Source organism: Chenopodium album, chromosome 16, assembly GCF_948465745.1.
Source record: "Chenopodium album chromosome 16, dcCheAlbu1.1, whole genome shotgun sequence".
Lineage (NCBI taxonomy): Eukaryota > Viridiplantae > Streptophyta > Magnoliopsida > Caryophyllales > Amaranthaceae > Chenopodium > Chenopodium album.
Genome location: NC_137849.1, coordinates 27,549,313 through 27,621,401, shown reverse-complemented (window position 1 = coordinate 27,621,401; position 72,089 = coordinate 27,549,313). Strand labels below are relative to the sequence as shown.

Below are 72,089 nucleotides of genomic sequence, written 5' to 3'. Positions count from 1 at the left end.
TTCTTCACATTGGTTCTACTCTGATTTTTCTTCATGTCCTTGGTAGGCTTATTAAGAAGCCATCTTTTCACATCATTAGGCAAGGAAGGAGGAACCTTTTAGGTAATCACTTCCCATAAAGGCCTAGCACTCCAATATGTGTCAAATCTCTCTACTTCTTGTGAGACAGGGAATTCATAGGGACGATGGAGATCCCCGGAAGGAATTGTTTGAAGTAGACCATACTGCTTTTTTACCCTACAGGGATAATAAAAAGTCATCTTGGTTAAGCTTGGAAGACGGCAAAAGGGTTGCTTGTTGACACTAACCATCTTCTCTATATTCCATCATGGGACGACCCACTTGATAGCAAAGTTGCAAGAAGCAAAGACTTTATTCCACTCATGGCGCCCCATCTTAGAGAAGCGTTTCTTTCGCCTCACAAAACAATTTGGAGTATACTTTTCAATATTGTCAGGAGGACTAATTAATTCTAGTCTCTTCATTAGCCATATCTGCAAAACAATTCAATGTAAATAAATTAGTATTACTATACAAAAATATGTTTTTGATTTCTGTAATTAAAAATATTATTTTTCTACCTGTAATAAAATTAGAGAGCCTCGAAAAGGTGCTTTTGGATTTTTCTTTAATTCATCAAGACTAAGCATAGTCTCTCCAACAATTAATGGTATTGGGTTTCTTCCAGATTCAATTTGCTCCAAAACAGTTAATATAATTGCTTGACCCTCATTAGTTCTACCACTAGTGAGAAGATATTGGTTAAGCATGCAAAAAAAAAAAAGCAAACCAAAGTGAATAAAATACCACTTGGGGGCTACTTAGCAAAAGAGATAAAAGACAAAAATCATACCGCCGCCTCCTCAGACAAAACAGGGGCCAGAGCTAACAACGGCAGCAAATCCTCCTCATAGCATCGCCCCGAGCTAGCATAAGATCGCCAAGGGGTACCAGCAGGCGACCTCTCCGATAAATTAAGCAACATCGCATCATGGAACATGTGGCGAGGCGGAGGAGCAGGGACGACGAAAATCTCTGAGGAATGCTGAATAGCAACTCTCTCTCCTAGGTACACCGCCGCCTCATACGTCCCCTGAAAGTAGCGACGCTCAGCAGTGTACTGCGTAGCCAGCGCATGAATAACCAGACTGTCTCATGGCCGGTATAATACCTCAGGCTCCTGCAAAGAATGTCTATAAGATGAAGCTCTACCAAAAGCAATACAAATATGTCAACTATTCAAAAAGAACATACCGAGAGGATCAGCTCTCGAACATGGGCAGTAGTCACCTGGTTACTAAAGTGACCTCCCCAACAGGTGCCCATAGGGAGCTCACGTGGAGATGGTCTCGCCGGCCCAAGCGAAGGAAAATACTCGTAGAACCAGATCTACGAAGATAAAGAGGAAATCAGCAGATGCTAATAAGAGTTTAGAGCTAACTTTTAAAGAGATAAAGTGTACCTCTACAACTCTCCAGAAGCTAGAGAGAGTGATGTTTCCTGTGTAAGACCAGTGTCGACAAGAGTCTCGCAATCCCCGCAAAAAGTCAGCATAGGCCAAGCTGGCCCAATCGTAAGTCTCGATCAGCTGAAGATCGCGGAGAGCAGGAAGGTAGTAAAGCAGCACCCAACTACCCTTGTCAGGAGAAAAGGTCCCTGACAGCAAAATAAGTGCAAAGATGCTCACCCGCTGCTCTCGGGAGGTCGCATCGTCCTCAAAAGCCATCGCCAGAGTCGACAGACGAATACACCTGGAGCTAAATCGTAATGGCTCCACCTCAGCACGGGCCCGAACAGCGATCGGACCCAACAGCTCATCGACCACATGAGAGAAAACACTAATAGAGCAGTTGAACGGCAGCGCAGTTGAGCGAAACTCCAGTCCCGAGATGAGACTGAAGTCGACTGGGGTGACAGTCATCTCACCCCAAGGAAAGTGAAAAGTGTTGGTGGTGTCCCAAAAGAACTCCACCAAAGCGCGAACCACGTGGTGGCCCGCATCGAACGAGTACATGGCCTGCGTAACCCGGAATAGGGGAGTCAGCCCACAAAACTCCCAAAGCAGTCGCAGCCCCTCATCGCCGCTAAAATAATTGTTGTACATCTTGCCTAAGGTCTCGTTGCCCGAGCCATGGCTGCGCGTCCTACCACTAACAATCCTACGACGCACCCTCTCGGAAATATGGTGCTCGGGGGCAAAGAACAATGTCCGCTCGTCCCACTCAGGGAAGGGACCGAGAGAGGTGGACGGATCGGCGTCCTCCTGAACGGGCTCGTGCTCCCATCGTGTGTCTCGGGACCAGGAACCGGAACCCCGCTGTCTAGCCATACTACATTGTGCAAAATTGACAAAAATTAAGGCTCTATAGTATCTAAGGTTCGCCTAGCCGCATGATACTATATTCGCAAGGAAAACAGAGTACGTTAGTACTAAAACAGAGCACGATTTCAATTCAAGCATATATGGCATTTTTCAAGCAACCAAACAACTTCTTGCAATATTATGATAATTATGGTGACAAATTGAACAAGAATTGCTAGCAAAAACATCAAGAACGAGCCACATTGTTCTCACAACCTTAAGAGGTTCAACAATGGTGAATCGCTCGTTTCTTCACCAAATTGAGTCAAACAAGTCTCAAAATACTCCTAAGGAAATATACAAACATAACCAAGAAATTTCATGGCATAAAATTTGACAAACAAAGCAAATTGAGCAATATAAGTTTCGAATTTTCAAGAAATTCGTGAATAAAAATGTGCAAACTTCACCAAAAATCGAGTGAGTTTGGAAAAAATTACATAGATCAGCAAACTAGATGAACAAAGCTTCGATTTGCAACAAATTTGAACAAATTTGGTTAAGAAACAAGCAAGAACGGGCAATTCGAAGTTTTCGTGGCGAAACTTGAATGAAAAAGCAGTAACATCTAAATGAGGAAGAAAGGGGATTTATTCAGAAATCCCGACAGCAGCGCCGCACGAGAACTCTGTCGCTGCGCGACAGAGTGCAGCGCCGAGCGACAGAAAGAAAATGCGGCGACAGCGACGTTGCAGCAGCGACAGAACGCTAGGTCTCTCAGAACGATTATTTCAACCTCATACAGCAGTTTGGGTTCCTTGGTACGCCATTTAGGCCCTATAAGCAACTTGATATGATTTAGTAATCGGCTCGGTTACAATTGCATTAAGTGATCGACCTGATAAATGATCGTCTCACTTAGCTTAAAGCGCCTAAACATTGGCTCACCGCAAAGGCACCGAAATAATGGTTCATAAACAACAAAGGCACCGACATATTGGTTCACAAGCAAGAAAAAACGCCGACGCACTGGCATAGCAAAAGCAAGTTCAAGCGAACTTTAAAGATCGACAGGCGTTGATCTTTGGTAATTTTCTTCAGAATATTATCGCAACAAATGAGGATCGCTTCAAAGCAATGAAGATGGTCACAAAGCAATGAAGATCGTTTCAAGCGAAGCAGTCTTCGATAGGATTCTCTGGCTTGCAGAAGATTATCACAGCGGAGATTGGAGGCAGTTACAAGCATAGCAGTCTTCAGGCGGTATACCCTAGCTTGAGGAAGATCGTCAAAAGCAGCAGGATGGCGTTCCCTAGCTTGTGGAAGGTTGTCACAACAGCAAACACAACAAATCGGTTACTCCCAGAGACGTGTGGTCGACGGTGCAAGATACGCGTTTCTTAACTCTCTTGTCTGTTTAACTAACGATAGTTGCAGGTATCGGCGTTACAAGATTGATTTAGGATCGCAGAACGTTCTGAATCATTCTCCGTCCCTATCGCTACTTTGACTTTTGTTTTCGAAACTTGCGTTTCTCCAAACTCAGTCAAAGTGGGGGCTTCTATAGACACCCATTTGTGTCTCCCCAAAACCAATCCCGGTGATGAATACTTTTCACGTCGAATTATAATCGAATAATGTGAAAGTGTGGAAAGTATACTGTTGCGATTAGTTTTTATTTTTCTTCTTTCTCTTTGTTTTCGAAAACCTATTTTATGAAAATAGCCAATCCAATTTAGTTTAGTCCATGGCAAGGGTCCAATAATAGTGAAGTTGGATTAGGCTCAAAAAGAGCTTTCCAATGATATATTATAAGCTCAATTCCGATGAATAATGAGGAAGTTATGGCCAAATTCCTAAACTAGGCCCGGTTTGACCTTTATATGCGGCCCAATGATCTAGAGGAGGGCATATTATGATTTATCATTCCTAATGCAATTAGGATTGATTATAGTCTTCTAGAATCTTCTAGAAGGTTCTTTTGAATCCTAATGTGATAAGCATTGATAATTGAGTTTTATGAGTTTTATTTAGAATAAAAGAAGTGTTTTAAATGAAATTACAGTTTTACCCCTCGTACTCTTAATTTTATCAAAAATATGAAAACGTGTGAAGAAAAAAAAAACTTCCTGCAGCGTCGCACCACAGGCTGTCGTCTGGCGACAGAGGCTTGTGTAGCGACAGCGTCATGTTTTATTCTTCTTGAAACTCTTATTCTTTTTTATCATATTCCAGCTGATTTTCGTTATAAATAGCCTCCTTAAACCTCTGTTTTTAATTACCAACTCTCATCAAGAATTTCTTGATACTCTCTCTCTCTTTCTAAACCAACTTTTCACAAACAAGATTCCGCATTCACAAGATCTAGACACACCTAGCCCAATTCGAAGTTGCCTTCGCCCTAGACGTGAAAGGTTTGATATTTCTGAGGGTTTGGTCCCAAATCTCTATTTCAATTATTTAGTTTAATTGTTTGTTTTATTTTTTTCCTTGAAGTTACTAACGTGTGTCTTTTGTTATTAGAAAGAGATACGAGGCATCCAAGTAAGTGGTTTAATTGTTTAATTGATCTTATGATATAGAAATCATGTTAAGATTGTTATTTTGGTTTCTAGTATCATGTTAGGATGCTTTCCTTAGTATGATATTTAGGGTGATTTGCTCATATCAATTATGATTTCTAGGATGCTTCCTATTTTCTTCCTAATAGCATGTTAGTATCATGTTAGGGCTAAAGCTTTGATTTTTATTGTTTGGTGACATGCTAGGGTTTGTTATTAATCATGTTAGTATCATGCCTAGGATCTTGCTATTAATATTATGCTTTAACATGATTATGATAATTATGATTATTATGATTGTTATAATGATTTTTATTTTTATTATTATGTTGCTTGATATATTATATTATTGTTATTGCTTGATCACGCCTGTTATGCATGTTTAAAGGGAACTTGTACCTGTAATCACGCTTAATAAGACAATTAATAATCTTATTTAGGGCTAATATGATTATAATTCAAGTGATCGCCAATAATAGATTTATTTGTGCATTAATATTCAACCAACATAGATAAATAGGTTTAGGGTTAACCTATTGATTGCATGTTAGTCAGAAAGCGCACATGAATACCAGAAGAATAAAGTAGAGGCCTATTTAGGGCAGGTTCTGTAACACCCCCAAATCTCCCTCTACGGAAATACTAATATAATACGTATAATTATACCATAGAGATAGACTTAGGCGTATTACCGCCGCGTGATTACGCAAGGCTACTCGAACTCACTAAATAAAACAATACTTTGCAGCGGACACTTCAAAACTCTTCTTTATTAATAATAACTATAAATAGAAACCAATGTAATAGTACTCAAAAATAGATACAAAGACCAAGATTCCTAACTTAGTGAAACCAATCCCGGGACTCCGATGCATCAATTATGGATTTCAACCTGAAAATAAGCAACACTACTTACTATTACGGTAAATAGGGCGAACCAAAACAAATAAGAGGTACGGGTTAGCAAAATATGCTAAGTACGGTAAGTGCAAGATAATTAAACTCAATTTATTTGCAAACATGCTTTTGAAATCAATTCCAATAATTAATCCAATAATTCCAAACTCATGATTCAAATCCAATTCTCAATATTCCAATCTCAATAATCAATAAAACCAATTCCAATTATTTTAAAACCAATTAAACCAATTCCTCTCCCAAGTGTGCACACCCCCCAAGCTAGTCTCCTTATGTTACAAGGCTATTCTTGAGGAAAGACCCGGTCATACAAAGTCTAAGGCCTTATCAATATACCAAATCCGCATAGTGGGATTACTAACATGCTTATAAAGCATAAATAATAAATTTAATTCAATGATTAAATAAATCCTCTTTAAATCCAATAATTCCAACCTTTAATAATAATAATTCAACTCCCTTTTTTTTTTATAAATCCAACATGCTTTCAAAATCAATCCTTTTTAAACATGAATAATAAATTAATTAATCAAACATATTATAAAAATCAATACTCCAATTTAATTATTAAAACCAATCCTTTAAACATACTTTTATTTCATAAACCATAATTCAAGTCAATTTAATTCAAGCAACATAAATCAGTCAAACATGTTCTTTCAAATCTATCACTTTCAAGGTATCTAGCAACCTAACGTACCTTGATCCTTGCTTAGCCAAAAACACTTCAAAAGAACTCTCAAGTAGTTTGATCAAAAACACCCTACAAATAAATATAACCTTAATTAATATAAGGTTAACAAATAATCACAACAATGAAATTAAAAACCCCCCAACTATATGTACATGAACCTTTTAAATTAAAACAATATAAACATCATAAAAATCTGATTTTATATAATTAAAACTACTCATAATAATTTTATATTAATCTCCCATAATAATAATAGTAATAATAATAATTGAATAAGAGAAAAGGAGAAGAAGTGTAAGAAACCAAGGAGAAGAGAGGGGAGGTAGTGGCGGCAACAGGTGGTGCCGGAGGTTGGAGGGCGGCGGCAGGTGGCGGCCAGAGTGGAGGTGGTGTACGGTGGTGATGGTGGTGGTGCAAGGGAAGAAAAAGAAAAAGAAAAGAATAAGGAATTGCTTAGAGAATTTGAGAGAGAATTATGAGAATTTTCTGTGAGGTTTGAACATGAATTGAAGGGGTATTTATAGGCTAGTATAATCATGAATTATGGTAGGAAAATGTAGGAAGAATTATGGTAAGTAGGGTTTAAGGGATTACTTGGAGAAGTGAGTAAAGATTTAAGGAAAGTTTTGATATTGAAGAGATTGTGTATAATTGGATATGGAAGGTATGTTTGTCATGAAAAATATTAAGGAAATTGGAATTACTTGGGGAATAATTAAGAAGAATGGATGGCAAGAAAATAAAATGATTGGATACTAAAAAGATGGAGAATTAGATTTAAGGAAAATAGGAGATTTTAAGGAGATAATTAAAAATACAAATTACCAAAATATTTTTCCCAAAATCTACATGGGATGGCCGAAATTTTTGAGCTTTCCCAAGCTCATATTTTCGGCCCTCCTATTTAGTACTTAGGAAATTATTTTGCTAGTTTTAAGGAATTAAAATAATTGTGTAAATAATATTTATTGTAATAAATAATTAAATAATAAAATATCAAATATTCACCAAATAATTTAACTAATAAAAATCAGATTTTCACATAGGAAAATCCGAAATTTTTTAGCCAAATAATTGGGATTTTCGGACTTATTAAAATAATAATAAAATATAGCTTTTGCCTTAATTAAAATATCCAAAATATATAAATAATCCGGTTTTTAACAAATGGATAATGGATAATAAGTCTTATCCAAAAATAATAATTTCTTTTTAAAATACTTTTGGCGCCAAAATTCAAATATCATTTTGGCTCCAAGATTTAAATAGTAAGTTGAATTACTAAAATACCCTTTTTAGACAATAATAATTAATTAATTAATTAGGAAAATACGTATAAAAATACGGGGTATTACAGGTTCAATCTCTTTTAGGTTGGATTTGTACCTTCATCCCCGAATGCCAGTCTTGGTTCTAGACCTATTGGAGTTAACGATCTCCTAGATCGTTAAGGGGTGTAACCTTCACCCTATGAACGGTTTACAAGTTCCTAAAACTTGTAAGCGACTCTTTTGCTCAAGCTTCCTTCCCTTTGGACGCCACCGTACTTAAGTGTATGATCACAGTGGGGCTCAAGTGTGGGATGCTAGAAATATTCCCTACAGTGACATAAATAGATGATGAAAAAACTCCTATGGAGGGAAATATGAAGATTTTTGGAGAAAGAAAATGGAGGTTGAAAGTTTTAGGAGAGAGAAAATAAAAGTGATGTGGGTTTAAGGAAAGAGAAAATAAATGTTTTTAGAGAGATGAAAGTTTTCTAGCACATGACAATGGTGATAGATATAATTTTGTTTTTTTTTTTTCTTTAAACAAAAATAACTTAAATTGGAAAATGGGTAAGATTGTAAGAAGGGGGGTGTAGGTAACTCTACCTATAGGAGGGTGTAGCCATTAACTATTATAGAACGGGAAGATTCCAAAATCATGAACAACACACATCTTGAGAAACCCTAATACGGCCCAACAATGTCTAATACCGCCTAGGATGACCAGAAACCTTAATCCGAACCCTAATCAATCAGTTAATTCTATCATATAAGTACTAATCTACACAGATAAGTCATGTTATTTATTGTCTTCACTTTCTCTCTCTACAAACCTTTTCTCTAAACACGATTAACTGACAATCGGAGGGGCTTTCTAAAAAAAACCCCGAGGCAGTTACCTTCCTTTGTTTTGCAAGACTCAGTTTGACTAGAAGAGCCGGCTTCCTCACAACATAGACCTCAAAATTCTGTTGTAGAAATAATTGACGCTGTCTGTAGGAACACAACAAACTCATGGTAACCACTCGTTTAAACCGATCTCTCTCAAAATGTTGGTGGGTGGATTTACACCCAAGCCTAGTCACGCCCACCCCCCAGCCGCGGAATAATTCGCAATCTAACTGCGAAGATCAAGGTGACAACATGGAGGTTGAACAACCCGTTGATTAAGGAGATCAACAACCCGTTACCAGACAAGATTTGGAAAAGCAAACTGAACAAATTCAACATAGCTCTCCAAGACACCTTTAAACAGTTGATGGAAGCTATGAAGCACAACCAGGTGGGGCCCTCTAACTGACCACCGCTAGATTAAAGACGCCAAACATCACAAAACAATCAGAGAGAACATCACCATGAAGTTTCCCGAAGAAGTGGAGGACAAAGCCGTAGAGCATAGCCCTTTGGCGCAACTAGGTCCGTCCATTGTCGATTTAGAAACCGTCATCAATCTCCTCATAATCTACATGTCATATCACATGTTTGCATAGAGCCCAGCCAACACTTTACTGCAAGCCTATGCCGGAGGGAAGGTGAATTAGCCAACGAGGTTAGAGATCCGGATGCTCGACAACTCATTGACGAGATGCACTGGAAATGGCGCAAGATGGACGCCTGCGAGCTCATTACAAGCGTCGGGTAATAAAGAAAAGCCAAGCCCGTGGGTAAAAACGACGATGATGGGGCATGAAGTTTTAGGCGGATGTTATACTTCATATCAATAATTTAGCTTGACTATATCAATAACCTAAAAAAATTTCTTACTATTCTAAGCTAATCCGTAATTAAACTATTACAAATTATGCAAAAAACTCATACAATCATAACTAAGAATCCAATACATGCACATTTAACTAAAATAAGATTTAGCTGCCTCACCTTCATTGATATAAAGGGTCGGGGGGAGGGGCTAGGGGACATGAAGCAAATGAAAGGAATGGTTTCCTTCGAACAAAGTGCATTATTCCGATAGAGGGTTCAAAAGATAATTATTCAGTGAGGTCAAGTGATCGGAATGCCTAGCTGGGGGCCGCTTCCGATCAGTAATATTAATACATAATTAATATTAAAACTTAATCTTGACTGAACCCTTCGGGTCACACCCAATCGGGTAACCGAACCGAAACAAACTAATTAATTCGAAGGATTAAATGAGTCAATAGATTATTATAAACTAAGACGTCGGATTCCGAGCTTAGAGCGTCAAAACCGAGCGTTGTAAGTCGAATCGAATTTAGGAATCGATAAGACGAAAAAATCAAGCAAACAACAAGTCACGAATATAGACCTAGCCTCGAAATGCCCCGAGCAATCCGAGGGCTAAGGGTAATATAGCTAGCCAAGGCAGTCACACCATGTCGAGCTTGCTAGCAGCACATGCATGCTAGCATCACAAGCTAGTAGTGCTGGCTAGCTGGCTAGTGCGGCATAGCCAGCATTGCTGGCGCGCTAGGAGTGCTAGCATACTAGTACCTCGCGTCCTACAGCTTGCTGGGCCATACTAGCGCATCGCAGCACCCAACAGCAGCCCGCATGCGTGCGTGGCTTTTGAGCTGGGCTGCGCGCAAGCACAGGGCCTTGCTGGCAAGCCCAGCCGAGCACCAGGCCGCCAGCATGGCGCGCCTTGGTGCCCAAGGCTGGGAGCCATGTGGCATGCTGCGATAGGTTACATGTGGGAGCCGGTTTATGTTGTTTGCCTTGGGGATCAAGGAGACCATGTGGTCCTCCTTGTGGTCCTCACCTAACCACTCCCATGTGTGTGCCAAGTGTTGTGTTGATTATTTGTCTTGCTATTTAATTTAATTTAGAATTAAAGTAATTGCTTACTTTTCTCACTCTATCATTTCTCCCACATGGGAAGATGATTGAAGTTTTTGGGAGCCTTTACTTATAAATACCAACTTTAGGAGTGGGGATTATTTACTTGAGTTAAGCTCAATAAGGCACTCCCAAATAGGAGAGAAAACCTTTAAGTTCGTAATACTCTAGTATTATTTTAGTCTAGTCCTTGCTAAGCTTCGGGGTAGGGGCCGTTCGGATCGGGTCTCAAGGGTGTGAATCGTTAGAGGCTTGCGTATTTGCGGGGCTCTATGCTTCAAGTTTGAGCTCCAAGAAAGAGAGAAGCACGCATAAAGGTTATGATCGTCTTTTCCTCTTTTTCTCTCTTGGTTAATTAATTATATGGTTGTTGTTAATTAATATGCATGTTAGTTACTTTAATTTGTGAGCAGATTTTTGGAAAGTTTTTTCCGCGTGATGTCGGACATCACGAAACCCAACAGCAAATGCGACCAATAATTTTCAAAGTCTTTTAGAAGATGATATAGGGGCAAAATAAAGGATTAGGAAAGAAAGAAAGAAAGAAAGAAAGAAAGAAAGGAAGAGGGTGAAAGAAAAAGTATGAGCTAATTAATATATTCAAATCAATTGTTAAAAAGAGGGAGTACGGAGACAAAGCCACATGGGAGATAAAGGGAAATAAAGAAAATAAGGTTTAGGGCAATAACGGAAGGAAAAGGTGATTCAAGAGATCATTCTTAGTATTTTATTGTGAAAGAGATGAATTAGAGGCTATGGAGGAGGAAGATGGAGAGAAATTAAGAATGTTAAAGAAGAAATAAAAACGTGAAGGGCTTTGAGGAAAGTGAAAGAGATTAATAACTTATTAAATGACCATCTTTAGTACATATGTAATCAAAGATTAGTAAATAGTAATTTTTGAAAAGATTCTAAATTTTGTAAAATCACATAATCATATAAGTTAAGTATTAAAATGTAAAGGAAGATGAAAAAAGGTTAGGAGGGAGATTTAAAAGAAGGGGTGCATCAACTGATTAACTTCCTAAATTTTGTTAAATCATTAGATAAGGAAGGAGGTATAGAAATAAAGGTTTCTTTCATGAAAAATAATTTTTCAAACTAATAAGCAATCAAGTATATATTTATGAAATATGCAAAGCGAGAAAGAATGAAAGGGAATGAAGCAAAGGTAGTAAAAAAAAAACTATTAAATTTGCGAAACTATGGAAGGAAAATGAGTAGTTGTTGGACACATTACCACGTATTACATGTTCATGCGTACACATTAGTACCCTTAGAAATACATATTTAATTGACCAACCAAACTAAAATTCAACTTACTCTACTATACACCTCTAAAAGCTCTTTCCTAAAACGATACCAAAAACAACCTATTTTGGTTAATTAGAAAACATCGTTGAAGATAATATCAAGCAAACATAACTTATAATTATAATAAATTTATTAATTAAATGGTAATAAACACATAGAAAGAATGAGGAATTATTATAAACCGAAGACGCTTGATCGTTGTAGACACCTGATTGTGTCTCTCCAAAAACCAAACCCAGTGATGAGTACTTTTCACGTCATTTATTATCAAACAAGGTGTAAATGTTGAAGAGTCTCGTGAATTCCCCTGTTTTCTAAAATGTTTTAATAAAAATAATTTATTTTGTATTTCGAAAATAATTCATTTCATGTCCTATTTATGAGAAATGTCCAAGCCAGTTTATTTTCGTACATAATCTGGGTTCAATAATTGTGTAGTTGGATAGGGATTGAAAATACCTTTCCAACGATATATTATAAGCCCAATTTCGAGGTATAACGAGGAAGTTATGGCCAAAATACTAAATTGGGCCTAAAACGAGTTTTATGTGCGACCTAATGATCATGTGGATGGTCCATTAATCTTAATTATATTCCTAAATCAATTAGAATTAATTAAAAGCTTTTATGATTTTCTAAAAGATCTTAATTATCCTTTTTGAAAAGATAAGATTAAAGAATTTGAAATTGAATAAAACTCCTCTTTTTGAAAGCCCTAATTCTATTCGAATTGAATGACGTTCAAAGACAGTCAGATATTATTTTCGTTCCTCATAATTTTTATCCAAATTTGAAATTATTGGATAGATCTTGAAATTATATTTCCAATGGTATATTGTAATCTTAATTCCGAGCTATAACGAAAAAGATATAAAAGAAATACGAAACTCTATCCAAAACTGACACTGTCTCACTATTTCGTCCATACCTTTTATTCTACAAAATATTTTAATCTGATTCTAATTGGGTTAGAAAGTAGACTTCAAGATATTTTCAGTGACATATTATTTATCTTATTCCAATTCATGGATCAAAAGTTATGATAAAAACAAAAACCATAAAAACTGTTGTCCATCGAAGGAGTTTTACACCTATTCGAATTCGGATTCTTTTCTATTCCTTTGACCCTCTCTTTTTTCCTTATAAATAGAGGTCATATCACCCCTTTTTCAATCATCAAAAAAACCAACAATCATCAACAATCATCATCTCTTCTCTCTCTAAGCTAAAGCTTATTCTTTCTTTCTCTTTCTTGATTTTCTAAACCTTTTCAAAATACACCATACGTCTTTCACAAGTCTAGAATACACCTAGCCAAGCTCGAAGTTGTCTTAGACCTCGATGTGAAAGGTTGATAATTTTGAGGGTTTGGTCCAAATCTAATTTTATATTACTTTTATTGCTTGATTTAATATTTTTATTGAAGTTATTAACGTGTGTATTGTTTTGATAGAAAGAGGTACGAGGCTTCAAAGTGAGTAATTTCATTGCTCTATCATGCTTAGAATATTATATTAATTCCTAGTATCATGTTAGGATGCCTTTTATTGCTTTCTAGTATCATGTTAGGGATAAAACTTTGATCTTTATTGTTTAGTGACATGCTAGGATTTGTTATTAATCATGTTAGTATCATGCCTAGGATCTTGCTAATATTAATATTGTGCTTTGATGAGATTATTATGATGATGATTGTTGTATCAATAATATTAGGTTGCTTGATATTGTTGTTATTGCTTGATCACGCCCTCTCTTGCAGGTTTAAAGGGAATTTGTGCTTGAAATCATGCTTAATAAGATAATTAATAATTTTATTTAGGCTAATATGATTTTAATTAAAGTGATCCCCAGTAATAGATTTGTTTGTGCGTTAATAATCAACCAACATAGATTAAACAGGTTTAGCATTAATAAATTGCTTGTATGTTAATTGGAAAGAGCACATGAATATGAGAATAACAAAGTAGAGGCCTATTTAGGGAAGGTTCAATCTCTTTTAGGTTGGATTTGTAACATCATTCCCGAATATCCATTCATGGTTCAAGACCACTATGAAGTTAGCGATCTCTGTGATCGTGAATGGTTTACAAGTTCCTAAAACTTGTTGGCGATTCTTTTGCTCTAGCTTTCTCCCTTTGGATGCCACCATGCTTAAGTGTATGATCACAGTGGGGCTTTAGTGTGGGATGCTTGAAATATTCCCTACAATCGTTAAAAAAGAATTTTGAGACTAAGTGATCAATGTATTTCGCCAAATAAGGGGTCCCCGTGCAGCAGTTATTCTAAATGAAATTTATGTCAAATCAATGCAAATAATTCTCAACTAGGACAAATTTTATATAAATAGATAGTGTACTATCATTGATGGTAAAATTTCCATAGAAAGATCAAAAGTTACCCCATTATGACAAACTTTCATATGTAGCTGGTGTAAACACCCAAAAATATCTCCCCGACCAAAACCCGATAACGAAACAACCTTCATTGTCTAGTTTGGTCCAATTCGCGTGATGGAATTACTTGAAAAAACCTTTTGCTCTAGCCCATTATTATTTTCTCTAAGCCACTTTAGCCATTTCATTAGCCCAAACCTCTTTTTAGCCTAAAATCCATAATAATTAGCCAAATTCATCTTTTCACAACTGCAACCCAAAACCAAATAAACTAGTTTTCGTGCCCCATAATTTTTATCTAAATCTAAGATGGTAGGATAGCCCTTGAATAGGCTTTCCAATGATATATCATAATCCCAATTCCGAGTTATAACGAATTAAATATGATCGAAATACTAAACTCTATCAAAAACATTGATACCGTCCCACTATTTCAACAATATCTTTTATTCCACAAAATATATCAATCTCACTCCAATTAAATTGGAAAGTGAACTTTCAGAGTTTTCCAACAATATATTATTTATCTTATTCCAAGTTCTAGATCAAAATTTATGATAAAAACAATAATTGCAAAAGTGTTGACCCGCACGACACATTTTCTAAATTCTATCTTCTTTTCTAAATTCTATCTTCACTCGATTTTAAGCGAATAAATTCCTCCCTATTTTTTGTTTTTAAGGAGGTGTTTTTAAGATCTTGATAACTATATTTCTTCCCATAAATCCTAAAGGCTTAGACGTAAGGTTTGGCGTATAATTTCTATTGTTCTTAGCTATATTTCTAATCCTGTTCAAATAATTCAAAGACTAAAACAAGATCCGAAGGTTCTACCTTTTTTACTAAGGCGTGAAGGTACAATCCCGAGGGTACGTAAAATCAAATTTTCTGATTCTTTAATTTAATTCTTTCAATTCAATTTATATTTTTATTGAAGTTACTAACTATTTATTCATGATGTAGCAATTTAAAGGAGCGCGCGTAATATGAGTAATTAATTAATTTGATCACTTATTTATTTTATATAGCTAGTATCATGTTTAGGTTTGTTATTATGATAATGATGATTTGACTAATGATATTATAGTTAAATTTCTTCCAATATTATGTTTATAAAATTGATATTGTTGATCACCATATTGGATGTTAAAAGGGAATATTGTATTGAATATAACGACTAATAAAATAATTTGGCCGACCGTTTTAGGTTCTTTTTTTATCTTGTTGTTTAATCAAGTGGTCACAATGTGTGCATTAATATTCAACGAAATTAGCCTAATCTAGTTTGGAGAAAATTGAATCTTTATTTGTATGCCTTTGAGATCGCAGGAAAATCGAGTAGAGGCCAATATGGGAAAATGTGACTCCATGACTCACTTCGTACCATCATCCCCAATCCTCCTTTCGTGGTTCCGAACCATATAGAGTTAGTAATATGATCTCAAGGATTATGAATGACGTGTAACCTTCATGGGTCAATCGTTGTTGTCTTTCGTTGTCCCTAATTCAATTCGTGGTTGCCTTAAATGATCCGTGAACGGTTTACAAGTTCCTTGAAAACTTGTTGGCGACTCCCTACATTTTTTGTCCCTTATCGTATAATGTCAATTCTTACTTCCTATGATTGTCAAGTATATTCACGCATGTTTAAGTAGGTGCGCTTCAATAGACGTCTGCAGCTAGCCACACCGTGTGGCCAGCCACATTTATTTATTTATTTTGTTTTCCCACATCTCACTCCTCAATGTATTCTCTCTCCTATCTTCCATGAGGATGATTGTTACAACATACAAACAAATTCATGCAAAAAATTCACACAAAAAGTAAGTAATTTGAAAATCCCCAAATCAATTTTTGGGGTTTTTACGTGAAATTTTCGGCAAAAATTTCAAGCAATTCCGCACCTCAAAGCCCCAATATCGATTTAAATTGTTGGGTATCTGGGTTTGTTTGGTGGGTTTCCGGGTTGGTTTGGTGGGGTTGGAGTTGGGGTAATGGCCTTCCTCCTTAGAGCACCCACAATGGAGTCAGTCACACCCTACTCACTACTCTTTCTCTCCTCTTGTGAGCAAGCTCACCATTGTTGTAGGTGACTCGTGAGTAGCATTTTAGCTGAGGCTCCTCCCACTTCCGAGTAGGTTACCTCCTTGATCCAAGAACCACAGAGTTGGTCGTTTGATGTATTTTGCCTTATCCCAAAGCTCAAACGACGTCGGTTCTTGCCGAAATAATATACTCCCTCTGTCCCTAAGTTACATTCCTGGTTTCTATTTTGGGAATTCCGAAATTACATTCTTCCTTTCCATTTTTAGTAAGTTTTTTTTTTTCCAAATATCCCAAATCAACTCTCTTTTTCTGTTGTATATTTAATGTTTTCTCACTCTTACTATCCTAATCTCACTCTTATTTTCTCTCTCCATCGTTTTTCTCAAGTTTGTACTTCCATAACTAACCTAATGAATATGATTGGTTCTTAATTTCCAATTAGAAGCATGTTATTGGTCCTTTTTTTTGTAAAGGATTGATGACATGGCATCATTAATCATTAATCTATCTTTGTTTTATTCAAAAACATCATTTAATGTTTTGTATTTTCCATTGAAATATTTCATTATTGTTATTTGTCTTATTCTTTCCTCCTTAATTCCCGTGTAATTTTACAAAACTATAGTGTATCAGATAAAAAGAATCCTAGCAAAAAATTGACATCTGGCAAAACTTATTCAAATGTACAAATGGGACACGTGGAAACAACAATACCATGCAATTTTGTTACCATTAAACACCATTCACCATATCAAAATTTAAGTATTTATATTTTACACTAGAAGCCTTTCAACGGTAATAAAAAAAAATTCTGCTTTGATTTTCAAAAAAAAAAAAAAAAAAAAAAACCGTTGCAATTGTCATAATTTTACCAATAAATAGAGTCTAATATTGACATACTTTTTCACACTTAAATTTTTTAGCCTCTCTCTATTAACTCACAACATTCAATTTTCATATTATCTAAACCTAATAAACAAAATATTAGTGTTACTTATGGGTCCTAGTAATCCTAATCAAGGAAATAATTTCTACTCTACAAATAATCCAAATTTCCAAAGAAATTCCAATTCTCCAAATTTTCAAGCCAATTATCATTTTGACCCAAATAATCTTTCTAGTCCAAATATTCAAAGAATGTTATATTGTAATAACATTCCTAATCGGCTAATAATACATCCAAACCAACAATTTCCTAACCAATTTCCACAACAATTTCCAAACCAATTTCAACCACAATTTGTACATCAAATCCCTCAAAATTATCCACTTGGTTTAATGTTTCCGATGTCTCAACACTTTGGTAATCAACTCAAAAATACTCCAGCAACTCCGGGGGGGGGGGGGGGGGAGATGGAAGTAGTAACAAAACTCCTCCCGAACTGAATGCTAATGATGACGACAATGACGATGAAGATGTTGACGTAGTAGATCCGCAAGAGTGTAACATCGGTTGGTCAACTAGTAAGTGGGGTGCACAAGAAGACGATGCACTTGTCTCCGCTTGGATTCATTGTACGGTTGATGACCCAGAAACGACAATTGATCAAACCCTAGGGGATATGTGGAAAGGTATATATGAGATGTATGAGCAAGCTAGGGTAGAAAAACCTTCTATCATCCAACGTAAAACTTTGAGGGCTATGAAAAGTTGTTGGGGCAGAATATACAAAGATGTGAACCAATGGGTTGGTTGCTACGTAGAGGCACAGCGTAAAAATGGTAGCGGTACCAACAAACAAAATTTCATAACAGATGCTCAAGAATTATATAGAGAAACATGTAACAGAGGAAGGCTTACTTTACTTAGTGTATGGGAAGTGCTTAGTACTTGTGATAAATGGAATCCAATAAATAAGAAAGTACCAGGCACCGTGGAAGTGGTAGCTCTAAAAGATCAGAACTAGCTACTCCAATAGATGAAGGAAGACATGGACGTCCCGATGGGTAAAAAAGGCAAAATGAAAAGGTAAATTTGTTGCTAGTTCTACTATTAATAGTTTAGATTCATTTACACAAGCCTTATCAGAAATTAATATGATGAAGAGCAATACAAAACTGTTGATGAGAAGCGAGCAGATGTAGCACAACAAATGTTAGATTATAAAAAAGAGCTAGATGTAATGAAGAGACAGAGAAAGGAGGAGAAGAAGAGGTTCAAATTATTTAATGTCTTACTTGCAAAGTCACACCTGACTAAAGACGATGAAAAACTTCTTGACAAACTAAAACAAAAATTTATCCACCTCCTAAGGTAGTTTGAACGTCTTTTTAAGTTAATTTAATCAGTAATTTGTGATTTATCTGAACTTATGTTGTTTAGTTTTTAATATTGTAATGTCGTGGTTATTCACTTTATGTTTTAATGGTTTTATAAGAATATTTAAGGATTATATAACTTAATGTTATTTAACTATATGCATATTGTTTCTTTTAGTCATGTTTTTCAAATTTGAAATCAAAACTGATAATGAGATAGTTACTTGATTTAACTTTGTACAAAGATATGAATTTAATAAGTCAATTGACAATTCTCCTGCTTCAATTGAGATGTCAGACATTGTTTTGTTATTGGATGAAAATCTTGGTACATTATCAAAAATATTATCTTTTTAAGTAGAGTGCTCATACATTGCTTTGTACTTGGACAAAAATTTGAATGCTTTACCCAAAATCTCATCGTCTAGAATTACGTGCAATAGTATGTAATTGTTATTGGACGGAAATCTGGATTACCTTATCAAAAATTTCATCTTGTACAGTTGTGAACCTATAAGCCTTGCCTTTAATGAACTTATATATATACACTGGTTACACTTTGTAGTTAGTACACACAAATAGAAATACCTTCTGTAAAAACAAAACCTACTTCTAAAACACTGCTTGTAAGTTTCCACTATTCACATATATCCAAAAATAAACTCTGATTCAAATTAATCTAGTTCATCGAGTTTAGGAGTTTTTGAATACATGGTGAATGATTATGTAGAGTGACATGAATCAATTACTCAGCAGCATAAAGAAGAGGAATTAATTGAGGAAGCAATCAACTCAACTGTTGTACCCCTTGTAACCTCTACTTTTCAAGTCTCATTCACTCCTGCTTCTATGAAAAAAAGGGAGTATGTACCAAGAGACCGTGAAGATGCCGACACACGATTATACAACAACTACTTTAGCCCCCAACCTCTTTACAATGATGCTATGTTCCGTCGAAGATTTCGTATGCGTAAACATGTCTTCCAACGCATTGTTAAAAAACTAAGCGAAAATGATGTATACTTTCAACAAAGGCCTGATGCTACTGGAAGACTCGATGCATCTACGTTACAAAAATGCACAGTAGCTATGAGGATGTTGGCTTAAGGTTCATCAGCAAATGCAGTTGATGAATACCTCAAAATTGCGGCTAGCACAGCAAAAGAGTGTCTTGGACACTTTGTTGAAGGGATTATCTCAAATTTTGGTCAAGAGTACTTGAGGAGAGCAACACCAACGGATGTCGAACGACTTCTTCGTGAAAGTAATGCCTGTGGATTTCCTGGTATGTTGGGGAGCATTGACTACATGCATTGGGAATGGAAAAATTGTCCGCGTGCATGGAAAGAAATGTACCAAGGAAGAAGTAAAACTGCAACCATAATTTTAGAAGCTGTTGCGTCACAAGACTTGTGGATATGGCATGCTTTTTTTGGCAAACCAGGCTCCCTTAATGATATAATGTACTCCAGCGGTCTCCAATGTTCGATGATATTGGTGAAGGTCAAGCCCCACAAGTTAGCTTCAACGTCAACGAAAATACATACAATATGAGATACTACCTTACAGATGGTATATATCCAAAATGGGCAGCATTTATCTCAGCAATCAAGCTTCCACAGACCACTAAATAAAGATTATTTACACAAAAGCAAGAAAGTTATCGAAAAGATGTTGAACGTGCCTTTGGAGTGTTACAAGCTCGATTCGCAATAATACGACAACTAGCTCTCGCACGGTCAATAGAAATATTATGGAAAATTATGATGGCTTGTATTATCATGCACAATATGATAGTTGAAGATGAGCGAGAAAACTATTTGAACTATGATGCATCTGAATTTATCTCTGACCTACCTCAAAATGTTAGTGAACCATCAAATCAAGGTAACAACGAACCATTCATAGTATATGGCATCGTTTTGGTAATGCATGAAGGTAATTAGTAGTTGGAGAAAGCTTTTCTTGTTTAATGATTTATCCGATGTTATGTTTTCCCATATTAGTTGTAACGTACTATTTTAGCAAGCCAATAATATTAATTGTAATAATGTTGTTTTAATTGTAATAATAATATATCATATTTAGTTATTTTAATAAGTTTAAAACCACAAATCTCAACTAGACTAATTTATTTCGCACTATTACAAAATTGGCCAGAGAGACCCGTCCAAATAGGCCAAAGAGACTACCTTAGAGGCGGTCTCTTTGGCAAAGAGGCTGCTTTATTAGAGGCGGTCTCTAGTATTAAAAAACTGAGGCCGCCTATCTAAGAAAGGCAGTCTCATTTTTTAGAAAACTGAGACCGCCTATGTGAGATAGGCAGTCTCATTTTCCAGAAAACTGAGACCGCCTATTTAAGAAACGCAGTCTCTTTTTCAGAAAAAATGAGACCGCTTATTAACCTAACGGGTCTCTTTGGCCTCATTTATAATAAAAAAAATTATTTAATTTATCAATATAACTTTTATTGTATTTAAATTTCAATTTTAATTTTTACATTTATGAAATAAAACGTACAAAATAATTATTTAAATTTCATATAACTCAAATTACAAACATATTACTAATATTAAATATCAATGAAAATCCAATACACAAAATATAATAATAAAGAAACTCTATAAAAGATAACTTCGATCTTCAAAGATCTTCAATTACAAATTTCTTCACTTGAAACTTGTAGATCTTTACCTACAACCTCAAAAACAAACACGCAAAATTATACACAAAATCATCATGTAATTAAACATCGAAAACTAAACATCAATCGGCAACTAATTCCAAACACAAAATTGGTAATTTTGAAAAGGTGTGAAAACACTAGTTTGATCCAAAAGCTTGTCCTGTAATCCAAACATCAACCATAAACAATCAGAAAACACCCCCAAAACATCAAAAATTTATGGGTTAAAAAAAGAGGAAAATTACTAACAGGAACTTTCTGGGTTACGACACAAACTGAATCTTTCCCACGAACAACAATCGATGTAATTCCACCAGATTTAACTGCCTTAAACGCATATTCTGATATAAAAAAATTGAACCCCACAAAAATGTGAAAAGGGGATAAAAATAAAAATAGCGAAAAACCCTAGAAAATGATCGAAATATGAAAAAGTTGGATTGAGATGATAGATCTTGAGGATGAAATTGAGCGTACCAACTTGGAAGAGACGACCTTCAAGAGAGAAGATCGTAATGTGTCGATCGTAGCCTACTCCGTTGCCTCTACTCATGCTTGTTTGTTGTTCTGCTGAACCAAGTGTAAATTTAGGAGAGAGAAAAAAGGGAGAGAGTGAAATTGGGGAATGAGGAAAACAGATAAAACATTGGAAATATTGTGAATGTACTTTGATTTTACAGGGGTTAGAGATAGGACGAGAAGAAAGAAGGGATGAGAGAGGGAAAGGAGGAAGAAGGAAGGAGAGCGATGAGGGAGAGGAGGAGTAGAAAGGAGAGAGGAGGCATGGAATGGAGAGGTGTGAAGCAATTAGAGTTTCATTTTTTTTTTTGGTAAATAAGAGAGACCTGTTAAATGGCATAACAGGTCTCTCCTAATTATTTTTTTAATATTATTTTCTTTTGAAAAAAAGGAGAGACTAGTTTTCTTAAATAATGGGTCTCTAACTATTTTTATTAAAAAGAAAATAAATTTGAAAATACGCTAAAGACCCGTTTTCTTAGATAACAGGTCTTTCAAATATTTTTACCCTCAAAAAAGTGAAGTTTGAGACCTGTTATTAACAATAAACGGTCTCTTGGACCAAAGAGACCGGTTATGTAGATAACAGGTCTTTTATATTGGGTCTCTTTGGCTAATTTTGTAGTAGTGTCGGAGTAGTTAAAAGAGATAGTAATTAAAACATAAGATTATTAATTAATTGTATTATAAAATTAAGTTATGACTATTTTTTATAAAACAATAAATTTGTTATCATAAAAATAAAATAAAAATAATATTAATAGTAGGTGGGATATTGAAAAATATAGGAGAGAGAATGTTGGGATGACTCACTAATATGGGTGCTCTTTAAGAAGTAAGTGGAATATGATGTGGAGATGATGTGGAAAGAAAAAGGTAGGAGAGAGAAATAAGTGAGTAACTCACCAATATGGGTGCTCTTTAAGAACTCCTCGATGTTCTCTACAAGTTTCCATCTTCTCTCTCCTCTTTTTCCTCAATTTTTCGTCATCTTTACGACCTTAAATTCTCTCTATTCTACTGTATACAATTTGCATTGTCAATTTAATTTTTCATTTTTCTCCCTCAATTTAAAGTTAATTTGTAAATTCAACCGATTTAAGTTTTTTTTTTTTGGTTAATGATGTTTGAATTTTGGCTTCTACAACTTTCTCGACACTTTGTATAACAACGTACAGGGAATACTTGGTTAGTATAGGTTACTTGGTCGGAGATTACTCACGCGGTCAGGGGTTACTTGATCAGGAGGTTATTAGGTCGGTCAGGGGGTTACTAGGTCGTTTAGGGGTTTCTCGGTCAAAGTTTATTCAGTCAGTTGAGGATTACTTGATTAGGGGTTACTTGTGGCTGGCCACACAGCCACACACAAAAGTTGATGCCCCAGTATAAATGAAAATGACCTATTTTTATTCATAAAGTTGCTCTGGAAAGAATAAATTAAAAGTGTGGAAGTAATGATATTATCCAAAAACTTACTAAAAATATTGAATAGGTCTTTTTTTTTTTTTTTTTTTTTTTTTTTGGGAAAGAACATTAAATATTGGTTAGTTGAAACATACTAATGGGTTTATTTTGTGAAAAATCATATAATTAACAGCATAATTACAGCAGTAGAAATAGGCAAATAGCCCTATAAAATACTTTATTTCTTCAATATTTGTTTGGAAGGAAAAAGATACAACAATTTTTAGGAACTAATTAGTGCAAGGAATTGGTGTTATTTAGCGTGTAAAGCAGCTTAAGCAAAGCAATGACTTACACAATGGCCATTATGTATAGAAAATCGAAAAATCCTAACAGCTTGAGTAGAAAGCTGCTGATTTAAAGCAAATGACTTAATATAGAAAGGGTGGTTAACGCTTGAAGCTTGGTACTCTATGGTTTCCAAAGAATGGTGGTTTCTGCAATCATGGAAGTAACGACGTAAGGGTCCATGTTAGAAGCCGGCCTCCTGTCCTCGAAATATCCTTTTCCCTCCTTTTCAGTGTCTCGTCCAACACGAACTGATGCACCTCGGTTGGCTACTCCCTGCAGGTAATTTAAGAATTCAATTTTGCTGAGAAGTCTACTCTCATTTAATGTGACAATAACATTAACAGGGCTGGCAATTGATCAAATACAAAAACAGGATGAAAAGAAAAGGTAAATACTAACAATACTGCAGAAACTGTAATTACAACTAATACAAGGAATACTATAATGCAGTATAAATAAGGATAACACTCTGGGATTGACACACTTAGTGTAAAAGAATTTACACTTACCCACAGGAAGGTTGAAATGCTTGCTGTTTCGTGTTTACCAGTGAGACGACGTTCATTTCCTTCACCATAAGCAGCAATGTGTTCCTTGTGCCTTAATCCAAGCTTTTCAATAGCTTGTTTAATGATTTCATAGCCACCATCTTCCCTCATGGACTTTGTGCTACAATCATCAAAATTGCCCTTTAGCGATACTTACTTAACATTGCGAACACATTACTCCGTATATACAAATAGTACATGAACTGATTAATGCAAAAATCAAGCACCTGTAGTTTGTGTGAGCACCAGCACCGTTCCAATCACCTGGAATTGGCTTTGGATCAAAAGAAAGAGCCACTCCAGCAATCTCAGTAATCCTCTGTCAACATACAACCAATGGACATTTCATATTGACATTCAAAATTATGTTCTATACTAAAGGAAATGCAAATTCACTTAGATGAATACATATGTTGTTAAAATACCTCCAAAATGTAACGAGCTACCCACAACTCATCTCCAGCAGAGATTCCAACTGATGGACCGACTTGGAATTCCCACTGCAGAAAGATAAAGATAGAGAGTTTTAAACACAGGAACAATCACAAAGTCAAGTTTCACAGGTCGTGCAGTTATCGAAAGCATTATTCACTTTACCTGTCCTGGCATCACTTCTCCATTGATTCCACTGATGTTAATTCCTGCATAAAGGCAAGCCTTGTAGTGTGAATCAACAATGTCCCTTCCAAAAGCTTTATCAGCACCAATACCACAGTAGTAGGGGCCCTGTATACAATACACCCAAGTAGTCACATTATTACCAGCCCTTCATTAGCTAATTATAGTTTTAGTGACGTCGAAACCAGAAGCCACAACAAGAAGCAAATTGCATTGCAATTCTAGACAAGAAATAAATTTCATCCATAGATTGCCTAAACCTGTTTTTCTTCTTCTTACAAAAAATAAAAAAAGCTATTCTTGTCTATACTTCATTTTGGCTGTGTCCTGCTCATATTTCTTTGCAGAAAGCACAACCAAATAATTAAGCAAGTCAAATCACCTGTGGACCAGGAAAACCTCCGACAGGCCAGCCAATGGGCCAATTAACGTCCTTTTGCAGCAAGGTGTACTCCTGCTCGATACCATACCTGTGCATTTCACAAGAATACAAGATTATAACTTCATGAAGAATATCAAAACAAGAATTAGCAAAGCACCATTGCAAATAATTTTACCAAGGCACTTCAGCAGCTACACCTGGATGGCTGAATATCTTTGCAGCATCGTGTCTCTTGTTGGTGGGGATTGGTTCTCCTTGAGGGGTATATGCGTCGCACATGACCTGTTGCCAGAACCAGAATGTAAATTGTTGTACATACCATATATAGCTTAATTACAAACAAATTTATACTAGTAAAGAAAGTAAAAAATGTTTAACATGATAGAAAAAAAAGGAAAAACTTACAAGAATATTGTTGCCCCTCCTGAATGGATCTTTGAAGATAGCTTGTGGGCTAATTCAAAAACAGAACAAAGTTAAAAATGAATAATCAACTGAGACCAATGTAAACCTGATTATCAGGTGGGCTATAATTAAATAAATCCATTATTAAAACAGCTACCTCACAGATAAATTTACACGAAAAAAAAATTCCAAAAAAAAAAAAAAAACATTATTTCCAAATACTATTTCACTACAAGGAATCATCTTCCTGTACCTATCTTCTCCTAAAATGTTAGGATACGAAAGCGATATTTGAGCTCGAAAACATTCCTTTGAACCAAGACAACAAGCCAACAATAAACTCATGGACCACTAAAACTATAATAACATGATTGTTTGGGCAATATTTGAATTCGAGTAGGGCCAAAGTTCGCAACAGTAACCTATCAAGCATTGAATTGTGAATATGATTGACAATTACACATAGTTTAATGAACATTCAGACAGATTTGAGTTGTATTGCTGTCCTCTCTACTTAAATGGTGTACATAATTTTTGTGTCAATAGGTATGGATTACAGGTACTAGTGATGCATATGGTTGAGGGAAGTCAGGCTCCAGTTCAAAACTAACAGGAGCAAGAATCATTCATATCATATGCTGTACTTCGTATATAATTCATGTCATCATCTCAAAGCTCTCTCAATATAACAACCTAGTTATTTTTCTTTTTTAATTATTTAGTTTTTTGTACATACAAGATTTGTGATTCACTAAACAAACATTTTTCTAGTTTAATATATTGAATGCACAACCAGCTTTTGTTTGTACGAACAATTAGCTTTGACTAGCTTTTGTTTGTAGTTTATAGAATATAGATTAGAAAAAAATAGTCACGTGATATCCGGTTAGATTTGTAACTATTTATAACATTTAGTTATCAGCCGGTTAGGCATAAACACGGCTACATATATGCATTACCAAACGTGATAAAATAAACATGTCAACTAATATGGAATTGGCGAAACATGAATTAGGAATTACATGAAAGAAAGGGAAGTGAAGTACGGAGTAAAACACAAAAGAACATACTAGAGAATGACTTCACTGTCTTCACCAGGAGCTTGACCAGTGCTAGATCCATCATAATTCCATTTTGGCAACTCTTTTGGATCAGAAACTGGTCCATTGAGTGTCTATACAAAACCATGTATAAAAACAAAATTAGAATATTTTTGCCAACTTTCCAAAATAAACATTTTTTCTAAAAAAAATGTTGGGTTGTATGATTAATGTCCAAAATAGAACAAGGTAATCCTTACTCTTGCTTTACTTCTCATGTCCATACCAGATCCACCAATCCTGAAATAAATTAACAGCACATGATTTCAGAGTATTCCAAAGTACTAATTTTGACCTGCCTAAAACCCCACTAATTATTTACATATTTGTTCCCAATACTAACAGTTTGGTGAAAAATAATGTACACAATAAAGGGTATAATATAAACTAGTATAAAATACTTCTTTGAATTATTGGCACTTTTGATTGTTCAACAAAAAAAAAAAAAAAAAAAAAAAAAAAAAAAAAGAAGCAAGAACAGAACAAATAAGGCCAAACAAATATATCAGTGTAAATAATTTTATGATTTTTTTTTTTTTTTCCTTTTATGAAGGGTAAAAATCAGCAAGAACATAGGAACAAAAAACAAAAATAAGTATAGAAAGAAAAAGCTTGATATCGTGAAAAACATGATGTGCAAAAACAGTGGAGGAAACTGACCATATGTACTCAGCAATGACCTTATCAGTGGAGTCTGAGAGATTAATGTTAACAAGATCGGAAAGAAGCGACATATTTTTTTTGGGATTTGGATGAAACAATTTGGTTGATTGATTGGAAAATAATAAAGAGATCTTTCTCTTTTTATGAGACTTTCAGAATATGATTTTCAGAGACGTGGAGAAGTTCTAATTTTATAGAGAAAAATTATGATTATTTATTGAATAGAATAGTGGGAGGAAGTCGTTAATACGGCCAAGAGCTGTCAAATCGGGGTGTGGGTTTGGCTTTGAGCCGAACCGAAACGATTATGGATGGGATGGATCATTCCTTGGTTTTGTTTAATTAGAATCAGAGGTGTCAATTCGATGGTCAATGTCGGGTTCGATAGTCGACTTTAACGGCCTGTTCTGATTGATTAAGTGAGTTGAATTGAAAATAATGTGAAGAGAATAGGCTCTAATTTCAATTCTAAGTCATGTTAAATTATAATGTTTATGTGAATTGAAATCTGAATCGGATTTTTTTTCAAGTTGATTTAGGATCGGGCCAGTCGGGTCATGTTTTGATACCTCTAGTTGGAACGATTTGATTTTTACTGATTCGATCTCTTTAATAATATTGTCACAGTCATATAGAGTGTTATAGTATCAATGTTTATAATTTTAATACTATTTATTGATATAGTCATATGACCATAACTAGATGTGCCAAGTCGAGTACCTAGATAAGGTTCGATAAAACCAGGCTAGATTGCGCCTATTTCAAAGTTTAGGTATGCTATATTATCATGTCCATACAAGTTAAAATTATAATTGGATTTTTCTCGAGTCAAATTGATTAGAGTTGATTGGCTCAATTTTTAACACCTGCCTATGACTTTGTGTATTATTCAGTAATCATATAGCGCATATTGAATTTGACTAATTACTTTTCATGATATCAAATTTCATTAATATTTATAATACAATAATAGATACTAATGTTAAAAAACATATGTCTTAACTCGAATGAAAAATGTTAGTATGTCACTTAAAAAAGAAATGAGGTTTTCTTTGGTTGACGTAGCAAATAAATTCCCATGATAATTATTCTAGCTCATGGGAAATCAATTCCTCTATAATTTTTTCTAGGAATTAAACAAATGTATTTGGTTATCATGCTAGAATTTGTAAATCCAAGAAATTGTGAATGACCAAGGATAGGGTGGTAAATAAATTCTCATGTTTTAATTTGTGGGAAGTTGAACTTCCCATAAATTGTGACTTTCTCCATTTTTGTTTTTTAATGTCAACCAAACAACATGAGCAAAAGAAAATTCATAGAAAATTTGAATGTATGTGAAAATCAAAGGCAACCGAACAACACCTGAGTATCTAATAATAGAGAAAATTAGGGCAAAAATACAATACTCAATTGTAGACCTCATATAAGTTGTGACGTGTTTTACGGTTGCCCTAGAAGCGTATTTCGCCACCACCAGTACAAGTCTCTTAGTGACAAATGCTCAGCAAGGGTAACACAGCTACCTTCCAATTCCTTACCCCAATTGGAAGATTGGAATTACTTCAATAACGGCTCAGATCTCTCTATGGGAATTGAATTTGTGTTTAGGGTTTCACAACACTCTATATTTTTCATATATGATATAATGAATAGGCACAATGGGTATTTATAGGTTATAAACACGGGGTCAAAACCGCTGAAAATCAGTACCCATACTTTGGCCCGGCTCAAGCTTGCCCGCCCGGCCAAGCATGTGGGGTATGGTAGGAATTACATGGAGTACATTACTTTGACAATGACCTTACTCCTCACCGCCCTACCTCCTCGGGCGACATCGCCCTGTACGGCGAGAGAGGTAAAAAATCCACGCCAAACATAGTTCATCAAAACATCAATTTGTTTAATTTGTATTACTCCCAACACATGCAGAGTATGTGTAGATTGAAAAAAAAAATGTTGTACTAGTATATTTATCTATTGATCTTTACGAGGAAATACAAGTTTATGTTTATGGTAAACAAGTTTTGTTTATCAAGGAGATAAAAGTGTAATTTTTTTGCTGTGAAAATAAGTAAGGTTTATTCCAAAACCGCTACTTAAAAGATAGTGGTTAAAGGGCAAAACCACTACCTTAAGTAGAGGTTTTAGGATAAGCCGCTAATTCTAGAGTTTCGTTTATCATGGAGATTAAGTGGACAGCCTCGATTTTTAACTTGTACATTTTTATTAGATCAATTTTATTACCTTGAGTATTGCACACATTTTACTTTGAGTATCAAAATTTTGGATCAATCTTTAATTAAGCGAAGTATGTTTTTGATGTTAATGTTAGCTTGTTGTTAGGTGACGCAACTTGGCAGGCGGGGGAAGAGAAAGTGTGATTGCTGACCCAGTGACCCAAGAGATTGAGACTTTTTCACAATGAATGATACGAGAAATAAAATAAAGTAGCAAAAAAGGCCAAAAACCAAATATTTAAAAGAAGAAATTACGAGCAAGCGTTTGCTACAATAATTGTACTTAACATTTAATGAATAGTACTCCAATATAATCTATAAAATTCAGTGGATTCTCGATTCCATAAATATAATAGACAAAGCATAAATTTGATGGAATCTTTTCAGGTCTGTATTGGAATAGCAGTCATTCAACTTTTTAGGGGAAGATATGAGATGAGATAGGTTATTGAGAAGGTGATGTCCTTTTCTACGGTGAGCTATCTTTTCATATGAATTTCATTTCGCCAAGGAATCTACAACGGTTGGGACTTATGGGTCGGATAGGGATGCTATTTGGTTCCGGTCTTTATCCAACCTAAGATTTCCGTTTCTTTTTAGTTGCAATAAAAGACATTATTTGTAAAAAAATAAAACATTCTTTTAATACAACTAAAAAGAAATAGAGATAGTATAATTTTATTAAATTTGTCAAAAATCCATTCAATCGATCTAATTTGGATAGCACTCAACTAAATTTTATTCAAATTTTAATTTTTATGGGCACACCAATTTACCATTGGTTCAACTTGAAATGAATTCAATCTAACCTGACTTAGATTTCCAAATTGACATTTCTAATTTTATCAAAAGAAATACGCTATTTGTTTCATAATACATAACACAGTCAAACATTGCACACATGCCAAAGTTTGACTTTATTTTTATATAATTAAATATTAATGAAAATTATATTATGAAACTTTATATTAAAACCTATCTAACAACATATTTTATGATAAAATATATTTTTATTATCTTAGCAAAAATTTATGGTCAAACCTAATGCATGAATAGTGAAAAAAAGTCCAACGTCTCATGTATTATGGGGTGGAGGGAATATTCTACTAATCATAAAGCTGGGGAGGTTCAATTTCGACTAGTGATATTTTGAGGATAGAAATTCCCTTATCCTTCCCACAACTATGTTTTTATTCCAATGTATAAATCACAAAAAACGAGCAAAATAGTTTATATGAACAGCGCAAAATATCAAATGTTACAATCATTAAAAAGAATGGAGACAATATAATTTAGACAATCTACAGATCTAATAATACATTTTAGACTATTTATGAGTTTAATAATATGTTTTGTAAACCGTGCAACTATGCAAGACTAGTTTATCATATCTTTTGAACCCAAACTTAGTTGGAATAAGACATATAAGACATATTACATATATATATATATATATATGTATATATATATATATATACACATATTACATATATATATATGTATATATATATATATTATAACTAGATTAGGTTCCGTGCCATGCACGGTAATTTTCACTGTTTAATTAGTTTAATATTATATTTATTTATAATAATTATCAAATTGCAAAATAAGATAAAAATTCGTTATTACAAAAATAAACAATAAATATCATACTACCAAATATAGTGTGAGTATTACATGCACGACTAATATAATAATTATGGATTACGTCACAAAGTTATATGTAGGAAAATATTACTCCATATTGATAAATAAACAAATAATATTTTGTTGTTATAAATGGAATATAATTACCAAATAGTAAGGATAATATTGCATGCATAGTATAAAATATTCTCTAAGAAGAAGCGTTGGCAAAAAAAAAAAAAAAAAAAAAAAAAAGGCGTGGAATCTACAACCCTTATAAAAGCCCCAAGTTCATTTACTACAGCACAAAATGAGCTCCCAAATTTATTGTTCCTTAGGAACAGGGAAATACCACATTTGCCCTCAGCCCCCTTAGCTGAATTGCCTATTTCACTTGGGTTAGTATTGTCTTTTTGTATGAAGACTCTTCTGCCCCTTTCCCTTTCTTTTTCCTTCCTTTCCTTGATTTTACTGTCTTCCATTCATTTTCTTCACCTTTGAGTTGCTTTTACGTGTGCACTCTGAATCCTCCATTGAAGCTTCTTCTTAGCTCTCTCTCCTCGCTCCTTTGAAGCAGCTTTTGTGATGAATTTGATTTGTTTAAAATAATTAAATTCATGTGGGATTTTTGAGAATTGGGGTAGTCGATTTTTCACTCGACTTGGCAGCAACTTTAGGGTTTAGTTTTGCCGCAATTGGTAGTTGCTTTTCTCTTTTCTTTTTGTTGAAATTCTCCCCCAAATTGTTTGAGAATCACTCGAACATAAACATTTCAATGCTTATGATGCTTTTCTCTTTTCTTTTTGTTGAAATTCTCCCCCGATTTGCCAAATTAAAACAAACACTTTGTTGAAAATCACTCATACATAAGGATTTACGATGCTGATTTTGTTGAATTGCTTGTTTATTGATTGTTATTGAATTTTTTTATTGTAGCTTTTTCTCGTTTTTAGAATTAGATTTTTGTTAATTTAAATTTTCACAGTTGATTTAGGTTGTATTATGGAGAGATTATGTAGGACAAATAATTAAATTGAAAGAAATTGAGTTTCTTATTCTTGTGATTAGTGTGTATGATGGAATTTTGTTGTAAAATCAATTGTGGGTATTTACTAAACATGAACACAATATGAGTAATTAAGAGTTAGCTTGTTATTTGAGTTAGAAATTGGTGGGATTTTGTTGTAGAATGTGTACATGGAAGATTCGGCAAAATAAGCTGGATAGATTTCAAGTGGAATGTTAAAGTTTGATTAATTTTTAATGAGATTTGCAGCTTTTAATTGGGTTTTTATAGATGTGAGTTTTGGGAAGTAATATGTTTAATTTCAAATTGCCTTTGTGTAGTCTATGGCAAGACTTTTTTTAGGTTCTCTGTAATTGCCTTTGTGTAGTATTATTGCTCTGTTATAAATACTAATAAAAAATTTGTCTTTTAGTTTCAGTATCGGGTGGTGGGATGACATTTGAGAATGTGTACTCTGCTTGATATTTTTTTAAAGTTTGTTCTTTCCTTTGCTTTTTCTTCTTCTGTTTTTTTCCTAAGTTTATGTCTTTATTTCATTTCCTTTCTCATTTGATTATATAACTAAATTTGTTGATTTATACTTCTTTAATATAACTAAAGTGCATTAGTATGATTAACCTTCTATTGCAACTGTTTCATTACAAACAAAGTCTTAATATTCAAATAAACAACATAAGTATCCCTTAAAATATGAGAAGACATATCACTCTTATGCTCCCATAGTAATTACATTTTTTTAAAAAAAAGAACTTAGATAAAAAAAAAACACCTTAAAAGGTAATTTGCAACTTCACATAGTAGAAATCTAAACTTGAAGCTAGTTATTGATTTTCTATTGTCTCTAAAGAAAATATTTATGGTTAATTTTGCTGACAAAGTATCGGTTAACCAATCGGTAATGTATGTTTTTAATTTATTGCCAATTTGAGATAGAATTATAACCAACTTGAACGGCTATGATAGGCCTAAATCCTTTCATGTGTTACGTTGTAAAGTTTCATACTTTCATGTGACAATTATACATTCGAAAAGTGAAGATGTCTATGATGGAATGATATTTTAAAATGAAAATATAAGAGGAAAATTGAGAGAGATAGGGAGGGTGGAGTTAGTAGGACTGGGCTGGAATAAAATCATGTTCAGATCTTGGTACCTGAAAACACAAGCAACAAATTGACTGAGAGACTTGATATGTCTAATGACATTTTATGATGATTTTGAGATCTTGTTTTGTAAATTGTCTTTGGATTAATTAGTTTGTGTGGTTATACTACTTTACAAAGTATTAGTTCTCTGTTTGTTGTTTCTTAGTATTTTTTTGCATTTGCTTATTTATGCTGGTTATAAGATATATGGCTTGTGTTACTTTACAAATTACGCTAATCAACGGAGCTATAAGATAGTGGTAAGCTTGGCATGGTTGGCGGTGGGTTTTATTAGGGTAATTTGTGTGTCTGGTCGTGTAGACAACTAAAAATGTCTCCCCAAAACCAAACCCGATGATGAACAACGTTTCACTGCCATTATTGGTCGGGTTAAGTATTTAATCGTTGGAGTGCTTAAATCCATGTTTCCATTCAATATATTTCATAAACCAACTCAATTCCTAGCTCATTTCCCTAAACCATAACTTGTTTTCCTCTTTTCGTGTCCACATCACAAAATCGAGAGAAATTTATTTTGTGGCCCTACAATTTTGATCTAATTGTTATTTAATTGGATAGGACTTGAAATAAGCTTTCCAAAAATATATCATAAGCCCAATTCCGATTTAAAATGAAGAAGATATGAGCAAAATACTAAACTTGGCCCAAAATCGACACCCTTTAACTAAAACGGACATATCTTAAAATCTACGAATGATTTTGACCTGATTCTAATTGGGTTGGAAAGTATACTTGATAAGCTTTCCAATGATAAATTATATGCCTTATTCCAAGTTACGGATCAAAAGTTATCATGGTTTAAAAAACGCGTAAAAAACTGGAATGACTGCGCACAGTGTAAAAACGCCGTGTCACGGCAAAATCTGACGTGGCACGGTGCCAGTGCCGTGACACGGAAATTTTCAACGTGTCACAGTGCTTTTTCCGTGTTTTTTCCGCGTTTTCTCACGCTAATGAATCTGGACGTAAAAACGGAAATAAATTCCACCGTGTCACGGAAACAGATTCCGCGCCACGAGAAATCTTGCCGCGTCACGGTATATTTTACCGTGTCACGGGAAATTTCCCGTGTTTTCCTCGTGTGTCAAACTTCACGCGTTTTATCCTCTGTAGGTCAAATCTTTCCCGCGTCACACCAAAGTACCCCGCGTCACACTAAAGTATACCGTGTCTCGGCATATTTTGCCGTGTCGCGGCATACTGCTGATGTGTCACGACAACCTTTTTTAGGGTTTTTATCTTTTTAGGGTTTTGTGTGTTCCCTCAACTCATTTTTTTCTATAAATACCCCCTCCTTTCTACAGTTTGGGGGCACCAAATCATTCTCTCTTCCTCTCTTCTACACCAAAAAAATCATTCTCTTCTCTCTCTCATATTCTAAGCCTCAAACCTATATTTCTAATTACATCATTCCTTCCTTAAGCATTCCAAGGAGTCCACACTTAACATGAGGCTCCGTCCTTAAACCAAGGCGTGAAAGGTACAAATAACTGAGGGTTTGGACCAAATCAACTCTACTTTTTATTTAATTTAATTTCAATTTGATTTATATTTTTATTGAAGTTACTAACAATTTATTCATGATATAGCAATTTAAAGGAGCGCGCGAAATGTGAGTAATTAATTAATTTAATTACTTATCTTATTTTATATTGCTAGTATCATGATTAGGTTTATTATGATCGATTTAATTTAACTAACGTTATTATAGTTGAATTGCTTCCAATATTAATGTTTATTCTATTTATTGATCACAATATTGCATGTTTAAAGGGAACATGTAATTGAAAATCACGCCTGATAAGATAATTTGGACGACCGATTTAGGTTCCTTTTTAATCTTGTTATTAATTAAAGTGATCACTAATATTTTAGAATTATGTGTTGCATTAATATTAAACCAATTTAGCTTAATAATAGTTTGGAGCAAATTGAATCTTTGTTTGCATGCCTTTGAGATCGCAGGAATCACTTTTCACTATAAGAATCGAGTAGAGGCCAATACGGGCAAATGTGACTCCATGACTCACTTCGTACCATCATCCTCGATCCTCCTTTTGTGGTTCCGAACCACATGGAGTTAGTAATCTCATGGATTGTGAATGGGGTGTAACCTTCACGGGTCAATCGTTGTTGCCTTTGGTTGTCCCTTAATCGTGGTTGCCTTTTATGATCCGTGAACGGTTTACAAGTTCCTTAAAAACTTGTTGGCGCCTCCTTACTTTCCTTGTCCCTAATCGTATATGTCAATTCCCACTTCCTATGAGTGCCAAGCATATTCACCACATGCTTAACGTAGGTGCACTTCGAAAGACGCCTACAGGTCGTTATTAGGTTTTGTCACATGGTTTGCCTGGGTATATCATATGTAATTTTTTAAGGATGGTGGTATAGTGATGAGCGTCATTTATGGTGCTCAAAAGAATAAGGTTTAGATTCTTTTTCTATATTTTCTTTCATTATTTTCATATAATTTTCTTAGTTTTCTTTGATTTTACATTTTAATAACTCATTTTGGTTCTTGATTAGTTTTTATGAGTTTTTCATATTTTTAATTCCTAATCCGTAGTTTTATTTTATTTTGTTTTCTCCTCTTAATTGGCGTCTTTTGTAGGTGATTGTTCGGGGTCAAGTTGTGTGTTTCAAGTCCATTTGCAAGTTCAAGTTGCCGCGCTCTCGTGATTGCGCTCTCATTAATTTTGGTGATGATGAACAAGTTAAATTTGAGCATTTGGGGCTGCCTTGTTCGTGGGCATCACATGAGGTTGGCGGTCGAGAGCGCAGACGAGTCGCACCGCTTCACACCACCAACTTACACAAAGAAGCCACCGCAACTCACCTTCAATCACCACCAGCCCGCATCAATCTCTGTCTCCTGAAACCACAGAGCAGCCCCTGCTTCACCGTTCACCAATTGCACCCACGCAAACACCGAGCTGCTGCCCCCTCCAACTCTTAGCAACAACCACCGTTCCCACGCACCATCGCACCACCTTCTAGCCGCAACAAAACCACCACCTCACGCATTTCCCCTGCTCCCGCAATTAACACCAAATCAGCCACCTTCACCACCAAGATCCCGTAATAGCAAACCCCCAACAACCTAGCAGAGCATCGCAACCCCTGCTCCAGCCATCCACAAACACCGCCGGCAGCCCATTCAACCTCCTAGTGCGTGCGTGAAGACCCTCTAGTGCGTGCGCACAGCTGGGTTTGAATTGAAGCCTTTGATTTTGATGAAGTGTGATGATCGAACCATGATGATGGTGATTTGCGGTGTTGTGCGAAACATGGGATAATTCCCAAATGAAGAGCCAAAACTGAGTTGACTTTGGTTATTTTGTTTTATTTCTTTTAATTTTCTTTCTTTTCCCATTTTATTTTCTTTTACTTTTGTTTTCTTATTTAGTTTTATTTCTTTTTCATTTCTTTTTCTTTTCTTTTGTTTTCCTTTCTCTTTTATTTTCCCTTTTAACCTTGTAAATATAAATACCCATTTTGGGGGAAAAATTAGGGAGAATTAGAATCCAATTTTAGACCTCATATTTTAGCTTAGTTGAGAGCTTCTCTCTCTAGTTTTAGGGTTAGTTTTAGGAGTAGATTTAGAGAGAGAAAGTGAGGAATTTCATTGGGATTTGAAAGATTGAAGATTCAAGGTGACAATTGTATTGAAGATCTCCATAATCAATCAATGAGGATTTCTAACTCTATCTCATTTTATTGCTTTGTTTAATTTCATATTTGTTTGATTTGATTTTGATGTTTGATCTTCATTAGTGTAATTGTTCTTCATATTTTGTTGATTCTTGATTTCTTTAGTTGTTTGTTGATTAGATGATGATTCTTGAGTAGTTGTTTGGCTAGGGATTGGGTGAAACTTGTAAGATTGACTGATTGTGATTAATTTGGGAATTGTGTTTATTGATTGTTGAGATTAAAGTGATTAATGAAAGTTTGCATGTGTGTAGTTTGATTAGGCCTTGAAAATTATGCTATATTACATTGCGATTGCTAATGACACGACCCATTAATTTAGGAATTGCAATTATCGATTGGTTTAGATTGTGATTTTCCTTGTTAGTCATTCATAGTGAACCCTAGCTTGACTTATAGGAGATAGCTCTTTGATTCCAATTAATAGCTCTTATCATTAATCTTCACAACCATTAAGTGGCATGTTCTTCCCTAATTGTTGCAATTGTCATGATTACTTGTTGATCCCCATTCCCTAGTGTTTCATTTGTTTGTTTACTTGTTTAGTAGTTCTTTAGTGTTACCTCTTTACCCTTGACTTCGACCTAGCTTAGGCATAGATTGGAAATACTTGAACATAACTGTTCCTAGTGGTTCGACCCTTGACTTACCTATATACTCGTATTTAGGTTTGTTAAGTGATTATGAATTTGTTTAGCTCTAGGGAAGATTAGATAACGAACTAGTTTTCCCTACGTCATATAGAGCTTGGTTATCTCATGCCTACAGTTTTATTTGTATGGTACTTGTTACATTTTGTGGGAAACTCTGTGCTCTAATCTGTAATTGATTTTAGAAATGTGTCTTTTTCCTTTATATGTAGGTGACTTTGAAAGAGAGATATTCATGTTCTTTGTTTCTTGGTCCATTTCTTAGTGTTTGGCAACTGTGCTCTTTGAACAGTTATTTGGCATTTTTGGTTGCGAATTAGTATTTAGATTCTATACAATGTTAGCTTATTATGATTTTGTCTTTGCAAATCTTGTGTTTGTTATTTTGTGCTTTAATGTTTTCATGAACTGATTTTGGTGTGTGTGTTTGATGTAAACCCTACTTTTCTTTTTTTCTTTTTAGAAAGTTTTTTTTTATTATTTACTTTTAATCTGCCAAAATCTACCACGAGTATCTTGGTTTTTATACTACTTTTAACAGCCAAACTAATAACGAAGTAAGTAATACTCAACCATTGGCAAAATTCAACTATTTTGTGTTATAATAAAAGGTATTGAGGTATTGACCCCTTATCTCAAGTTCTTGATCTGACAGTAATAATATTGATACTCTATTATCAATTTGTTATAAAATCTCATTAGTATTTTATTTATAATTTTGTAAAGTATTGACTTATAAATCTAAGTTTTATACTAAGTACTTGAATATATTATACTCCGTGATTATGTAATATTAGTTTGGAATAAATCTTTATGACACCTATACCTAAGAGTGACTTGACTTTAAATTGCAGGCAGTTGGACTGTGAGATTTTGGGTTAGCGAGCACCCGAGCAATTATGTGAGAGTCACCAGATGCGTGCAGTGGATTTATTTAGTTTATGTTGTGTTCTCTTCTTCTGTATGACAAAAGGCTAACATTGTCCATTTGGTGAAAATTTTTGAGCGGGATTTATTTTCATGTAAAAATCCAATTTTGATTGTTTTTTTCAGATGATTTTTGCTTTGTTCGTGAAAAGAATAACAAGGGAAGATGGGAAGTAAATGGAAACTAAGGTGAAAAGGTTCGGAGCTGAAGTGAAAAGGCTAACAGCCAGAGAAATAGCAGCATTAGGCGAGTTTCTTGTCCTCCAGGCTTTCAGTTTTCAGTATCCTTGAATTCTTTGAGAGGTATCTTACTTTGTTTATTTATGTTTAATCCATTATTCATGTTTATTTTTTTGGTATTTATTTTGGTGAAATTGAATTTTGGGATTTGGGTATTGTTAATTTATGCAGTTAGACTGAAAATTTTTCCCTGAACCGATGCATTTAATATTTAACGTGAATTCAGCTCAATTTCCATTCAAGGGGTTTCCATTTCATTGAGAGGTGGGGGACGCAGGACTATGATTACTAAAAATGTTAAAATCATTAAATAGTATGAGTATGTTTATTTATGCACTTAGACTGAAACTTTTTCCATGAATCGGTGCATTTAATATTTAATGTGAATTCATCTCAATTTCCATGCCATACAAGGGGTTTTCATTTCATCGGGGGGGAGGGGGTCGTAGGACTACAATTACAAAAAAAATGTTAAAACCATTAAAGAGTGTGAGAGAGATAGAGAAGGAGCGAGAGAGGGGGGGAGAGAAGAATAAGGATCAAGAGAACAGAAAAAGGAGAGAATGAGAAAGGAATAAGGAAGAGAGCAAAAAAAAAAAAAAAAGGTGACTATGTGATGGCTAAGATGATAAAGAAAGATCGAGGTCCTCAATGATACTAGGCAGAGAAAAGTTGTGACAATTACAACTTCTTTAGGAGACTGTTATACAACATAATATCTTTTTAATGACATGACAAAAATATAAATTATAAAAGTGAATATCTTAATAACCATATAAGATAAATAAGAGGAGCGATGAGGAAGGATGAAGGAGAAATTAGGATAAACTTTAATAACAATGATCATATAAGATAAATGAGAGGAGCGATGAAAAAAAGGTGCAAGAAAGGATGAGGAAGCAATTAGGACAAACTGAATTATCAAGACCACAATAGAAGAGTGAAAAAAGAGAGAAGAATAGGAAGCAAGAGGAGGTAAGGGAGGAGCTCATGATGAGGGAACAAAAGGACTAGAGAGAGATAGGGCCCAATATGTGACGTTGACAATGTAAGAGAAAGAAGAGAAAGAGATAAGCAGCACTTGAGGAGGTCAATTATATAACCAGGAAGCAATAAACAAAAGTATTAAAAGACTTAAAATTTCCAACACCATAAAAGACTTGAGTGATAGAAAGAGTAGGGGGAAAGAGAAGTAAAGCTGGTAGGGAGAGCAAGTGATATGGAGTGTATATATGTTCTCTTTGTGTTAAATGAAAGTGGTAGTAAGATATAACTTTCTCAAAATCAGTTCTATGGATTCGACACTAATCATACTCACACGGTAGGTAGCAAAGGTCTAAAAATTACCCGTCATCAATTATATATGAAGGTCAGTGCTTGTGATAAAAAATAATCTTCCACTTGTAAGAAGATACAAAGACATGCACAGAATATTAAAGAAATTGTTTCTATTACTATTAGCATGAGATTTATTAGTTTTTGTCAATATCAATCATAAAAATTGTTATAGTTATAGGCATATAGCTGTAAAAAGTGACGACCTAGTCATTTGCATTTAGTCTTTGTAGGTAGAACTGTTTTATTTGTGATTACCTGCTTCCGTTGCATCATTGCCCATGCGGCGTGCACAAGTATTTATATCTTTGTATTAATAGTATATGTCTAATGTAAAACTTTGGAGTATTTGACAGGTCTTAACTCCTCCATACTTGGTGCTTTTAGTGGATTATGAGCTTTAATGGGTGTTGCAGCGACATTTGTATCTGCTAAACTCATCGAAGAGCTTGGTATCTTAAAGGTTGCTGCTGTTGTAAATTTTCTCTCATTTATTTAAAATCATTTTGAGATTTATTCTTAGGAAAAAAAATTGTTGCAGGCTGGGGCTGTTGGGTTAATTTTCCAGGCATCACTTCTTGCTCTAGCAGTTGCAGTTTACTAGAGTGGAAATCTTTCTCAGCAGACACCCATCTTATTCTTCTTGTTCCTAATCGTAAGTATATCTCACAACTCAATCTACCTTGGTTTGATTGATGAAATGCTTGTCTTGTCAATGAATTTGACACAATTGTTAGTCAATTGTGGTAGTCTTCTGCATATATTGTTTCTTTTTTTTTAAAGATGTTTCTTTCTTATGGTGATGATGAAGGGTTTCATTTAGTGTTGCAGATTGTTTGATACACACCTGTTATTAGTTGTCATGTTTTCTCTCTCTGATCTCCCATTTTGCTTTGATATGCAGGTTTTATTAAGGCTAGGACACATGTCATATGATGCAATTGGCCAGCAAATTCTTCAAACTGGAATCCCATCATCAAAAGCTAATCTTATTGGGACGACAGAGGTCTCCGTTGCCAGTTTGGCTAAGTTTGTGATGTAAGGCATAGAAATAATAGCAAACGATGTCTCTCATTTTGGATTTAAAGCTATGCTTTCACTCCTGTCTATTATTCCGGCAGCATATATCTTCTGCCTACGGTTGATGAATCCTTCAGAAGAGCAAAGGAAGCTTTTTTTCCTTTTGAACGGCAGTTTTGATGACGTGATTACTCTACCTTAATTCTTGTTCTTGTTACTCATCTTTATTAGTTTTGCACTCACAGGCTCACAGCCATATTTGTTTTAAAATAAAGCTTTTTTAACAAAATTTTATTTTCAATTGAAAGTAAAACCCCAATTTTTAACTCCGTTTTCCTTAGTTTGGCTCTTTGATAGAAAGGTTAGAGTGGAAAGGAAGAGGGAGGGATGAGAGAAGTAAGGTGAAGGGTAGAAAAATGTGGAAATACAAAAGGGAAATTAAAAGTATTTTCACCAATTACTGACCAAACAATAGAAAATGAGAACACTGGTAACCCAGAAAATGATTTTCCTCCCAACCAAACACAGCCTCGACCAAGGTCTCAAGAGGTACTCTTCAATCTTGTTTGTACATGCTTATACTTGTGTTTTGAAAGTTGGCCACAAATATGAGTTTTCTTGAAGGAGCTTCAATGTAGAATATTATTGCATAGAACACTACGCTCGTTATCTTTCTGTGTCTGATTTCTTGCATAATTTCTGGTCCAGGTGTTGCTGAGTACTGGCCAAGCCTTTCTACAATATTTACATAAAGTGAAGAGAAAACAATCACAAATTCGATTCTTTGGGAACAATTAACATCCTTACATGCATTACTTCTTTATTCTGAGTATTCCTCTTGTACATCAATGAAAAGGTGACAAGTTTGACCCAATTCTATTCTTTGCTCTCATCTTAGTGGAAGATTATGATGCTATGCTGCTCACTAATGATGAGCCTAACCCTGTATAGACTATAGAAATCTCATTAAGCATAATGTTTATGTAAGCAGTTGCTGTGAATTATCAATTTGTCATCAAAGAAGTTTAATTTAGATACTTCTGGTTGTGAATATGTGCTCTATAAAAAAATAAAAGTAAATTAATGATAGTCAAATTGTTTTGTGAATAATGTCCATTCTAATTCGTTGGCAAAACTTTCTGATACCAGTTGTACTTTTTTTTTATCTCAAATCCTAGATTTAGAAAGCACTTAATCTTGCTATTTTTGTTGAATTGCTTGTTTATTGATTGTTATTGAATTTGTTGGTTTTAGCTTCTTCCCATTTTTAGAATAAGATTTTTGTTAATTTCAATTTTTTCTGTTAGTTTAGATTATATTATGAGTGATTATGTAGGACGAATAATTAAATTGAATGAAATTGAGTTTCTAATTCTTGTAATTAGTGTGTATGATGGATTTCTGTTTAAAATCAATTGTGTTAATCATATCCATTTGCGTTCATTACTCTTTATGAACATTGTAGAACAAAAGAAAGGGAATTTATAGTCATTGTCTTCTTTTTTTTTTGGTAAACCATTATAGGTATTTGAACGCAGTTAGTTTTTGCCAAAATCTATATTTGATTAATTTTCAAAACAATTAAATTTGATGATTTTCGTCTTTATTATTATCTTGGCTAATTTATTTTCTTTCGTAATCTCTTTGTTGTTATTTGCTTTAAATTTATTTTTTGGGTGTTTTTTTTCTTCGTTTAACTTATTTGGTTTTATGAGGCAATACAGATTTTCTGGTTTTTTTGAATTTGATTTTATGTGGAAGATCTAGGTTTAGATATTAGCATTTAACACTATGAGTTATATTCTTTAGTGTCATTGATTTCAGACAAGCTGCTTTGTCTGAAGTAGAAATTCATGGAGGATCAATTTGACCGACTGAACCACCCAACAAACATATGCAGCATCAAAATCAATCTAAGAGCCAATTACCGAATCTGGTCTGAGAGTGAGGATCACCTAGCTTCAGTCCTAGGATGCACACAAGAAGACCTGACCTCTGTCAAGAGCAATGTCAGTCATTCTCCCCTTGGCGAGCTATATCAAGGCATGAATTCTCTATCTTGGCAATTCATTAATAATATACTCAAGCTGGATGAATCCTCTTTCCTATTTTCTGTGCTTCTCTCCTTACTTTTCCCCATTTTACTTACTTCCATACATTTATTTTCCTCTATTCCCTGTTCGCTGAATATTAATTTTGTATATTTTCTTAAACATTGGCTTGAGTTGGTATAACGAGATATTTAGAATGAAGTTGATGCGCCTTGGCTCATTGTTCAAGATAATTAGCCTTAATGATCCTTTCTTGTCTTGTTAGGCCGTGTTAAACTTTTAATTGCTGTGAAATGCAATAGTCAATTCTAGAAGTAACCAAGGGTATTGGACTATTGGTAAAGTCTGTTACTTTACATCTGGATTTCAATCAGTTTTGTTTGAGGCTATGTGTTTTTTTATGTTGTTGAAATCATTTTCAGGTAATTGCCTTCTTGTGATAACCTGCGTAATTTTGGTAGAAGTCTTCTCTTGCTCTTCTCTCTTATATTGGTAATTTTCTCATATTTTATAATTTGCTTAATTTTCCTATTCCAAATGTGCCCAGTTTCGCCAGAGGGTATGTGCGGACCAGGCAAGGTAGACAATCCTAGTGGCCAATATGGGATGGACATGGTTGCGTTGACAGGGAAGAAGCGGATTATCGATGGCCCAGTCGAGAAGGTAGTGAAGAGGAGGCAAAGGAGGAGGATCAAGAATAGAAAAAGCTGCTGGTAGCTCTAGAGCCAGAAAACAGGTATCCTTTTTTGGAGGTAAATAACTCTGTCTATATAATTATGGGAGAAAATATAAAATCTCAATAATTAATGTTAGTAAAATGTGATGTAAAAGAAGGGCAATTCTAGAATGCATAAATTTATTTTCTATCGATCAACTTTGTCTTGAACTAGCTCCTAAAACTATGTGGCTTACTAAATTGCATTCTCTACAAGCGTATACCATAGAGCTGGAAGCAGAATTAAATCAGTTAAAGGAGGAAAATGCACAATTAAAGCAGGTCCTGGTAATAACTTGTGTATCCTGTTGAATTCAATGTTTTTTTTTTCTCTTCAAGCGCATATTATTACAACCAAAAGTTCCCAACTATAATTTGTCTCACAATTGTTGTTTATTATTACAAGATGAAATTGAGAGAGAAAGGAAGCAAAGCAGGTAATCCCCTGTAAGAAAAGTTTTTGATGACCTCATTACTGTCATGAGTTATGATTGTTAGAACTAGAATGCTAAAAAAGGGATGATTAGAGTAAGCACTGTGTTTTGGGGCAAATTTGGTGATTTACTCACCTTGTTTAATTTTGACCCAGGTTATATTCGATTTTCATTAAGTAGCTTATTATGATTGGTTATCAATGATATACCTAATAATTTTTAGCTCAGGTTGGGTCAATTTTGTTCGAGCCATGTAATTTTGGATATTGTTTAAGATTGGTTCAAATAATTCGATAGGGGTCATTGTTCGGAGCTATCAAAAATTGATCTTTGACAACCAATTCATCGAGTTTTATTTGTTTGTGGTTGCAGTATCATGAGGAGCAAAATTTACAAGCAGCAGTACTGAGCAGGGCATAGGAAGAAGATAAGCTGAGAACAATGAGGAGTCGTCAGAGCTGCACCCTTTAGATTAAATTCAAAGAGGAGCTGCACCCTTTAGATTAGATTCAAATTAAAGAGGAACCAAAGAGTTCGGATATAGTATTTAGTGGTAATTATGTAATATGATCCTTAAAGATCAATAATATAGTGTTAGTTGTTCTTTTAGGTTATATTATACACAAGGCAAAACAGCCTACCTTTCTGTTATGTTATCTTTGAAATGCTGTAAATATTTTCTGCTTTTTCCTACACCATTTGTTCTGGGAATGGATCCCCTCACCGCTATCCAAAGCAAGAGTCTACCATAAGTTTTATATTTCTCACTTTCCTTGCCGTAAAAAAATTCATCTAAAAAACTATCAAATATTTTCTAACTAATAGTATCCAAAATGTAATCTTCTTGCTAAATTGCAGTGGCCAACCTCTAAGTGAAAATTGATGTTCTGCAGCTAAATCCGAATGTAGTCTCATACGATACGAGAATGTGACTGTGATTGACAGGGAGCACATTGAACTCCCCATAGGAAGGAGGACTTTCTTGGAGAAGAGGGGTCATAGACTGCAACCTTTTTTTTTTAAAGTAAAACTGAAGAAGTGAAGCTTTTTAAGAAAACATTATCATCTCATGGTTTGTTTTATGAAATAAAGTAAATCAAGTTGGTAATAAAAGATTTTTCAAAGTATACAAATTCAATAATAAAAAGAAAAAATTAAAATTGAAAGTTCTGGTTTAGGTTAGAAAACGGGGGCTTGAACATAGTACGAACGCCTAAAGAAAAAGAATGAAGAAGATTAAGGGATTTCCTATACTACATCTCCTATAATTTTACCTCTATTTTTTTTTTTTTTTTTTTTTGCATGTATTTCCCATTATTTTTTTTCCATTTAGAATTATAGGTATTTTATGAAATTTGAGGTGGTTTCAAGAGATTGTCTTATGCAAGACATTTAAGGATTAAAATTGAGAAAATGAAAGTAAAAAGACCATAAAATAGTGGAGAAAAATGGCAAAGAAAGAGAGTCATGGAATGGATTGAAGCATATATTAAAGAAGAATAATGTGAGGGTAGGAGAAAACTAGGGAAAACGATGCATGGTAAGGGAGATAAGGAAAGAAGAATGTTTATGTGGTTGGGTGTTGCCAATCTTCCAATCGCCCTAATCGCAACATCCAGCTTGCAATCCTCCAGTTGCCCAGATCGTACCACCCAGTTTGTCAACCCTCCAATCGCCCTGATCGCAACACCCAGTTATCAATCCTCCAATTTCCCTGATCGCAACACCTTGTTTGCGATCCTCTAATCACCCTGATTATGACACCTAGTTTGTAATCTTCCAATCGTCTTCATCGCAACACTCAATTTACTAATCCTCCAATCGCCCCCTCACATCGGTATAACTTCTTGCTTTTCATTGATGTTAATTTATAATTTTGATACTTGGCTCTTAATCAATTTATTTATTGTTGTAATTAATTATGATATTTGATTATTTATTAAACGTTCATTTTATGCAGTCTCCTCATGTACGAGTGAAGTAGGTCTAATAAGTGAGTTTTGGTTTTCAACGAATTTTTTTTCTCTTATAAGATTTGAGACTTCTGTTAAAGCACCAAGATTTCTGTAAATCATTGAATTTCAATTTCAATTTGGCAGCCAATCTTCCAATCTCCCTAATCGCAACACTCAGTTTGCAATCCTCCAATCGCTCTAATCGCACCACACAACTTGCTAATCCTCTAATCGCCTTGATCGCACTACCCAGTTTTTTAATCCTCCAATCGCCTTGATCGTACCACCCACTTTGTCAATCCTGCAATCGCTCTGATCGCAACACCCAGTTTGTCAATCCTTTAATCGCCCTGATCGCAACACCCAGTTTGCAGTCCTGCAAGGGCCCTGATTGCAACACTCAATTTATCAATCCTCTAATAGCCTCCTCATGTCAGTATAATTTTCTACTTTTCATTGATTTTAATTTTGATACTTAGGTCTTATTCAATTTATTTTTTGTTGTAATTAATTATGATATTGGGTTGATTATTAAATCTTTCTTTTATGTAAATCCTTATGTACGAGTGAAGTAGGTTTGGTAAGTGTGTTTTGGTTTTGAACGAATTTTTTTCTCCTCTTGTAAGATCTGAGACTTCCATTAAAGCTCAGAGCTTTTTGTCATCCATTGAAGTTTAGTTTTCAATCATTGAATTTCAATTTTAATTTGGCAAATTGGGTGTTTCCAATCGTTCAATCAATCTCCCTAATTGAAGCACTTAGATTGCTATCCTCCAATCGCCCTAATTGCACCACTCAGTTTGCTAATCTTCCAATCGTCTTGATCGTACCACTTAGTTTTCCAATCCTCCAACCACCATGATCACAATACCCAGTTTGTCAATCCTCCAATTTCCCTGATCATACCCTGTTTGCCAATCATCTAATCGCCCTGATTGCACCACCCAGTTTGTCAATCACTACTACAAAAATACTCAAAGAGACCTATAAGAGACCATTTAAATAAATATGTAGTCTCTTGAATTCAAGAGACCAAATATTTCAAATAAATGGTTCTTATGTATAATCTTATAGAGATGAAAATGTACCAAAGACCATCTATTTTAAATAAGTGGTCTCTCCTTTTTTTAATTAAATAAATAAAAAAAGTGGAGACCACTTATGTAGGACACCCGTGAGCTAGAGACCACCCCTAAGGTAGTCTCTTTGGCCATTTTGATATGGTCTCTTTAGTCAATTTTGTAGTAGTGAATCCTCCAATCGGCCTGATTGTACCACCCAGTTTGCCATTCATCCACACAACTAATTGTAACATTTACCCTACTTCACAAAACACTAAAACGCTTCACATACGCACAAAAACATTCTTTTTTCTTTAACTACACTATCATTTGCATTGGACCCCCTTTATTTTTTGGGCTAAATATGCACCGTTTCATAAAAAAATTGCAACATGTAATTGAAGCAAATAGATTACAAATTTCACCTACAACTATCATGATAAACAACTAATAAATCTAATCCACCTCAATTTCACTTAATTAGTGAAATTACTTTAATAATCAACATACACAAATAGTCAAATATTACATTAATTCATTAACGAAACAATCTATTCCATCAAAATTCCTTCTTTGTTCAACGCTAACAAGTATGCCTAACTCCGTTACCAATAAAACATTAGAAATAATGCAATCACATACCAACAACTAATTATACAATAATCACCGAGTTTAAATCACCAAATTGGGGGACCAAGCGCATAGCGCGCGGGCCAACAACTAGTTATTTATAAAAGAGATAACACATGTCATTCAACTTTTTAAAAAATCCGATTTACAATAAACTCATTGCAAATTGGCCCATATTAAGCAAGTGTGGGTGTGCGAGTTTGGGATGACACGTGTGAGTAACTTATTTTTACTCGATGTAATACATCAGCTTATGGAAACAATTCCATTTTCACCCATCCCCTCCCAAATTAAACTGTACTTCTTTTTCCTCATTTCCCCACTTTCAAAAACTCTTTCTCCTAAATTTACCTCTCTCCTCTCCATTGCTGAACTACTGTACTTCTTTCTTCCATTTTCTTTGGTGATTCAAGCAATCTTTTCTTCCATTTGCAATATCATCTTAATTTCCAACTTCAAATTTGTTATCTAAATTTTTTGCGTTTTTCTAAAACCAAATTTGAGTACGAGTATTTTTTTTTCTTCTTCTTCAATTTTAGATTAAAATGGTAAATTATAAGCTTATGAAGAAGAAGACAATTGCATTTTTAATTTCTACTAATCCAAACAACGAACTTGAACTTATATTGTTTGAATTTATTTCTGATCTGATTTTTTTTTTTTAATAATCTTTTTGTTCATATTTTTTAATTAGTTTCATTATCAGTGTTTTACTAAAAAAAAATTACAAGTATTTTTTTTGAGTTGTAGGGTAACTTATGTGATTTTGTGGGGTCACTTTTGTGCATAAAAGAGTTAGGGCCTGTTCTCATTGACTGAACTGAACTAAACTGAACTTAACTGAACTGAACTGAACTAAATTAAACTGAACTGAACTGAACTTAATAATTAGTGATTTTTAACTACAGATTAATGATCTTTAATTATTTATTATTATATATATGTGTATATACAAATATACATATTAAAATATTTAAAAAAAATATACTATATAATTAAAAATATTTATGAAAAATATATTAAAAACATGAAACCCCAAAATATTTTTAAAACATATGCTATATAATTAAAAAATAAAATATTAAAATAACAAAAGAACACAAAACACTTTTTAAAAAATTCTCAAAATAATAATAATAATAATAATAATAATAATAATAATAATAATAATAATAATAATAATAAAAATAAAAAAGAGTTGAGCCAGTCTTATTAAAAACTAACCTGATCCTATTTTTACTCCTAGCTCGTCAAATAATAAAATATGGTATAATAGTCATTAAGTGAAATATGGTATAACCGTATAATAGTCATTATTATTATTATTATTGTTGTTGTCGTTGTCGTCGTCGTCGTCTTTGTTGTAATATAAGCTTAAAAGTATGAAATTTGGCTTTATATCATTAGCAATATCATTAGACATAAACTAAACTGAACTGAACTTATTAGAGCTAAACTGAACTGAAATTAATCTGATGAGAACAGACTCTTACTTCACCTTTTTGTGGGTAGAAAGGGTGACTTTTATGCATGACAAGGATAACTTTTGTGGGTAGAAAGGGTAACATTTATGCATGAAAGGGTAACTTTTGTGGATAGAAAGGGTCTCGTTTATGCATGAAAAGGGTAACTTTTGTGGGTAAAAAGGATAACGTTTATGCATGAATTCAAGTTAACTTTTGGAGGGGAATAATACAATGTTTTATATAGGTCACTTTTATGCATAAAAAGGGTAAAATCTGCACATACAAAGGATAACGTTTTTGCAGAAAAAGGGTAACATCTAAGCATACAAAACGATAACATTTGTGCGTACAAAGGGTCACCTTTATTTACAAAAAGGGTAACATTTGTGCATTCAAAGGGTAACTTTTTTACATACAACCTGAATTGTTTTCAAGTCTAATACGTGTTAATTTTTATCAATTATGGATCGATTATAGAAGAATATGTATGTTGATTAATTAGAAGGTTGATTGTATAGAAATTACCTTCAGTTTTATTTGATTTGGATGTTTTTGCTGAATTTGAACCAATTGATTTATGAGGAACCACTTGATTTTCTATCTCTTCTACATTGTCAATTGCTTCTTCTGCATTGTCAATTGTTATTCATCTCCAAAACTCTTTATTTATTCTTCTTCTTCTTCTTATTCTATAATCGATCAATTTAAATCAATTTCAACAAAAGAATTCGATTTCTCAAAATCACCTAACAATGGAGTTTATTTCAATTTGCCTCTGATTTTGTAGAAATTCGTGGATCAGATTACTACAATTTGAGGTATTGAAGTTCGCAGATGAATTCACCATTGATGATTAAAGCCTCAAGGTACTCGAATTCGCGTTATCTGTATGCGTTTTCTCACTTTCTCTCTCCTCCATTGTTGTTCTGCGATTTCTAACTTCGAGCTCTTTAATTTTTGCATGTTTTGTTATAGAAATTAAAAAAAAAGAAAAAGTAAATTAGCTTACACGTGTGCATGCCGCTGATTTACAATAAATTTATTGTAAACTAGGGGTATGTAAAAGTTTTTGCTATTATAATACATAGTTATAGTTATAGAATTATGTGCTAAAGTCAATTTGATGCAATATAAAGTTTTTTTTTTTCTTTTTTCGTACTATAAATAAAATCCATATTATTGTAATGTATAAGGAAAAAAAAATTGCATATATTAATATTAGTAATTAGAATATTTAATTTTGATTATAATATATAAATAAACTATATACATAGTATAATTTTATTGACTTAAATAAGTTATCAATCAATAAGATATAAAAAGAAAAATAAAGTTAGAAAATATTTATTTTTAGAAAATAGTTTTCGGAAGAAAAAACAACACCAGAAAGTGACATGTGTCATTCCCGGTGTCTGTTTTAGTATTATGTTATTGACGTATCGTTAGAAAGCTTTAAATGTCTACCTTTTAACCCAATTAGATTGTTCAATATCTTCTGTAAATTTTAAATATGGTCGAAAGTGCAATAATATTAGTTTTGGGTTTTGATATTTTGTTCATATATTATTGGAAAATTTACTTCAATGGCTATGCATGCAATTTCATACAAAAATTCCAATGCTCATAGATCAAAATAGTTTGGTTTTTTACATGAAAGAAAGAAATGGACTTATTGTTTATGAATTTTGGGCTAGTGAAAGGGATTGGATTTTTTTTTTTTTTTTTTTTTTTTTTTTTTTTTTGGTGTTTCACTCGGTTTACCCTTTGGGTCAATCCGGATTTGGAAATCAGTTTTTGGTGGTTAGGCTAGGTTCCAATCCCCTCTCAATTGTTGTTACGGGGGATTGAACACGGGGTCCTCCCTACCAAGTGCAGCCCCAATCATCACTGCACCAACAACCAATTGGTAGGGATTGGAATATTAAAAAGACTAAAATGGCTTTAAAAAAAAGCTATTGAACTGGAACAAAATGATTTTTAGTTAGAAGAAAAGTTTATTTGAGTAATTCTTATATCCATTACGCAACTCGAAATTAAGTAGTGATATACGATTCGTTACCGGTTTACTTTGAGGAGTCACAATTTGGTGTCAATAGTATTCGAACCTTACCTGTTTGAGTATCATTATAATTGTTATTATTGGTTACCCAATCCGATAACGATATAAATTTGAGTACTTAACCCATGTTCATCCTTGATAAAGAATAAATAGAGTACAGTCTATATATGCCTGAGCAATAGAGGGATTATTAATTTCCAGGTTTGCAATAATTGCATTTCATTGTATTTGTGATTTACACGGCAAAACCACTAAATGCATTTATTTTTAATTGTGCTGGCATACATGAAGAATCGTTAGACAAAAAGATCAGTATAAAAACCTATTGGCTCTATATAAGGAAACCATAAATGCATTTAGTTTTGTCAATAAGAAAAAATTGGACAATCATTAAAAGATGATTTACATTGTTACTTAAAAAAATTGTAATCAACAAAATTCAGTTTTACCAACAAAAATAAAAGAGAAAGTGAATGTCAACTACTCGTAGCTCAGTTAAAGTTTAGGAGTGTAGACGTGTTAATTTAAGAGTGATATTCCATGTGTCCGAATCCTCTATCCCACTATTATGTCTCATTCCGTGTATCATTCAATATTATTGGTCCACATCATTTTGGCTACTATTTATTTCTTGATTTAACTTTTAATAGCAAATAGAATTAACATAAGTTATATTTAAATACTAATCTTTCTTTCTTTTCTATACAATAAAGTTTAATTCAACTCCATTTTTTAAAAAATAAAATAAAATATTTTTTCGGAAATTTAACATAATTTTACTACCTAAAATTCTAATGGCAGCTTCTTACAAGCCATTCCCTCACTATTATATTGAACCAAGTACAATGGAGTCACTAGATTATCCACAATATATATAATTGCCACAGTGCTATACACTCAAATTATATATCATTGATTCGGTAAAGTTGGATATGACAACATAACAAAATTACTTCTTAGCATGTAGTATATATTTAATTATTAAATTGAAATCTTGGTACTTTGATATTCACGGATGCAATTAGAGAAAAGAATGAATGAATTGAGGTAATTAAACATAAAAATTAGAATTCTTATAGAGTTATATGGAGGTAGTACGAAAGAAAAATAATAGACTTGAATAAAACAAAATTGTATGCAAGAAAAGATATAGAGATAAGAATAGAATACAAATTATGATTGCTATTAAAAGTTAAATAAAAAAAAGGGGATAATTAAAATAATGTGGATCAATAATATTGAGTGGTACACGAAATAAGATACAATAGTGGGATAGAGGATGTGGGATAGAGGATTCGGACCCCTATCTAATGGTTCAATATATGAATTAGATCTCGCCTAAATTTTGTTCTATCTTAAAATAAAAAAAGTACCAATTTTCAATTAGTGAATAATAGGCTATTTCATTGATAAACATTAGATGAAAATAGAATATTTTATATTTACACTTCCTTACAATAGTGTACTTCAACAACTACTATTCCAGTTTAGATTTAGATTTACTAGCTATTGTAGTTAGAACTTTGACTTGATAAAGGGTAACTTAACGTTTCAAGTTTCGGGAAGTTATTTGGCAGGCCTCTGCAATTAATTTTATAATTTCCATGGTCATAATCATGTTCTAACAATGATTTGTTTAAGATTATTTTTTGTTTTAAGTTTTTTAAAAATATATTTTACTTCCTTTTAATTTGTATCATTCAAATCATTGACGAATTTCTTATTATGTAAGTGATGAAATATGCAATCACGCTACGCCTTATTATTGATGAAATGTGCAATAAAAGTCAATAGTATTATTGATGCAATGTGTTGTGTGTATAGTGTTGGAGTAAAGAGAGTAAAAGTCATGTTTCTTGGTTGGTTTGTGTCTTTTCTAAAATATGATCAGTTTAATCTACAAGTAGGTTGTGCCCTATTACGTTTTCCCACAAGTTGGTTGTGAAGTAGACTTTTTCCATGTCTAGATTCACTCTTTGCCTTTCTACTCTTTCTCTTGGATTCCTTGATGGTCTTATGCTTTTCTTATGTAACCTCCTCATTCAAGTGGTTGTTTATTGTGATTAAATCATCTTCATTATTCTGATTTAATCACTCATTTGATGGTTACATTCGACTCTTTATACCCCTTGCATTGTCTATATAGGCTTTGAATCTTTTCATAAAAAATATGATTATATACATATCAAAAAGAGCAAAACACATTCTTCTTCATTGGGCATAAATTTATATGGCTCCATCTCTCACCCAAAAGTGCCTTTAAATGAGAGTGGTGTGTAACCTTAGGGAACATACCGACGATACAATGTGCACCCCGATTACGCCGGAATTTGTTTTCAAATTCAGTGACGAAATGTCACAACACACCAATTTTTCCTTTATCAAACAAACACATTATTCTTACATTTTGTAGCCTTTGACACACTTATTTTACAACATATAGACGTATTGATATAACACGTGTAAGGAAATGAAAATTCTACAATGAATGATGTAATGGCGGATCCAAAAATTGCTTTATTGGATGTGTGAGATTTTAAAAATACTAGTTTTGTGCTTTGGAGATAAAATCAGAATACATATATTGATACTCGTACTAATTATTTTCTATAGCATAGAATTTTTGTTGTTGTAGAATATTTTGACATACGATATCATTAATTCATACAAAAACTCTTTATAAACTCCCTCCGTTCCTTATTGATAGTCCCTTATGAGCAAATTTAAATCCCAAAATGGTAGTCGCATTTGCTTTTTTCAAGTACCATTAATATGAATTTTACATCAAAATTCTCTCCAATTTGCAACAATATTTGTGTAAATTTAACTTCCCCATTTAAGTTTTGCTCTGTACTTTTATTACTTTATCTCTCTACTTTTTTGCATACTCAATGTAAATTTACCTTTCCAATTTACTTTATTAATTCTTATTTATGTTTATTAATTCTCGTGAAAATTGCTCAATGATTTTTCGACTCCCAAAAAACAATCTTTATAGATATATGAGCAAATATGAGCAGACAAGTAATAAATGCAATAAAAGATGATTCTTGCTACATTTAACTACAAAGTTCAATGTATCAAAGGTTTCAATCTAAGCCTAGCATATAGAGTCTTAGCAAGATTTAGAAGAAATTATAAAGATTTGTAATAAGACTAATAACCATCATGATTATAGAGGCTAGGAGAGAAAATTCTCATCCAAGTTCAAACCAAAATATTTTTCTTACATTCATTACTCCCTTATATTTGTGGTGTCTACATAAACCTATAAGCTTATAAGTAATATCCCTCAAATTTGCAATTCTCAAAAAAAAAAAAAAAAAAATAAATAAATAAATAAAAGTTTCCCTTTTTTTTTTAATGCATCACTTTGATTTTCACACTATTCACATACTATGGTTGACTTAATTTTTTCACCTCTATAAATTAAATAAATGTTATTATATAATTCATTAGATTCGTCATAATGTCTAGTTTCATAAAATAATATTTACTAATTAATGATTAAAGATATTAATGGTTAAATTTGTGCCTCGGCAAATGTGCTGGTCAAACTGATGCAAATAAAAAAAAAGGAAGTATCCCTTAGATAACAAATGAACGACCAATATTATATAGCTTAGAACAAAGATGATTCACTAGTAGAAAAAGTCAATTTGGCACCGGTTCAAAACCCCCCTAAGGCACCGATTTTGAACTGTTGAGTATTTGAGGGATGCCAATTCATCCAACAAATGCCACCGGTTCAAAATCAGTGGCAATATCTAATATTGGCACTAGTTAACCAGTGCTATAATTGATTTTTGGTACCGATGGCAAAACTATTCCCGGGGGTTTTTTCTTTTTGGTATTAAAGTAAATTGGCACAGGTTAACCGGTGCTATTTCATGTATAAATTGTAATTTTTTTATTTTTTATTTTTGGCTTTTTGCACTTGAAATCAGACAATGAAATATAAGGCAAACAACATCACAATCAATATAACAGGAGCGCAGAAGACAATGAAATATAATCACATTATATTCAACATAATTGTAATTGTACAATACAAAAAAAAATAAAAATAAAAAAGAAAAAAAATTACAATGAAATATAATCAGAAAAAAAAAATTATTATTGTACAATACAAAAAAAAAAAAAAAAAAAAAAAAAAATTACTTCATCAAAATCAATATTCCGAAATCAAAGTCTTGAATCATTCTTATATGTGGAGTCATAAACTAATACCTGCATCAATTAAAACAACATCATTAATAAAACTCACAATAAACTATGAAAAAAAAAAATAAAAAACCCAGAAAACTCATGCATGTACCCAGAAAACTCGTGAACTCAGAAATGAATAAAACGGAAAGAGAAAAGGATGAAAACCCAAAAAACGGCTAAAATAACCCTGAAAATTCACGAAATCAAAATTAAAAAAAAACCCTAGAAAACTCATACATGTTGATGAGTGACATTTTTGGCACTCATTTGGTTCCTTTTTGGATGACTTTTATTCCATTTTATCTCTCCTTTCTTTAGTTTTCCTTAGTTTTATTCTTGTTTTCTTCATTTTATGCTTTTTGTAGTTAGTTTCTCTTTTTGGTGCTTTTTCTAGTTTATTTGTTATTTTTCCCTTTTATTTGCTTTTTCTCCTTTGTTTGTAGGTTGTGATTGATTGTCCAAGGATTCCCGAGCTTCCTCTCCATGATCTTTCATTGTTTTCATGCCTAAAGCTTGTGCAAGAAGTTTCAAGTCAAAAGAGGGATCAAAGGGGCATGCTTCAAGGCCTTATAAATGCCTTCCTCATGGCTCATTTTCTTCAAGAAATTCAAGGAAGTTGCTGCCTACCTTGTCCTTCATCATCATCATCTAGGATGCGTGCACCTTGTGAGCAAAGGCAAAGAAGAAAGGAGGGCGCTGCAGCTATGTGCGGGCGCACATGAGGAGTGTGCGGCCGCACATCAGTCGTGTGCGGCCGCACATAGGGTGTGTGCGGGCGCACATCTGGTGTGTGCGAGTGCACACACCTGGGTGTGCTCCCGTGCGCACCGTTCTCTCTCCTCCGAGCGCCCGCACCTGCGTGGGTCTATTTTTGGGCGTCATTTCCGACCTCCTCCTTGTATATATAGTTATTTCTACCTATTTTTAAAAAGGAAGTTTTAGATTGAATGAGATAGTTAGTTTTTGGAGAATTTTTAGAGAGAGAAACTCAAGAACTAGAGAGAGAAACTCATGATCTTTGGTGTTGTTCAAGAATTCATCATTGTATTTGATCTTTTGATCAAAGTTTTGTAAGGATCTTCTTCTTAATCTCAATTCAAGTTTGATTTTAGTTGATTTCATTAGTTTTTCATATTGTTGATGATTGATTTGGTTATTGATTGATTGTTAGTTTAATCTTTGAATTCAAGCATGTTGATGATTAATTTGATGAATGTTGTAGTTTTGATCTCCATTTCTATGGCTAGTGAGTAGTTCTCTAGCTAGGGAGATGGTGAAGCATGCATGAATGATGGAATAGTGTAATTTGGGGATAATTGATGGAGTTGATGATATGATTAAATTGGTTGATTTTTCATGTGCATGTGTGTGATTAATTGAGGTTTGGCCATCTTTGATTAATACACTAGATTGCATTGTAAGTATGCTATGACACGGACAATTGATTAGTAGACTTGCAATTTCACGATTGAGGTGCTTTGTTAAGTTCCCTAGTTAGTGTTTAGCATAGTTGACGCTAGTTAGACCTCTAGGTGAACCACCTTATCATGCTCTTTTGGATACATGATAGTTTTCCCTCATATCGATTGACTTAGTCGGTTTGACCTCCCAAATTACCAATTCCATTGTGAATGTATGTGGATCCATTGCCCTAGTGTTTTAGATCGATTAAATACAAGTTTGCATACCTAGTTTAGACCTAGTCCTACTTCAAACCCCTTTTGTTTTCGAAATAGCTTAATCTAGACTTCGTGCACTTAACATCATTCCCTTGGGATTCGACCTTGACTTGCCGCTAGACTATTAGGGGTTGGTTAAGCATATAAATATTGTTTGATAGGGCAAGGTGGTAGCCCAACGACCTACCATTCCTAGCCACGTCAAAATGGCGCCGTTGCCGGGGAATGGTGCTTGAGTGTATGAAGTTTTTGAGTCTATTTCATTTTTGATAAAATACAAAAAGATTTTGTTTCTCTAGGCTACACTTGTAGCCGTACTACTAATATTGTCTTTAAGTTTTGTGTGTGTAGATCCCAAGTCATGGGAAGTAATTCAAGAGTTACCTTGAAGGAGCTTGGAGTGCCCGGGGCTTATAGGTATGAGAGCGCCATAGCTCCACCTATATCACCGGAGAATGACTTTGAAATTAGGCCGGAAATGATCACCTTGATCGAGAGAAGGCAATATGGTGGGGCAAAGAACGAGAGCCCATTGAACCATCTTAAGGAGTTTGAAAAATATTGCAACACTATCAATGTCAATGGAGTTTCTCAAGAGTTTATCCGCCTTAAGTTGTTCCCCTTCTCTCTAATAGGAAGATCTTTGGAGTGGCCAGACAAAGAAGTGAAGCCCAATTCCTTGAAGACATGGGATGATGTCACAAAGGCTTTCTTGTCCCGTTTCTACCCACCAAAGAAGACGGCGGAGGCTAGAGCCTTAATCCAAAGCTTTAAGCAATTGCCTAGAGAGAATCTCTATGAAGCATGGGAGAGATACAAGGACCACCAAAGGGAATGCCCTCACCACGGAATTCCAACATATCAAGTGATCCAAATCTTCTATAGTGGTTTGAGCTTTCAAGGTAGATCGAGCCTAGATGCCGGAGCCGGAGGGCCAATCATGAACAAGACGGAAGAAGAGGTTGTGGATGTAATAGATGATGTGGTAAGGAATTACATGGATTGGCATGATGAAGAGAGAGACTCGGCAAGCACAAGTTGCTCAACCGATCAATCTTATGTCATCAACGAATTGTCCACAATGGTCTCGGAGTTAGGAAAGGAGGTGAATTTTCTCAAGAACAAGCTCGAGAGCCCTTCACAAGCTTCTAGTCTTCCCTCCCAATTTGAGGGGAGAGGTACATCTTCCTACTCTAACCCTCTTTTTGCTTCTTGTTGCATGATTAGAGAATGCTTGGTTTGTGATATATGTGGCAAGAATGATCATGATGCTTCTAATTGCTCCAATGTTCCTTGTGATAGATATGATGGATATGAGAATGTGCATGTGAATTGTGATGATAATAATGATTTTGGACCTAGATTTAATGCTCAGAAGATTGTTGGGAATAGGAATTATCACAATAATGGGAGCTATGATAATTACAACCAAAAGAGTGGTAATGGTAACCGTGTGACCCAAGAATTTTGTGGTAACCATAACAACTTTTGTTGTAATGATCAAAGCTATGGCCAAGAATATGGGGATCATAACCAAGGTTATGGTAACCATAATCAAAATTTCGGCCAAAATCATGGTAAGGGTAATTGGAGTAATCAAGGTAGGCGAAATTTTCAAAATGATTTTCAAAGAGACACCCCACCCCAAATTACTCCAAAGACTCAAAGCCAAGGTGATGATTTCTTTACTCAACAATCCCAATTGAATAGGCTAGAAAATTTCATGATGGGTCAATCTAGGATGTTGAATGAATTCACATTGTCTTGTAACAAAATGTTTGAGGTCCTATTCACTCATGGAAAGATGCTTGAGAACCAAATTGTTCAACTAGCCACCCCTTTGAAAGATTGTGCTAGTCCATCTCTTTTTCCCTCACAAGAAGTTGATTCTAGGGAACCGATGTGTGCTATGACCACTAGGAGTGGTAAGGTCCTTAAAGAGAGTGTTCCTAAGAAGAGTGAGGAGAGTGAAAAAGAGAATGATTTGAGTGAAGAGAATAAGAATGAAGAGCCTAGCAAGATGAGTGAGGATTCCAATGATAAGCCTAAGGAGAAAGAGCGGAAGCAAGATGAGGTTTACAAACCTAGACTTCCTTACCCCAAAAGCACACTAGGCATAAATTGGATGAGCAATTTGGGAAATTCATCGACATGCTTAAGCAACTTCATCTTACTCTTCCTTTTACCGATGTTGTAGAACAAATGCCAAACTATGCTAAGTTTCTTAAGGAAATTTTGAGCAGTAAGAGAGATTGCAATTTGGTGGAGCCGGCGAATCTAGGGGAGTGCTTTAGTGCCTTTTTTCAAAGTGACCTACCCCAAAAGTTGAAGGATCCCGGAAATTTCTCCATACCTTGCAAAATTAAAGGAAAATTGTTTCAAAATGCTCTTTGTGATCTTGGTGCTAGTGTTAGTATCATGCCTTATTCCGTTTTTAAGAAACTTAAGCTAGGTGAACTTCTTCCATCCAAAATGACCCTTCAATTGGCCGATCGGTCTATCAAGTTTCCTAAGGGGAGAGTTGAGGATGTTCCTCTCAAGATAGGAGAGTTTACCATTCCCGTTGATTTCATTGTGCTTGAGATTGCGGAAGATGACCATATCCCTATCATCTTAGGAAGGCCTTTCTTAGCCACTTCGGGAGCCTTGATAGATGTTAAGAGAGGTCGTATTACCTTGAGAATTGGTAAGAATGAGGAAAGTTTTGATTTGAAACCAACACATGAGTCTTTGTCCCTTGTAAAAGGAATTATGTGTGTTAATTCCCCTCGCCCTATTGATGATGTATGCACTATTGATTCTTCACATACCGATTTTCTTGAGAATTATGATGATGTGCTTTTGAGTTGTGATAGCAAGAAGGTTAGTGAAGATAAAGTGATGATTCCCAAGCTTATGGACGAGGAGGAAGTTGATATTCCTCATTGGTTTGAACTCCATCCTCAAGATGAAGGTGATCTTTCTATGAGTTTAGATGGTGAAGGACCATTTACGAAGAAAAACAAGGCAAAGAAAAGAGCACGAGCTTCTAAGAAAAAGAGAAAGAGAATGAAGTTGAGGAAAGAAAAGCTCGCATTCGAAAGGTCTTTGCATGAAAGCTTAACAAGCAACAACGGAAAGTTACTAGAAGATGAAGAGGAATTTGTTCTTTCTACTACCTTGAAGAAGGTGGTGTTCTTTGACCCTCCATGATTCGGAGGAAGGGTCGAGCTTAGGACCTTAAGCAAGCGCTTCCCGGGAGGCAACCCGGAGATTCTAACTTTTCCTTTTGATTTTTGAGTTTTCTTATTTTTGTTTCTTTTATTACTTTTTCTTTGCTTTTACTTTTCTACTTGTTTGGATTTTTAGGATGAACTTTGCGAGATTGGATTTCTTCAAGAATGCATGGTGAATGGAAGGTGTTCGTGGCGCATATCATATTTTGTTCGATTCCAATCGAAATTTGAGGTAAAAGGGGTACGAATTTTAGAGAGGTAAGATAGGAATTTCATGTTTTAAAGGTTGGAGGAAGTTGATACTTAGTGAATTTTTGAGGTGTGCACATGAATTTTCAACTTTGAGGACTTTGAAAATGATTTTAGCTACTGCCTATGTTGTTCCTCATCACCATCATGATTCATGTGTGCACCAAAATAGGCAGTAAGTTTCAAATTTTTGAGAAAAAGGAGGGAAGGGGCACGAACAGGGATGTGCGGCCGCACACGAGGCATGTGCGGGCGCACAGCCTGCGTGTGCGGGCGCACACCAGTCTTGTGCGGCCGCACATGGCTAAACGTGCCATATAACTTCTTCTTCCTCCTTTTTCCCTTCATTTCCTCATTGCATCTCCTTCCTCACGAGCATTCCCCCTTTCACAACCCTCCTCACTTGTGCACACTCTTCACTCACCATTCACCATCAAAAATCCCTTTAATCCAAATCTTGTAGTTTAGAGTAGTTCTTTAGTTAGTTTAGTTTTAGTTTTTCTTTCCCTTAGTTGTATATATTTCTTGCTTTGTTTATTTTTCTTTTATTTGTTGTTTTCTTTTCTTTGTTTTGAAGTTACTAACCATTTTCTTTGTTCATAGTTTCTTTTATTTCTTTTTCTCACTTAATTCCTTGAAGAGCTTATGAATATGGAATGCTACGAGGTGGTTTCTTATTGCTTCGTTTATTTTGCTATGCTTGGAATCCCGGTGAGACCTTTCTTATTTTTCTCTTTATTTTCTTTGGTTGCATAGAATAGGATTAGTTTAGGAGAAGTTGAATGGTTCGAGGATGGATGCTTGTTAACACGTAATGTGTTTGGGATCGGTGACTTTGTTGTCTATCGATCACTTGTTTGTCGATTGGGATTTTTATGTGTTTAACATGCTTTCTAGACCTTTGCATGATTTTCTCCTATGTTTTCCTTCCTATGTCTCCATTTTCTTTTCTTTTACTTTCTTTTATTTTACCTTTTTCTCTTATTTTCTTTTATTTTTCTTTTTATTTTTGATGTGATTTTGAGGCATTGTTTTTCATTTCTTTTCTTTTGAGATGAACATTGTACATTGGACTTGTCTTTTGCATGACTTTCTTCCTAGGTCGTAAAGGTATGCACGGTTTGAGACTATGTTTGGTTGACTCTAGGATAGTGTATGCTAGGGTAGTTGGTTTGAACTAGGAGGATCATGAAGCCGGATTCTACTTGTTTGTGGTATGTTGGTAGTTGCTTCCTATAGTTGATTTGACACCATTGGTGAGTTTTTGCCACGACCTTGTGAGATTACTTGTTTTTCTAGCCTTCAACATTACTTGTGTGAGCGGCGTGGATCCTTGACTATGCAAACCTAATCTAATAAAGCTTGATGTATGATTCTCAAACACGAGACCGAACGATCTAGGGAGGACAAAGGCACCTTTTTCGGGGTGGTATTTTTCTATTTTTAGGATAGTTTTATTCATTTTCTTTATTTTTGGGTTTACATTTGCCTCCTTGCAACCATTTGAGCCTTTTACCTTCTTTTCAAGCCACATCTTTAGATCTTTGGCCTTTTGTTTCATTTTTCTATTTTTCTTGGTTTTTGTGAAGCAATTGATCATGTTGATGGAGTTTGTGGTGGAGAAGTTGAAATGTTAGGTTTTTATGAAAGCAAGATTGTGTTATGATTTCCTTGTGAATAATGGCAAATGAGTTTGAGTAAAAGCCTACATTACAAAAGGCATGGACAAATAAGTGCAAAATTGAAAAAGCCGTCCAAAGTTAAAAGAGGCGAGGACAAAGCACTATTAAAAAAGAAAAGAAAAAAAAAAGTGAAAAATGAAAAAATTCAAAAATATTTTGATGTGAGTTTTCTCCCTTTTTGAGCATTGAGGACAATGCTCCATTTAAGCTTGGGGGGAAGCGATCTCACGCTTTTTGTATATATTTTTGTGAGTATAGCTTCGAGTAAGCTTGGGGGTGTTGTTTTTGTTTGGTGACAACTTAGTCTTGGTGTAAAGATATGCGCAATCTTTGCTTCACTATTAGGAAAATCACCAAATTTTTAAATTTTTTAGCCTACCTTCACCCTTTATGCCTTACGTTACATCCTTGGGGAAAGACCTTTTGACCTAGATAGTTGAGTCACTATTCAGGGGAGAGCATCATGGGTCATTGCCTAAGGATAGGGGATGCATAGTCAAGATGTCGAGTAGCCTAATAATATTTCTTTTCCGGTTCCTTCGAGGAATCATTGGGACACTCACTAAAGGGAGATTTGAGACTAGTGGGAAGAACGCGGTAAGATTGTTTGGGATGAAAGTGAATTGTGATAACTAGTTCCTATGCCTAGCATACCCTATGTTTCAATCAACTTTGGATATCTTGAAACGTGCATACCTTAACTACTTGAGAAAGATTGTCATTCATTTGCTTTATAGTCTTTATGTTGATTCATTTCGTAAAGGTTTGTTTTTCTTTCATTTTTCTTTCTTTTAATCCTATCGTTTGCCTCATTGATGTTTGGTTGAGAGTTATGGGTCAAACTCTTAGGATACCCTTACGAGACCTCACTCGTCCTCATAGGCGACTTTGGGGTTTAAAGGGCTTGTTGTAGCTAAAAACAACCGTGATTCCTACGACAGTGAGTCTTAGTGTATATTCTTATCTTGAGTCATTCTTTTTCGTTTTCAATAAAATTTTCATCCTTTCTCTTTCTTTCTTTGTTTTGCTCGAGGACGAGCAAAAGTTTAGCTTGGGGGAATTTGATGAGTGACATTTTTGGCACTCATTTGGTTCCTTTTTGGATGACTTTTATTCCATTTTATCTCTCCTTTCTTTAGTTTTCCTTAGTTTTATTCTTGTTTTCTTCATTTTATGCCTTTTGTAGTTAGTTTCTCTTTTTGGTGCTTTTTCTAATTTATTTGTTATTTTTCCCTTTTATTTGCTTTTTCTCCTTTGTTTGTAGGTTGTGATTGATTGTCCAAGGATTCCCGAGCTTCCTCTCCATGATCTTTCATTGTTTTCATGCCTAAAGCTTGTGCAAGAAGTTTCAAGTCAAAAGAGGGATCAAAGGGGCATGCTTCAAGGCCTTATAAATGCCTTCCTCATGGCTCATTTTCTTCAAGAAATTCAAGGAAGTTGCTGCCTACCTTGTCCTTCATCATCATCATCTAGGATGCGTGCACCTTGTGAGCAAAGGCAAAGAAGAAAGGAGGGCGCTGCAGCTATGTGCGGGCGCACATGAGGAGTGTGCGGCCGCACATCAGTCGTGTGCGGCCGCACATAGGGTGTGTGCGGGCGCACATCTGGTGTGTGCGAGTGCACACACCTGGGTGTGCTCCCGTGCGCACCGTTCTCTCTCCTCCGAGCGCCCGCACCTGCGTGGGTCTATTTTTGGGCGTCATTTCCGACCTCCTCCTTGTATATATAGTTATTTCTACCTATTTTTAAAAAGGAAGTTTTAGATTGAATGAGATAGTTAGTTTTTGGAGAATTTTTAGAGAGAGAAACTCAAGAACTAGAGAGAGAAACTCATGATCTTTGGTGTTGTTCAAGAATTCATCATTGTATTTGATCTTTTGATCAAAGTTTTGTAAGGATCTTCTTCTTAATCTCAATTCAAGTTTGATTTTAGTTGATTTCATTAGTTTTTCATATTGTTGATGATTGATTTGGTTATTGATTGATTGTTAGTTTAATCTTTGAATTCAAGCATGTTGATGATTAATTTGATGAATGTTGTAGTTTTGATCTCCATTTCTATGGCTAGTGAGTAGTTCTCTAGCTAGGGAGATGGTGAAGCATGCATGAATGATGGAATAGTGTAATTTGGGGATAATTGATGGAGTTGATGATATGATTAAATTGGTTGATTTTTCATGTGCATGTGTGTGATTAATTGAGGTTTGGCCATCTTTGATTAATACACTAGATTGCATTGTAAGTATGCTATGACACGGACAATTGATTAGTAGACTTGCAATTTCACGATTGAGGTGCTTTGTTAAGTTCCCTAGTTAGTGTTTAGCATAGTTGACGCTAGTTAGACCTCTAGGTGAACCACCTTATCATGCTCTTTTGGATACATGATAGTTTTCCCTCATATCGATTGACTTAGTCGGTTTGACCTCCCAAATTACCAATTCCATTGTGAATGTATGTGGATCCATTGCCCTAGTGTTTTAGATCGATTAAATACAAGTTTGCATACCTAGTTTAGACCTAGTCCTACTTCAAACCCCTTTTGTTTTCGAAATAGCTTAATCTAGACTTCGTGCACTTAACATCATTCCCTTGGGATTCGACCTTGACTTGCCGCTAGACTATTAGGGGTTGGTTAAGCATATAAATATTGTTTGATAGGGCAAGGTGGTAGCCCAACGACCTACCATTCCTAGCCACGTCACATGTACCCAAAAAACTCGTGAACTCATAAATGAATGAAAGAGAAAGTTAAAAGGATGAAAACCCATAAAGTCGGTTAAAAAAACCCAGAAAATTCACGAACTCAACGTAATAATTAAAAAAAACCAGTAATCTCCGAAAAAACCCAAAAATTCGGCAAAAAAACCCAGAAAATTCATGAAAATTTCGAAATCAATTAAACCCAGAAAAATCAATTAAACCCAAAAATTTCGAAAATCAATTAAACGCTGAAAATTCCAAAATCAATTAACCCCAGAAAATTCCAAAATCAATTAAACCCATCAATTTCGAACAATATTACAACAATCAAACCTAAAAAAATCAAGGCATTTAACATAAATAATTAAACCAAGAAACCCTAACCTCGAATCATCCAAACTTGAAATGAGCTGTTTTTGGTAGAACCTTGACTAACTGAGGTTTTTTTTGAGTTCACGAGCTCAAAATAAACTTGAACCCAGAAATGAATAAAAGAGAAAGAGAAAAGGATGAGAGAACGAGAGAGAGAGAGAGGAAAGGTAAAAGGATGAGAGAAAGAGGAGGATTAGATGAAAGAATGAAAGAATGAAAGAGAAAGAGAAAGGGATAGATGAGAATGAAAGATCAGATAAAGAGAAAGGGATGAGAGAGAAAGAGAGAGCGGCGGATGAGAGAGAAAGATAGGGTTTGAGCCTTTGAGGGTTTTGTATCAAGAGAATAAAAGACGTTTTTTTTTAAGGATCCCCATCGGTTCAAACTGGTGCCATTTCACTAATTTGGCACCGGTTTGGTTTGAACCGGTGCCATTTCTATTATACTACTTCCCGCCTAATTTTTTTGCCAACGGTTTTTAATAACCGGTGCTAATGACTCGGTCCCAAAATGAATTTTTCTACTAGTGATTGAAACTAGAAATTTTCCCATTGAACAAAGCTAGGAGTTGTATTTTAAGAGCCACAAAGGACAGTGATGCAAACAATATTTAATACTTCCTCCATCTCCAAATGTTCTTCCCATTTTAAAAATGCACGTTTGCCAATGTAAATCTTTGACCATAAATATCGTTAGCTGCTCATTAGCTAGTTAAAAATATAACAATTAAATATTACGGAGTAATAAACTATTCATTAAAAGGAATCAAATAAAAACCCGACATGACTATGTTATATCTTATACGGAGTACATTAAGAATAATGTATTATATTCTTATACCTTATAAATAGTGTCAAGATAACAAACGAGTGAAGGAGTAGTAGATTTTGTTTGGGTACAACCCCATAACACTTTTTAGCTACCAGACAAGTTGACATCCACATTATTTCATTTTTTTAAACAGTCTTGTTGTGAGTTAGTGCCGAATTTAGTTCACCTTATTTTTACTTATCTTAGAAAAAATAAGTTTAGATCAGAAAAAATAAGTTCAGATCAGATTGTCGTTTTTTGTGTAGTTTTTTATTGCTAAATATCTTTAATTTCGTAATGAAAAAAATTATGAAAATCACATATTAATAAAATATACATTATTACGAATCTAACAAGACCCTACTTGATATATTTTTTTCGTATAGATTATCTTATATTTAAGGTCAAAGTTTGGTCAAATCTGATATTCAGATTAGAACAGACCAGAGCTGACTAAACTAGACTAGATCAGATCTGACCAGATAAGTTAAATATAAGGTGAACCAAACAAGGCCTTATCAACTAAAATTGATTAATAATATAATATACGTAATTTTTTAAAAAAGGTAAACGGTATGTTGGTATGAAACTACAATAAAGATCCGGATGCCAACTAGCTAGTTTATTTGATAGAATTCTAAAATATGACATTCAATACACATGATCAAATCTTGTCTAAATTGCTAGTCTTTGTTTCACGATCAACCGTACCATCAATACGTAGACGCATCACCTATTACCCACACGCCTTAACGATAAGTTAGCGTGCATGATCAGATCGGATATGCTCAAAGCTCAGCCAACATATAGTCCACTAAATTAAAGGAAGTGGCAGCTTATCAGCAACATACAACATTTGATGGTGCAAATTATGTTGGGTTTTATTGCCTCATTTATGACTAGCTAATGCCTATCCGTTGTTGGTGCAACTCTTAGTGGCAAATTTTACTTTAGATTCTGATGAGATTTATTATCACTGGTTTCAAAATATTGCTGTAAAGTTGTTACTTTCTTGTCAACCCTTTTTCCTTTATTCTTTGTTCGATCTACATTAGTATAGTGGTCCTTGGTGTTGTTTCATACGATTTGTAAATCCTAAATAGAGCAAGTTTAGATGATCCGAACCATAAATAAGTCAGTTGGTGCATATTATATAGTTGCCCGTCTAGACTTGCCATCGATATTATTGGTATAGTTTGTTACGATATTTTTAACGGGCAAATACAAGTTTATCTGCCAGATAAACGAATTTTTATTAATCTGGTGGCATTTTTGTAAATGTATTGAAAAAGTGTGGTCATTTATTCAGTACTTTTGGTGAGCTATCCAATTACTGTTTGCAACTTGCATTTACTGTTTGGTGAGGAAATTACACATGTACCCCTCAACTAGTACATGAAAAGACGCATGTACCCCTCCACTAATATTTGAAAAGACGATTATACTCTCAGATAACCAAATTTTATTTATCTGGGGAATTAACTAGGTACAACTCATTTTTAACGAATGTTTATGGGCATTTACTTGTTAGAATTTATGTTCGTGTGGATTTGCCATTGATATTATTGGTATATTTTGTTATGATATTTTTAACGAATGTTTATGGATACTTGTTAGAATTTATCAGTTCATATTTTGTGGCTTACTCATTAAAATTCGAAGGAAAAAATCTCATTAACAATAAAAATTTTAGTATGGTTACTCACACTATGACCATGACTATACTTAATTATAATTAATTGATTTTTGCTTTTTCTTAAAATCTTGGTCAAACCCTATATTAAGAATTTTCCATTTTTAATTCTTTTTCATTTTTCCAAAAATTCATTTTTGATTTTCCGAAAATCCATTTTTTATATTTGAAATCAATTATTAATTATATCCAAAAATAAGATAAAATTAAGGATTTTTTTTTATTTTTTTTATTTTTTGTGAAAATGAACTACCTTTTATATACAACTTTTTTGTGAAAAACTACCTTTTAAAAAATTTGTTGTAAATGACTACCTCTTTAAAATAAATGTTGCAAAAGACTACTAGTTGCCGGAATCTCACCGTTGACTTTTTACTCCGACGTTGACTGGACCACGTGGCGGCCTTTACTAACCCTCTCGCTGCCCCTCCTCCTCCCTTTTCCAGTTTTCGACCACCCCTACCCCCTCGCCGTCACTTCCCCCTCCCTTTGTCCAGTTTCCAACTACCCCTACCCCTGCCGGCCGCCTCGCTTGTTGCCCCTCCGCCTCCCTTTTCCAATTTCTGACCATCTCCACCCCCTACAGCCCTCTTTTTTCTTTACGTCCTTACCCCTTCTTGCAACCCTCATTTTACCTAGTCATCCCTACCCCTTCTTCCTCGTAACCACCCTTAAAACTATACTTCAATGTCTCTGATTTCCAAAATTCAAAAAACCTAAAAAAAGAAATTTCGAAATCCAGAAATTGAAAAGGGTTATGGTTTTCGAGGGGGTCGAAGAAGGGTGGGTGGGATTTCTAAGGTGGGATATGCGTGGGTGGGATGTAATTTGGCTGGAATTTGATAACTTGTTTGAGGGGTGGCCGGAAATCAAGAAGTGAGGGAAAGGGGAGGGGTTTCGAGGTGTTCGGGGAAAGGATGAGCAACAAAGGGAGGTTGGCAGGGAAAGGGCTGTCGGAAATGGATGTGGGGGTAGGGAGGAAAGTGGCCGGAAATTAATAATTTGTTTGAGGGGTGCAAGAAGGGGTAAGGACGGCTAGGGAAAAGGAGGGTTGCAAGGGGTGGGGATGGTGGGAAATTGGAAAAGGGAGGCGGGGGGGGGGGGGGGTCGGGATGGTCTAGTCAACGTCGGAGTAAAAAGTCAACGGCGAGATTCCGACAACTGGTAGTCTTTTACAACATTTGGTTTTAAAGAGGTAGTCATTTACAACAAATTTTTTAAAAGGTTGTTTTTCACAAAAACTTGTATATAAAAGGTAGTTTTTCACAAAACATCCTAAAATTAAATAAATCAAAATCAAAAAATTGTTCATCAATGTTCTTCACCGTTCTTAAGATTCTTCATCCATGGATGAAATTAACCACCATTATGGTAATCTTTGTCCCGTAAGTACACTTGCACATCAATGAAAATTGAAAATATGCATCGATCTACATATTATATGTGAAGTTTGACTTCATTCAAAATTTGGATTCATGTGTGAATCTGGGATTGTTTTTAATCCTAAAACAATCAATATATATATATATATATATATATATGTATATATATATATATATACATATATATATATATATATATATATATATATATATATATATAATTGGATAACCGCAAACAAGGGATGCCATCGGTCATTATATGTATGTGAAAAAAAAATTAACAATTTTTCGAAATCTGGGTTTGTAAGGCAAATCAGAGAAGACAATGATTTTTGTTTTGGAATACTTGTTTGATCCCAAAAAAAAGAAGATATAGTTTTCAATTTTGTTTGCATATAAGGCATTAACCCAAATGATAATAGGACATTACCTATAAAACACATTATTATTGTTTATTTTGTCTATGACCATACTTTATTTTGGACATTGCTAATTATTAGTTCATACTGCGCATGCATTAATATCCTAATATTTTTCTCAACAAAAAATATTGTGTAGAACGGACTCACGTGAGTCTGTTCTATTATTTGGCCCGAGCGCGTCCCATTTACTTAAAGTTCGGCCCGCGCGCGGCCCGTCATTTACATTTAAATTTCCATGAAATTTAAAAAAAAAAAAACCAAAACCAAAACCAACGTCCGTCTTTCTCCTTCTTCTTCTTACCCACGTTTTCTCTATTTTCATCAGTTACACTTCATTATTATCGAATTAACTCCATTTTTCCGAATAATTCGCAGCACTACTTCATTTTTCTACTTTTAATTTATTTGCATGTAATTAATTTTCAGTTCGTTCGCACTTATATATATAAACCCTAACTTTCGTCATTCTTGAGTGCATTAATGTCTGAATTTTCGTCGATTAAAGATTATTCGCCTCTAAAAGTTTATCATAAACGAAGTAAACAACCACGAAAATAGGAGAAGACAGTTCCAATGGCTGAAAGGCTTATTATATTTCAATTATTTTTAGGTTATACATTTTTTTTTTTGAAATTCTTTTCTATGAATTATTATTTCGATTTGCAGGGGTCATTCTAAAACTCCATTGAAGAAGCGTGGTCCTAAGCCTGGTTCTAAACGAAGTCGAGCTGTTAGGTTTGAGATTCTATTCTATTTATTTCTCAAAAAGTCTTGTTTGGATAGAGTGTTTGTTGTTTGATAATAGAATATTTTTAATTTTTAGGAAACAGAGCATTTCTTGTTTGATGCTGAATATTCTTGTCTGGAATTAGCTTATTGTTGTCTGAAATTATATTGTTGTAATTACATAAAAAATTATCTTTTTTCAGGATTATTACTTTACCAGGAATTAGATTATTTGTATCAGAAATTAACTTATTATTCTGTGATAAATCATACTTGCAAATTAGATTTTCTGTCTTGAATTAGATTATTTTATTTTGATAATAGAATATGTTTGTCAGGAATTAGATTATTTTGGTCAGAAATTAAGTTATTTTTATGAGGAGTTAAATTATATCAGTCGGGAATAAGATTGTTTCAGTCAGAAATTAGATTACTTTTATCAGGAATAAGATATATGTGTGATTTCATTCGTTAGAAATTAGATTACTTTTATCAGGAATAAGATAGTTTTTGTTTGACAATACAATATTTTTGTCATGAATTAACTTATTATTGTGTGATATTACATTGTTTTTGTTTGATAATAGATTATATTTGTCAGGGTTTACCTTAATTTTGTCAGCTATTATATTATTTCTATCATAAATTTGATTTTCCTTGTCTGGAATTAGATTATTTTATTGTCAGAGATAAGATCATTATTGTCAGGAATAAGAATGTTTTAGTCAGTTTATAATTTTAATGTTATTTTTACTTTTCAATTTTTCAGTTCAATTACCGAAGATGATATTTCAGACATATAAGTTGGTACTAAATCCACTACTAATCAACTTTGTCTAGTTTTGGAAGATCTTAGTGAGTAGCAAAAGAAGGATGATATAGAGATTGGTTTTGGTGGTTTGTTACATCTTAATTTGAAGGATAACATTAGCCATCAGTTATACAACTATGTAGTTACTCATTATAATCCTAAGCCTAGAAATATGATTGTTGGTAAAAAGGAACTTGCCATTCATATAGATAGTTGTGATATTGCTGATGTGTTGGGTATTCCTTACACTGATAAAACTGTGAAAGAAATATCTAAAATGAAGAAAGGATTTAATCCTGATGATGCTTTGAAGTCAGAGTGGAGGCAATTTTTGGGTTTAAATAATGCTGTTGAATCTGAAAAAGTTGGTGAAAGTAAGAAAAGGAAAACCGGAGATACTAAGAAAAAGACAGATGTCAATTTGACACTTGAACAGTTGTTTGAGAAATTTAGAGATGGGGGTTATGAATTCAAGAGACTTTTTGTTCTTTTTGCTGTATCCCATGTTTTGGCTCCAATGGGTGATAAGTCTCCAAACTTTAACATTATTAAGTCTTTGAACAATGTTC

At 34.2% G+C, this 72,089-nt stretch overlaps 1 protein-coding gene, 2 long non-coding RNA genes and 1 other non-coding gene across 6 annotated transcripts; 1 reads left to right on the top strand and 3 right to left on the bottom strand.

Annotated features, from left to right (window-relative positions):
* Nucleotides 1-21,124: 21,124 nt before the first annotated feature.
* LOC145585060 (uncharacterized) lies at nt 21,125-22,087 on the bottom strand. The gene is made up of 3 exons (XR_014100539.1): nt 21,736-22,087; nt 21,508-21,599; nt 21,125-21,418 (listed from the first exon to the last, which is right to left on the bottom strand). It is a non-coding gene; the product is annotated as an uncharacterized LOC145585060 (long non-coding RNA).
* Nucleotides 22,088-23,379: 1,292 nt separating this feature from the next.
* LOC145586335 (glutamine synthetase cytosolic isozyme-like) lies at nt 23,380-27,443 on the bottom strand. The gene is made up of 11 exons (XM_081643125.1): nt 27,246-27,443; nt 26,786-26,825; nt 26,556-26,659; nt 25,486-25,534; nt 25,256-25,362; nt 25,081-25,168; nt 24,678-24,806; nt 24,506-24,580; nt 24,308-24,399; nt 24,042-24,201; nt 23,380-23,805 (listed from the first exon to the last, which is right to left on the bottom strand). Exons 1-11 carry the CDS (start codon nt 27,317-27,319, stop codon nt 23,653-23,655), a joined length of 1,071 nt encoding a protein of 356 aa, XP_081499251.1. The 5' UTR covers nt 27,320-27,443; the 3' UTR covers nt 23,380-23,652.
* A 10,633-nt stretch (nt 27,444-38,076) lies between these two features.
* LOC145585058 (uncharacterized) lies at nt 38,077-43,233 on the top strand. 3 transcript variants are annotated; one of them, XR_014100537.1, is made up of 6 exons: nt 38,077-38,904; nt 40,533-40,639; nt 40,718-40,831; nt 41,081-41,380; nt 41,905-42,052; nt 43,021-43,233. It is a non-coding gene; the product is annotated as an uncharacterized LOC145585058 (long non-coding RNA). The 3 variants fall into 3 exon arrangements; XR_014100536.1 differs by lacking the exon at nt 38,077-38,904 and adding an exon at nt 39,790-40,210; XR_014100538.1 differs by lacking the exon at nt 38,077-38,904 and adding an exon at nt 39,790-40,210 and having other exon boundaries at nt 43,097-43,220.
* A 14,968-nt stretch (nt 43,234-58,201) lies between these two features.
* Nucleotides 58,202-58,307, bottom strand: LOC145587126 (small nucleolar RNA R71). Its single transcript, XR_014101156.1, has one exon. It is a non-coding gene; the product is annotated as a small nucleolar RNA R71 (small nucleolar RNA).
* Between the last annotated feature and the right edge of the window lie 13,782 nt (nt 58,308-72,089).

Excerpts from the sequence above, each read along its gene's own strand:
- LOC145586335 (XM_081643125.1), bottom strand. The coding sequence starts at position 27,319 with ATGTCGCTTCTTTCCGATCTTGTTAACATTAATCTCTCAGACTCCACT. Across the intron at positions 25,535-26,555 it reads GACAGTGAAGTCATTCTCTA|CCCACAAGCTATCTTCAAAG; the intron begins GTATGTTCTTTT and ends TTTTTGAATTAG. Across the intron at positions 24,400-24,505 it reads TAGCTCGTTACATTTTGGAG|AGGATTACTGAGATTGCTGG; the intron begins GTATTTTAACAA and ends GTATGTTGACAG.